Here is a 72,089-nt window from a genome sequence, read left to right as displayed (position 1 = left end):
TTGTTGAACACCTCTCTCCTTGCCTTTCCCAAGTCAAACTCGTATCCGATCCTCGTTGCAATTACCTCAAGCCTGGAGTTAGTTTCTGCAAGCAAATTGCCTAGGAATTCCATGAGTTTATCATCACTTGACATGTTCTTGCCTTTCAGGGAACCCGATTTGTTTGTGGAAGTTTGCTTGTCATAATTGTTTGACCCAGTGTCGTTGATGTCAGCTGCATATGCTAAAGGGTCTGAGTCGTCGATCGGGAAATCCTCGAACGTTGGATGGTAGTCATTCTCGTTGCACTAACTCCCAACTGAATGTCGTACCTGCAGTCATTCAGCCTCCGGGGCTACACCGTCAGCCCCACTGCCACTTGCCAGATCTTTTCCAAATATAATGTTCCAAGCCTCCTAGAAAGGCCATGACTTGTGGCGCATAAACCGCGCATCTTTGTCAGCCTGCACGGACTTATTGATAAATTGAGATTTCACTCAGTGACTACATACTATGATGATCAACAATAATGATGCAAACAATCCCTTGGCTAAACACATACCTGGACTATCTGTTCCTATTGTTCGTCATCACAATAGATCTTGTGATCAGTGGTGAAGCCAACACCGCTCCTCCCTAAGCTGAGATTTTAGATGAGACATGCGGTGTCCCTTTCAGGTTGGTGTCGGGGAATTATTTGCGAATATTCTCCTTGATTTTCTGAAGATAACCCGCACGGAACCTATTATTTGATTTCCAACCACGTGCAACAAGTTCAAGTAAGGTTGTGGCCAGAATTTCTTCCTCACGAACGATCCACATTCTGCGCGACCGATCGCCCTTCCTCCATTTCTGTCGCGTCGAGCCATTGTTACCTATTCAATTACACAAAAGTCAATTTCACAACCTACCAATAACTTCATATTGAAGAACATTGGAGGCCATTAGTGTTGGGGTTTGAATCCCCCTGCACAGCGGAAGACTTGTACAAAACAAATAAATCAGACATAAGATCTATTTGACGGATTATGGGATTAATCTATTCACAAGTTAACACGAAATTGCATGCTAGAACGCAAATAATTCACGCTTAAAGAATATAAACCCTAAAACCTAATTTCTGCGGTTTAGGGTTATCGATTTTTTATCCTCCAAAGAATCATCGATTGCTCGCATCTTCTCCACGTGGTGATCTTCAATACTAGACCACGAAATTAGTATGGGATGATGTTATCAAAATACTAGGACTCGAATAAAGAAGACACAAAAATACTAGCATCCACCGGAAAACTGCCGGTTCAGAACCGAAACCGTGACCGCGAAACACCCTCGCGGTTCGGTTCCGGTTCAGCAATTTCCAAAACTAGAACCGTTGGTTTCGAACCATAACTGTCGGTTCCGGAACCGTGGGCACCTCTAGTCTAAGCCTATCTGGGTTGTGAAATTCTACTTTTTCTTTGTTCAGAACTGACCATGTTACCTTAAAGTGGAAGTCGCCCACAACCAGTCTACTGAAAAACAAAAACTTAGATCTAGGATTTATGTGTGTTTTTATGAATGGGCTTAAAACTCAAATGCCTCAAACTGACGGTGAGGGAAATTGTGGGAGATAAGGCATGTTGGAAAACAGAAACTAACCAGTAGCTCCTAGTCAGTATAGATGATGCAAGTATGAAGAAAAAACTCATCCTTTAGTTCAGACACGAAAGCCCTCTTAAATGGAGGGTTAGAAGCCTAAAGTGGAACTACTTTCCACTAACAACATAAAAAATGAAGAGTGGCTGCCACATGATGTCTAGGGCAAGGTGACCACGTGTAGCAAACCCTGAAGGCAGTAGGAAATCCCCCCCTCCCCCCCCATAAGAAAAAACCCTATCCTTAGAACCTTATCTTCTAACCTGATCTACACCCTCAAATGGCCTATCAGCCACTGGGACTGTGTGTGTGCAAAGCACAAGGAGGCAACTAGCCAGGAGGACATACAAGAGGAACCAGCTGAAGAAAAAAAAATCAAAGAAAGAAGGAGAAAATCGATCTCGAAAAATTCCAGGTCCAAAAAAATAAGAAGGAATAAGGGTGGCAAAGCCACAGAAAATATCGAAGAAAATGGTCGGAGATACTTGACCACAAAAAAAAGAGGAAGAAAGAATAAGGGTGGCAAAGCCACAAGGAAGCTACTGACCAGTTGGAGGCCAATATCAAAAATTGCCCAGCCGAAGAGAAGCACTAGCCAGAAGCCCAAATGCACACAGTTCCCCCATATCAGATAAAGTAGTTAGTTTTTGAACCTTAGAGCCTTAGGAACATCCACCCCAAACACTACAAACCAATAGCCCCGTTACAAGCCTTAAATACCTTCAGGAGCTGCGCGTGAGATCTGAGTCCGAAGCATCTGTGTTTAGCATTGAGAGAAAACAGTCCTAACATCCCCTGTGAGAATGAGTGACTGAGTGAATCCAGTGTTTGGCCTAGAGTTAAGTTATCCTGACAAACAGATATGTTGACTGGGAAGGAAAAGGGGGGCGGCGGAAGTTCAAGGCTGTCTAAGGCCGAATTGCACCTGATCCCATGGGGAGGAATGGTTGAAAATATAGCCCGTTCTATGTGTTTTAATTGTTTCTTTTTTATGTGTTTATGTGTTTATGTCATTGTTTGTTTTTCTTTGCGTCAGAGTCTAGAGTATTGTGTCTAGGTTAGGTAGAGTCGGTTAGGGGGAGTAACCAGGCTCGAATTCGACTTATTTCTTTTTGTTTGTCTTCACGCTTGAGGACAAGCATGTGGTAAGTGTGAGAAGTTTGATAAGTCGTATTCTAAGCCTTGGTTACTGGTCAGTATGTCGTGAATTGCATGTATTATCTGCAAAACAGTTGCTTAAGTGTGCAGGATTAAGGGATCCAAGTCAGTAGGAGACGGTTAGGACGTCGCAGGTGAAAAGAGCGCAAGAAGGGTGCAATACTGACCAGGATGCATGCCAGAGAAAAGGCTCGAGATGGAGAAGAAAGATAGTTGGGAAGATCAATAACATGGGCAGAAAAGTCAATTCGCAAAGGAAGTCTACCCAAAAAGCAAGGGCAAGCCTCCCTATAAAAGAAGCCACTTGGAGAGAGAGAAACAGTTCCGAGTTCGAAATTCTAACCACTACACTTAGTAGAATTCTCTCTAGAAGATCAGCTCCTTCAGTATTGTCCAATTCTTCTCGTTCCTCGCCACAGCTATGATCACCTGAAGTCCAGCAGTCCACCGGAGGATCATCACACCACCGTTCCAGTCAGTTTGTCGTTGCAGTATAGCAGTTTCATCGCCCGAAGTGGCATAAACAATCTTTAATCGCTTTCCTAGTTTAAAGTTTACTTGCTTTCTTCGTTGGATCTGTTGCAAACATTAGTTCTTGTTGCCTTTTGAAGTATTTCGGGAAGATCCGAACGTTTAAGTTATGAAGTTTCTATTTCGCATGTCTCTTTGGTTTGAAATTGCCTCGTTCTGCCTAGGAAAGTTAGATCTAGTTATCGCTTTTAATTTCTAAGTGTTCGCATGTGTTTTTGTGGAGTAATCTAGACCTGGAGTAGTTAATCGAAATTTTAGTCATGTTTCAGTTTAAGTTTTCGTGCATGAGTTCCCTGATCCACGTTATCATCACCACCTTGCATGTTAGCCAATAGGAGAAATCTGCAGTTTAGCTGTTATCTTAAGTTTAAGCTTCTTAATCGATGGATCTTGTGTTTAATTTTGTTGATTTGAGTTCATCCATGGAGTTTGAGTTCATGTAATTTCTATTGATACTTGTTGAAGAAGAAAACATCACAATCTACTTTTGCTTGGACCACTTTTGTTTTTTGGCTACTTTTTGCTTTTGTCTTTTACTTTTCAGTTGGACCTTCCAGACCTGTCAGAGTAGCCACCCAGCCACCAAATATACCCTGCTTTCTAGTTTCATCATTTAGTAACTGTCTACTTTCCACATGTCTCTGAGATACATTGTCCCCTATTTCCACAAGCACAACCACATGTCGGTCACTTTACGCCCACTAGTCAGTAGAGTACCATCTTTAAATTCCGTCTAGGTAGAATCTCAACCCAATCATGGTAACTAACCAAAACCACCAAGGAGTATCACCACAGTTATCCGAACGTATCCATCCTCGTGGGATTCGACTCTTACCTCCACTATACTAGCCAGTAGAAGTGGGTTGAGGAATTTGTTTGATATGTCAGGTTCCGGTTGTCGTGCCAGCGACTCAACTAGTTTGGGATTTTCATCCTGATCCGTTGGACGCACTCCCTTAATTTAACACAATACCCGTGGAAACCTGCACTTTCATTGATCCAGGCCTTTGCCACAACCACGCACTCCTCCGGACTCCAAATAGGCCTCCGTCTATCACCGGCCTTCCCCTCGTCCCCCGACTGCGATGACTCACTTACAACCCCCTTGCCTTGCCCTTCTTCTTCGACTTCCATGCCGAAGCACCCTGACGCCCTACCACCGGTTCTCTCTCAATGGGAGCTTCCCTAATTGGAAAAAGACCCTACTCCTCCAATGTCGGTAAACTGAGTCTCCAGTAGAGTAGAGACCTGGAAACCACCTGTAAAGAAATCCAGAGATGGCTGATAGACACTAGCCCCAGGCGATTGGGATTTTCATCCTGATCAGTTGGACGCACTCCCTTAATTTAACACAATACACGTGGAAACCTGCACTTTCATTTATCCAGGCCTTTGCCACAACCACGCACTCCTCCGGACTCTAAATAGGCCTCCGTCTATCACCGGCCTTCCCCTCGTCCCCCGCCTGCGATGACTCACTTACAACCCCCTTGCCTTGCCCTTCTTCTTCGACTTCCATGCCGAAGCACCCTGACGCCCTACCACCGGTTCTCTCTCAATGGGAGCTTCCCTAATTGGAGAAAGACCCTACTCCTCCAATGTCGGTAAACTGAGTCTCCAGTGGAGTAGAGACCTGGAAACCACCTGTAAAGAAATCCAGAGATGGCTAATAGACACTAGCCCAGGCGATTGGGAAACCCACGATCTACTACCCCCGGCAGCGGCAGGCATGCCCTGCATACCCATTCCCAAGCCGCTCCCCACCCTAGGCATCATCCTGCACATCCCTGCCATCCCGAGCAACACTGCCCCCCCCCCCCTCATACAGGGCATCCCCGCACTCATCTCCGCCATCCACGGGTACATCCCGAAATACTCGGGATATCCACCCATATTCATACCCATTTCGGGCATCATGCCGGCCATCTCGGGCATCCCCGCCGTGTTTCCCCACCTCCAACGAGAAACGTCGGCGTATGTGATTCGCTCGTGGCAGGAGAGTCACTGTCGTGATCCATTTATCTTTAATAGAAATGAGAGTGGAGAAAGAGAGACTCGTTAATACAAATGGTGCAAATAAAATGAAGTGCAACAAGTCATATATGTAGAGTTGAAATTAAAAAAACAAAAAACATAAAACAAAATTAGCACTAGCCAATCGCGTCAGCACAATAGCGGACGAGCGATCGGCTAACGTCGTCGCACCACGGATGACCGCTTGCCGATCCGTTCGGCCATCTCGCATTCGCCGACTACAATAGCGGACAAACGCGACACCCGAGCTAATAGTCGGTCGCTAGGGCGTGCTTTAGTCCGATATTGTGGATGCTTTTATTGGGGGACTTAGTGATTATCTTAATGATTTAAGACATGTTACATGCTAAGTATCATAATATGTTGTTGATACTATTTGTTGATGTAGCATGAAATTTATTTTATTTTTTTATGTTAAAAGAGTAAATAATTCACTAATAATAGAATACCTCAAAAAGAAAAATGATGTGTCTATAAAGGGAGGGAATAATATATATTAGTAAGTGATATAAAATGATTTGTTTTGATAGTGAAAGAACTTGATAATCGATACATGATATAAAATATATTTCGTTTCTACTTTTGATATCTAGGTTTTAAATTTTTTATTTCAAGATCTATCTCACCAAATTAAAATATAATCGCTAGTGGGCCTATGGTTCGACAGCCCACAGTCTACAAACGAGAAGGGCCGAGAAAGGCAAGTCTTAGCCTGTTAATCCGTATTCTTCTCTATTTCTTCATTTAGATTTTTGATAAAAACAAATGTATGATTTGAAAACCAAACTACTTTGTCATATTTTTATATATTTCATTTCATACTAAGCAAATGACTTTTGTTAGTGATTTATATATTTGCAGGAAAAATATAAATTTTGACTTTCAAATTATACATAATTTCCCCCTAAATCTAATTCAATAAGATAATTGAAAAAAAATGTTCGAAGTTATGATATAATTAATTATTTTTAACATCGTAAATTGTATTTGACCAAACTTCATATCTTTTCTGATAATTTATTCTATTTTAAATGTAAAATATGGAAGAAATGGAAAGATAATATAATTGAAATATTATTTTGAAAAATCTGATTATTGAGTGGATCAATAGAGTATTTTGTAATCTCGGATGGACTTACTAACAACATCGTTATTTGCGCAAAGGATAAAAGTTTTCTTCTCTATCCATCACAATTTAATTTGTCAACTTGACGCAGTGAAATCAAAAATTTTAAATTTTGAGGAAAGGTAGGAACCTTCCAACGGGCAAATTTAACAATTTCTTACCGTTGCTTGCTCAATTAGTTAACACCACGTACTATTTTATAAATACAGCTAATCCCAATCCATTGAAATCAACGCATCAAATTAATACTTTCTTTGTCCCCCATAATTTGTCACTACTTGACCCGACATGAATTTTAAAAAATATACTTCATCCGTCCCACTTAAAATAACACGTTTTCCTTTTTAGTTTGTCCCAATTAAAATGATACATTTCCTTTTTTTGATAACTTTCTCTCTCCAATTAATTTATTGGACCACTTTTTCTCACTCCTATTAAAATATTCATCTTTCTTTATCTTTTTACTTTAATACTTCCACCCACCTTCTCTCTCTAATTAAACACTTTAACCAATAATTCCTAAAATCCCGTGTCGGCTAAGCAATGTGTCATCTTAGCCGAGACGGAGGGAATAATAAAAAGTTTGTCGAAAAACTAGCCGAGACGGAGGGAGTAATAAAAAATTAGTGGCACATTATACTCCCTCCGTTTCATAGTAATGGAGACGCTTTTTTCCAGCACGGATATTAAGAAAAATTGTATTAGGTGAGTTATGTAAAGAAAGAATAAAGTGGAAAATAAAAAAGATAGAGAGATGAAGAGAGAAAAAAGTAAAAAAATAGTAAAGTATGTGCAGAAAAATGTGTTGACTTGTACTAAAAGGAAAAATGACTCTATTACTATGGAACGTACCAAAATCGCAAAATAACTCTATTATTGTGGAACTAGGGAGTAGTATATTAATTTTATAATAAAAGGTGGATGGGAATGAATAGTGAAATACTGAGTTCACTACCAAAAATAATAAAAATGAAATGATAAACTTATAAAGACGGACAGAAATAAAAAAGAATAACAAATTTTCAGATGAAATAAAACAAAAACACTTGGCAGAGTAATACTAATAAACTCATTATTTATTCACATAGCAGCAAAGAGAAGATACCACCGAATTCATCTAAAAATTAAAATGAGAATAATGTGTATCAAAAAAACAAAAGAATAATACTAGCACCTAGATAGCAATAAACACCAATACGAAAAAGTAATCATAGAATATTAAAAAAAAAAAAAAAAACAGAGAGAGAGAACCGAAGCAGCAGAAACGATGAACGCGCCGATCATCAATTGAAGAGGCGATAAGAAGCTCAACGCCAATCGAAATCGCACCTCGTCGGCTCGTAAGCCTCCGAAGCCGTGGTGTTGGAACTCAACGGAATTTTCAGATCGCAATCGATCTTCGGCTTCACTCTGGTGGATTTCACAAATGCAAACTTCATTCTGATGCGCAAATACAGCTTGATGTCGATGTCGTACCTGCCGGCAGTCCGATCTTCGTTGTATTTCGACATCTCGTTAGCTCCGAGCAGCACCAATTGCGATCCTTTGAATTCGGCGCTCAAATTGGTGGTGTTTTTCTTCCCCTGATAGAAGTTCTGGAGGTCGACGGTGTGAAATCGCTGGCCCTGGTAGAAAGCCCTGGCCTCGATCCGGTCGTAGTAGATGCCGATGCGCTTGTTCGGGTTGCGGATCGTGAGATTCAGCGCGAGATTGTAGTGGAGCGTGTTGTTGTTGTTGATGTTGAATTCGGTAAGCGAGGCGTCGGTGACGTGGAATTTGACGGCGTTGGGGCGGAAAACGAGCCACAAAACGAGGGCGATGATTCCGACGATGATGAGGATGGTGAAGACGATCTGGCAGATGCAGGTGCAGATGCAGTTCATGAGGCAGCCGCAGCAGCAGGTGAAGGGGTTACAGCAGCATCCGCCTCCGCCGCGGCCGGGGCGGTGGTAGCTCTTCGTCGGCGGCGGAATGGAGGGGCCGTAGTAGGCCCCGTTTAAGTGCGGCTGTTTGGTTTCCCCCATGGGTTGTTGTTGTTGGGAGGCGCAAATGTATTTTTGAGATAAAAAGGGGAAAAAGGTGTATCGAATTGGATTCTGATATCGAAATTTTATTATGTTTGGCGGTATACATATAGTACTGGTTTTTAGACGTACGCGTAAATGTGAATAGTAGAATCAGTAAAAGGGGAGGAGCGGTTGGGTTGCAAGTGACACGCGGCGGTGCGTTACTGGTGTGGAGTTGATTAGAGTTAAATTAGGATGAGAAAAAACGCGGTTGCTTGATGAATATGACAAACATGGAAGAAGGCGCGCGGAGCCTTCAATCCTACCAACATTGAGGAGCTCCGATCATTCAAATTACACGGAATCATCAAAACCTAAGTTTTAAGGTGCTGAAACCAGTTCAACTCCCAAAAAATCATATTCGAATTACCACATCGGAGGCAAATAATTTTGAAATTTTATAGGAATATTTTAGTAAATTTTGTTATAATATGAGAAAATCCTCGAGCCACATGCACAAATTATGACAATCGGGGTAAGAGAATAATAAAAGTTGGGGCTGGGATCCCCTATTGTGGTGGGGTGCACGGCAGGAGCTGCTAGCCCTCACACCCCATTGCTATTTTATAAAAAATAAATAAAATTTTATTGATAAATAAAATAATATGGGTTGAAGGACAGCACACTGCTACACGCCCCACCACAACTAGGGATTCCATTCCTAAAAGTTAATGCCAAATCACAAAGAAAAAAATACAACAAACCAACTATAAATTGCGTACATGAATTACGTTCTAACTAGTGCTCTCATATTGACATACTGTGACATCCCTAACCCGAAACCTGCATTATTTTGCATATTATCATAATATATTGTCATTGTATATTATATCGGCATTTATACTACAGAGATGTGAAGTGTATCATAGAGAATATATTTATTTTTATGATCGATTCGGTATAGTCAAATATATAGATAGTTTTGATTCACGAGAATTTTAAATAGGAGTGTGTATAAACTGTATAATTAAATTAGTGTATATATGGCATAATTATTTATATATGTGTGCATAGATATGGATTCTAGAAATTGTGTGTAGGCGAGGGTATATAATTACATTTTGATTGAAATCCTAAAATAACCAAACACCTACAAACTATAATATAATTATGTAGCCTACATGACTATAGTAATAGGTTTATAAACGTGGACAATTTTGAAGCTGCATGCATAGGTAAAGAAATTATGTGTCATCTTTTTACCTTCAAGGGATAAGTAGTATAATTAAATAAAAATATATATAGAAAAAAAAAAGAGAGAGAAGGACAAATAAAATGAAAGAGGGAGAATTCGAAAATAGTTTTAGACTTCTCTTTTATTCTTTAACGTATACAGTACATATATGTGTATCGTACCTTTCATTTTGTAAATAGAGAAGAAAGAGAAAGAGAGAATTTGTTGGAGGATCACCGGTGGTAATTAGGAAACGGCTATATAAGGCGTGTATAAACCATACTTTTAATTTTACATGTTTTATGTGGTTAATTTCTATGTGTTAAGTTGAAGTGAATAATTGAATTATATAATGTGATATTGATATGATATGTGTCTAGTGGTAATGATGGAGATATATGCTTGGGCCAATAAATATATTGATAGTATATTATATTGGAATTATTGAGTGGAATATGATATGGATATGTGATTAGTGCAATAGATATGTTTTGCATATGGTATTGGAATTAATTGATCATTTGATTAAAGAGGATCTGTGATAGTCATGTCTTGGATCTGAAATCATAGTGGACATATTGGGACCTTCGGGTCAATTATTTGGGACCTACGGGTCAAATCATAGTGGGACCTTCGGGTCAAATCATAGTGTCATATTGGAAATCCCAGGCAAATACCAGTCTTGAACTGTCACATAATAATAAAATGAACAGAGTGGCATATGCATATTTATATGGAATTATTTTAATATTTGTTGATTATTGTTTTATATATTGGTTAAAGAATATGTTTGATTGATGGGCAGTGGAATTAAAGGTAGGGTTTATATACAATGAGTTGTGGCTCATATAAACCACTAATATTTTTCAGGAATAAGATATGAGTGAAGTATTTGGTTGAGATGAGTCGTAGGAATTGCACATGTTATCAGAGTCGGCGGCTGACGCATTTTAGCAACCTTCTCCTCCTCATCATATTTTTGCATGTATATAAATGTATAGTATATAGAGTGGTGAGAGGGTCCCACTACTGTTTAGAATATTTTGAATATGTACTTGATAAAAGAGTGGTTTTTGAAATTATATAATATGTGTGCTTTTAAAATTTTGAATTTATTTATTATAAGTTTATACGTTATAAGGGTTGAGGTGTGACAATTTAGGTGGTATCAGAGCGGGGATAGAATCCCGCTGGGACATGGCATTTATGTATATCATATGATACATTTTGGTTATAAGTTTCATTTGCATTTGTATTGTCATGAACATATGTCACTGAGGAGAGAAGGGTCAACCGCCCTGCATTATCAATTAATTATAGAGTGCATTTCATATATATGTTGCATCATATGGGGATTACCCAGACTTTTAGAACAAAGAGTGCATGGACCATTGATAAGGTAAAGAGGTAGAAAATTTAAACAGCTCGGAAAAGTAGAAGTTGTTGATTTTATGGGACTAATCTGACTGAGGCTGGGATATAGTTAAAAGTGATAGAATCGGTGTTCAATCAGAGGAGTTGTATGTCAGAAGAAGGTTTTGATTATAGGGTATCTCTTCTTTGAAGCAATACTTACTCTTGGTGGGAAACAGTCCCATAAGCTATGATGCGACTCTCTGGTATTCAGTTCAGACGATTTTTCTAGAGAACTCAATGCTAAATATATGCAAAGAAGTGTACTGTGATAAGAAGCAGAGAAGGTTTTGTCTTTAATCAAGGAACTATGTTTGTTGATTATGAGCTGACATTATTTCAGTATCTCGATTAATCTAGACTGTGTGGTGCGAGTTAATTCAGTAGAACTGCCAGCAGATATTGATTCTCTTATTCATACACAATTTTGATATTATTATGGGTATATATTGGTTTTCACTTCATCGAACCTAGGTATCTCGTCAAGTAAAAGAAATGGTAATATAATCATCAAGACGGGATCGAGTGATATTTTACGGTAATCAATATATTGTTCCGGGTTTTCTTATATTATCTAGATCGGCTTTTCGATTTATTGGCAGTACAGATTTATCTGGATTTTCACTTTATCAGGGGACATATTTCTCTATTGAGCACAGAATTTATTTTTATTTATATTTATCAACCGTCTTCATTAGAGTTTCAAGAGTTGAAGAAACAGTTACAAGAGTTGTCAGAGATATGTATGACTTAATGTTTTACCTTAAAGAGCACCAATATTATTTTTGAAGAAGAAAGATGATACACTGCGACATTATATATACTAATGGAAGTCGAATCGAGTGACAATGAAGAATAAATATCTATTACCGAGAATAGAAGACTTATTTGATCAATTTCAAGGTATTCAACTGTTTTCGAGTACTGATTTCTGATCAAGATATCATCAGTTGAAGATGGCTAAAGAGAATATTGCAGAGACACCATTTTGAACTCAGTACGACCATTATGAGTTTTGGTTATGCCTTTCGAATAAACTATTGCACCTACAATTATTTATGGCATTGATGAACAAATTCTCTCAACTATTCCTGGATCCGTTAGTGATTATTTCTATTGACTTACTATTATATTCATGAAGTACAGATAAGCATGTTAATCACTTGCAGTCTGTATTACAAGTTCTGCGAGATAAACAGATTATTGCAAGGGTGAGTAAATGTGAGTTTTTGCTAGAACATGAGGTATTGTTGGGACATGTGGTATCAGGTCGTGGAATAGAAGTGGATCTACAAAATATTGAACTGGTTTTCAACTAGAAATGTTTCTCGATTATTATTCCATTGATAATGAAGTTAGTACGACTAAATTCTTCTTTTATATGGAGTGAAGCATATCAAAAGAGTTTTATTGAATGGAAGCATCGGTTGAATATGTCACCTATTTTGGTTATCTCCGCAGGAACAAGATATTATATTATTTATAGTGATGCGCTGAAACATGGATTTGGTTATCTTTTGATTTAATGGAAAATTTATTGCTTATGCGTCGTAACAATCGCAAGTACATGGAGTTTCTTATTTTGTTCAAAATCTATAATTAACGACATTATTTTGCTTTGAAGATTTGGCGTCATTATCTACAGGAACGCTTATATGGTATTCTAGTATCTTATCTATTGACAGAGATCCGCGATTTACTATCTCAGTCTTGAGAAAGTCTTTTTGTGAGTTTCACCTCAGAAAAGAGTCATGCGATTCGAGCAAAAAGGTAAGTTGAGTCCTCATTATATTGAACCGTGAGATATTGTTGAAAGAGTTGAACTATTGGCGTATAGGTTAACATTACCTCCAGAGTTGGCACAGATGCATAATATTTTCTACGTTAGTAGGATTCAGCTTTATCGATCTGATCCTTCACATGTTCTGAAAGATTCTGATATACAGATTTCTAAAAATTTGAGTTATATAGAAGAACCTGTCAATATAGTGGACCGCCAATTGAAACAATTGCGAAGAAAAGATATTCCAATGGTTAACGTTATTTGGCAAAATCATGGAGTCGAAGAGAAGACTTGGGAAACATGGGAAAAGATGAGAAAGAACTATCCACATCTAGTTACGGGTTAGCCATTTCATTGAGTACCTAAACTTAGAGAGAAATGAATTTTGCGGACAAAATTCTTAAAGGGGGAAGAATTGTGACATCCCTAACCCGAAACCCGCATTATTTTGCATATTATCATATTATATTGTCATTGCATATTATATCGGCATTTTTACTATAGAGATGTGAAGTGTGTCATAGAGAATATATTTATTTTTATGATCGATTCGATATAGTCAAATATATAGATAGTTTTGATTCATGAGAATTTTAAATAGGAGTTTGTATAAACTGTATAATTAAATTAGTGTATATATGGCACATAATTTATATATGTGTGCATAGATATGGTTTCTAGAAATTGTGTGTAGGCGAGGGTATATAATTACATTTTAATTGAAATCCTAAAATAACCAAACACCTACAAACTATAATATAATTATGTAGCCTACATGACTATAGTAATAGGTTTATAAACGTGGACAATTTTGAAGCTGCATGCATAGGTAAAGAAATTATGTGTCATCTTTTTACCTTTCAAGGGATAAGTAGTATAATTAAATAAAAATATATATAGAAAAAAAAGAGAGAGAGAAGGAAAAATAAAAAGAAAGAGGGAGAATTCGAAAATAGTTTTAGACTTCTCTTTCATTCTTTAACGTATACAGTACATATATGTGTATCGTACCTTTCATTTTGTAAATAGAGAAGAAAGAGAAGAGACACATGCTGAATTTGTTGGAGGATCACCGGTGGTAATTAGGAAACGGATATATAAGGCGCGTATGAATCACACTTTTAATTTTACATGCTTTATGTGGTTAATTTCTATGTGTTAAGTTGAAATGAATAATTGAATTATACGATGTGATATAGATATGATATGTGTCTAGTGGTAATGATGGAGATATATGCTTGGGCCAATAAATATATTGATAGTATATTATATTGGAATTATTGAGTGGAATATAATATGGATATGTGATTAGTGCAATAGATATGTTTTGCATATGGTATTGGAATTAATTGAATCATTTGATTAAAGAGGATCTGTGATAGTCATGTCTTGGATCTGAAATCATAGTGGACATATTGGGAACTTCGGGTCAATCATTTGGGACCTACGGGTCAATTCACAGTGGGACCTAGGTCAAATCATAGTGGGATCTTCGGGTCAAATCATAGTGGCATATTGGAAATCCCGGGCAGATACCAGTCTTGAACTGTCACATAATAATAAAATGAACAGAGTGGCATATGCATATTTATATGGAATTATTTTAATATTTTTTTATTATTGTTTTATATATTGGTTAAAGAATATGTTTGATTGATGGGCAGTGGAATTAAAGGTAGGGTTTATATACAATGAGTTGTGGCTCATATAAACCACTAATATTTTTCAGGAATAAGATATGAGTGAAGTATTTGGTTGAGATGAGTCGTAGGAATTGCACATGTTATCAGGGTCGGCGGCTGACGCATTTTAGCAACCTTCTCCTCCTCATCATATTTTTGCATGTATATAAATGTATAGTATATAGAGTGGTGAGAGGGTCTCACTACTGTTTAGAATATTTTGAATATGTACTTGATAAAAGAGTGGTTTTTGAAATTATATAATATGTGTGCTTTAAAAATTTTGAATTTATTTATTATAAGTTTATACGTTATAAGGGTGGTTAAGGTGTGACACCTACTGTCTACAAAGATGATAAGACAAATGTATGATTTCTATTCATACTGAATTTTCGCTATAGTATTACGATGTGACAGTATTCGTGCGGTATACCTTATTGACTCATCTCTACTGTTTTTATTTTTTTTAATAAGAGAATAAATTTAAATATAAAAACCGCATCACAATAGACTCAAACTCGAGACATTTAGCCTTAAGCATCGTCAGTCAACCACTAGAAAACAAAATTAAGTAAGGGCATTTTAGTACTTGGATTAATTAATTGTTGTTGACGTATTGAAAATTTTGAGGTGGGATCACATAAGTCAATTATGGGGTACTAGATCGAAATGATATACTTGATGCACTATTTTTTAGCATTAAATAAACCTGCAAATATACAGAGTGGGGAGTGATCAATTGTTAACTCGTACCTTAGTTGCTAACTACAACTAATTTAAGATCATAAAATTTTAGAAATCTTGTAGTCTACAATTTGCCATGTATAATATCATTTTTCATTTTTTAATATTAAAAAGATAATAGCAATTATCAAATTTAGGGTTTAGAAATATAATGTCAATACAGTGTATGAAATACATCAACACGAAGACATAATAATGTCAACATAATTTCATATTGACATTTTACAAGCATAATATTGACATATTATGTAAGGTGTATTGACATAAATCTGTTCGTCAAAAATACGAAAATTCAAAAAAAATATTCAAATTTTTTTCAAATTTTGACGTCGGAACATATGCATGTAGTATATCGTTGGAATCCTTATAAAATTATCTTTAATTTGATATATGTTATATGAATTTACAGTTTTGGGATTTCTTTCAAAAGTTAGTTATAACTAACTTGACATTAATACCCCTATTGATTTTTATTAGAATTAATCCTATAGCCTTATTGACGTTTTTTGTTGATCGTATTGACATTTCGTGGTTGATGATCTAGGCCTTTAATTTGAATATCTAATGGCTATTATTGAGTTGTAGTTAGCAATTAAGCAATGAGTTAACAATATAACACTTCCCTATACAGAGTATATATAGTACAGCTAAAGGTCAGTACCGAATATACAACACAGGGAAGGCAAACACAAAGTGTCTATCCTCTACTAAGATTCAATTACTATCTGTAAGAACAAGGGATTTTGGAAAACTTTGAAAACAGAAAACAATAAAAAGCAATTAACAACTAAATGCAAATAAAACACAGAGACAATCGATAGAGATAAGGGAATCCCAGGGATGTGCGATCACAGTTATGGTTATACAAATTCCAAACTACAACACCCTAGCACAGTTATTACTTTGATAGGACGAGTCGCCTAGCTTATGCTTATGCGATGCAAACGTTGATTACAAGATTAGGGTTGTCAATCCTAACACGTAACTCCATATAGCTCCTAAGACCCTTGAAAAGTCCTCACCCTCAATTAACAGTGCCGTTTTAAGGAAAGCTAACTGTAGCGTCTACTAAGTGGATCTAACTCGCTAGAACTCTCTCACAGTTATGAAGCAAGTTATATTAAATCATACACGATTGTGTCACTCAATCATGAAGCATCAAGATTAACTTAGGGAAGAAACTAAGTAAAAACAAAACGGATATTAAATAGAAAATTGGAATTGTATAACCAAAGTCGTTACTAACACATTCCTAGAATCCTATGAATTTATTTACACATGATGAAATAAGCTAAACACATAGATTGAAGGGAAAACAATTGGAACACAAAACTAAAGCAAATAAAACCCGTAGGTTGAATCCTTGTCGTTCTTGATGTTCTTGAAATCCTTCTCCAACTCCTTGCACAAGTGAAGTACTCTAGCTTTTGATCTCTATGAATTATTTTGCAAGTAGAAGCTCTCTCTTTTTCATGAAGCTTGAGGTCTTATTTATAGGGGAATGCCAGTCCTTGAGGTCTTGGAGCAAATCTAGGGCATCTCGGATTCGCCGCCTTTCTCCGGCGGGCCGCCGCACCTTGACCGGCGGTCGCCGCGTTGGAGTCCAGAGAGTTTGTTTCTCCGGCGGCGGACCGCCGCATGACTTCCGGCGGTCGCCGGGCTAGACTTCTCTTCCAAGCGTATTTTTCCGAGGCGGACCGCTGCATTCCTATGCCCGCCGGGCGCCGGCGGTCGCCGCACACCTCCGCGGCGGTCGCTTGTCGCCGTCTGACTTCAGATTTCCAGACTTTGCGTTTTGGCTCCCTTTTTCGGCTCAATTATGCACATTTCTCACAAAACACGTCAAAATACCAAAATATGCAAATAATGGACGTGTAGAGTGACTTTGACATAAAAAATGGACCAAATAATGGATGTGTAGAGTGACTTTGACATAAAAAATGGACCAAATAACGGCCTTAAAATAGTACAAAATCCGAGCGTATCAATACTATATGTTACTCGGCAGCCGAAATGTGCAATAACCATAAAACTAGCTAACTCATAAAAAATGAGATTGTGTTGAATTCAATTCAATAGGAAATTTGGATGAGAGATATTCTCATACCAAAGATGTTTTAAGAAACACTAGTTCAATCAGATCTTGAAATAAATCAAAACAAAATTTCTTTTAAGTATTGTATTTTCTTTTATCAAATGATATTGATGAAGTGAATAATTTGTATATAGGAGTGACATGTAGTTTGCCTATAATAATATGCTGCTATACTTAAAACGCGTTAGAAGAAGGAAAGAGGAAATGAATGACAAAATGACCTCACAAGCCATTAGGCATGACTTTTAGTTCAACCATATAGTAAGGAAACTTGTATTTTCTTATGCGACTAATTGATTATTATATACCAACGCGACATGCCTGGTTTAATTTTTGTCTTGCAATATAAAATCAATCCTTTTCTTGGACTTGGACAAAGTTCCTACCAGTTTTTTACATGTGTGAAAATTTGGACTTTATAATCAAAACCATTGAAAACTTTAATTTTCTTATAGTATTTATTACTCAGTATCTTAAAGATATTATTACCACCTTAAAATAAAAGGAAAGTTGGAAGCAATTCGATTGAGGGTACTTGGGGGCAAACTACTTTATGTATTTTTAATGTTAACGACGTCAGAATTAGTCATGAATAAACAGTATGTAGTTGAGATTGATGGATAATGTGAAATAAATAAGTTGAGAATGGGCATATAAATTGCAGATACATATGGTGACAGTTAAGGATGTCAATCGGGTTGCGGTGGACCTGCTCACGGTTCAAAACCGCCTGTTCCGCGGATTAGAAAAACATTGAACTTGAACCGGCCCAGCAAAGTGTTTGGCAGTACCGGTTCACGGCCCGGAACTGTCAGTTTTGGGGCCAAAATCGCCGGCTTCGGGCCGATTCGGCGGTTCTTCTTTTAGTTTTTTAAGTTTTTATTTATCTACAATAAGCGCATAAATAAAATTCAAACAATAAGGATGATAGTTGCAATTTTATTAATAAAAATTTTAACGAGCCTACACGTTACAATTATTACGATTGCAATTTACAAAAGACTTGAAGTCTTGAATTCTTAAACAATAAATTTAAATATACTTGTTAATTTCATTGAGACCTACGAAAAAGACTTGATATTTTGAACAATAAATTTATTAGTATGTACTCTTAGTCGGCAAAGTTGATGATTCTACATAACTAAATTGTGGACCTTTAGTAATTCAACCTTAAGTGTTGAGTTTAGTCTAATGTTGAAATTTAAAATTTCGGCCGGTTTACGGCAGGAATTGACGGTTTAAGTCCACAATTTCTGACCAAATCCACTAGTTTATGACGAAAAACTGGCGGTTTCTGACCGGTTTTCAGCCTAGACCTACCGCCCTACGCTTGTCACCTGAAAAGTTGTCGAAACCAGCGGGAACCGGTTTGCTAGTGAATCAAACTGTTGGTTTCCTGCACCCCTACACCTACAATGCCCGAAAAGCCTATATACTAAGCCGGAAACCTACTTTGAAGTGAACCGGCAGTTCCGGTTTCTCAAAATATTGAACCTGAACTAAACCGTGGGAACCGCTGAACCGTCAGGCGGCTCGGAACCGCCACACAGATTCCGGTTTGGTTTGAGTAGGTCTAGGTTTCTGGCTAATTCGGTTGAGATTTTATTGGGTTGTAATATTTAACCCTGACCTAAGTGTTCGGGTTTCAGGATAGCTCAACAGGGCTAATCGGGCTGCTACCGATAAAATTAAGATGTAGTCAATCAAATACTTAATGATGAAAATTAGTCATATTTATAGGATGAAATAATTATAATTATTTTGAGATATATGTTTAAACTCAAATATAATTATAATTACTCTCTTCGTCCGCGAATAAAAATGTCATTTCTTTCCGGCACAGGTTTTAAGAAATGTTAAATGGGTCCCACTTATATATATTAGTTTTAAATAAAATGTGAGTGGATTGAGTTAGTGGAATGTGGGACCTTTTTACCATTTATAGTAATTATGAACCGGGACTCCTATTCATGGGAGAAAGGATTATATACTAATTTAAAATTTGTATAAAAAATTTAAAACATATTTTAGCAATAAGATTGCAAAATTCAGTCCCAACTCATTTTTTTCTTTATTATGTTAGCATTTTTAATTTCAGTTATAACATCTGGAATAAGTCAGTCTCAAAATCTACCTCAATTTATTTGACCAATATTTTTGTCTTTTTCATGTTTTTGAGTTATTGAAAAAATTAGGTGAAGCCTCTGGATCAAGTTATAATACATTGTTCGCTCTTCTTTGTCTTCGGCATCCCTCCACAGCTTCATTATGGACTTCAACGTCTTCAACATTGATACATCGGTGATAGCCTTGACGTTGGCATCAAGTAGTCCTTCTATGGTTGCCTCGGTCGCACCGCTCCCCTTGCCCTCTCTCTTGGTAGCTTTTTTGCCCATGGGATGACTTCATGTTGGCACTTGTGTGTACTCTTCTGAATTTGACTGTTCAAGTCGAAGGCATCGTCCCCCGCTGCAGGTGTATTTGCCATTGGCGTTTATCTTGGTCTTCTTCGGGCCGCCACACTCGTAACCCGACATGACCTTCGAGTGATCCTTCACGAGGGCGTACACGTCGTTGTACTTGAACTCGTGCATTGTGTCAGGATTGTCGGCGTCGGCAGGATTAGTTTGATATTGTCAGTTTTGGGTCTAGTCCGCACGGATTTGTTTTTGGGTCACTCCCAAAAGGCCTCAAACTAATTGGGGTTGGACATGAATTATATACACATTCCAACTTCCCTCAGATTTCCGATGTGGGACAGGCACATCGAGACACATTATGGGCCCGACTCAGAATTTTTCAGGATCGTCGGCCCCAGTCGAATATGGGTCTCTCAGACTAGACACGATGCCAACCTGGCTCTGATACCACTTATCAGGATTGTCGGCGTAGGCAACATTAGTTTGATATTGTCCGCTTTGGGTCTAGCCCGCACGGATTTGTTTTTGGGTCACTCCCAAAAGGCCTCAAACTAATTAGGGTTAGACAGGAATTATATACACCTTCCAACTTCCATAAGATTTCTGATGTGGGACAGGTTTGTACTCAGCAAACCTCCCCTCAAACTGAGACCACATCGAGACACATTATGGGCCCGACTCAGACTTGTCAGGATCGTCGGCCCCACTCGAATATGGGTCTCTCAAACCAGACCCGACGCCGACCTGGCTCTGATAACACTTGTTCGGATTGTCGACTGCAACAGATGTTTGATATTGTCCGCTTTTGGTCAAACCCGCACAGATTTATTTGGGGTCATTCCCACAAGGCCTCAAACTGATTAGGGGTTGGACATGATTATATACATCTTCCAACTTCCCTCAGACTCCCGATGTGGGATGGATTTGTACATAACACATTGCATAATCTTCGTAGTACTTGAACTTGTGCTTCACATAATCATCGTAGTACGTCTTCAAGGCCTTGTGACAGATTGATACGCTCGGATATTGCACTATTTTAAGGCCTTTATTTAGTCTGTTTTTAATATTAAAATCACAATTCATGTCCATATTTTGCATATTTTCTCTATATTGGTATTTTGACGTGTTTTGTGAGATTTGTGCATATTTGAGCCTAAAAAGACAGCAAAATTTCGAAGTTAAAAATCTGGAGCATTCAAGATGTCCAGCGGTCCGCTGCAACACGCACAGCGACAGCTGGAGCCTAGCTACCGCCGAACCAGTAGCGGTCCGCTCCGGAGAAAGTTGTGCTGAAACGAAGAACACGCCTAGCGACTGCTCGAAGAGTTTTCGAAGCTACGGGATTATTCACAGCAACCGCTGCAACACAGTGTTGCGACCGCTAACCAAGAGGCAGAGGCTACGGATCATTGCGCAGCGACCATTGGCCAAGATGCAGCGTCCCGCTGCGAAAACACGGCGCACGAATTTGATCTACTTTCTCCCCAAGATTTACCAAACTTAACCACTTTTTACCTTATTTCATAGAGCTCGATTTGCCTCTATATATACCTCCTCAAACCTCTTCATTAGAATCCTCTTTTTGCCTCTTAATTCTATAGCATAAATTTGAGAATTCTTCATTGTGCAAGGGGTTAAGAAGGAAGCAAGAGATCATCAAGGAGCTACAGGGATTCAACCTTTGGGTTTTATTCGCTTTAGTTCTTATGTTCATTTTGTCTTCCCTACAATCTATGTTTTTAGCTTATTCAATTATGTGCAACTAAATTTATAGGATTCTAGGGATGTGTTAGTAACGACTTTGGTTATACAATTCCATTTTCTATTTAATATCTGTTTTGTTTTTACTTCGTTTCTTCCATAAGTTGTTCCATAATACTTCACGTTTGAGTGACACATTTGGTGATGATTAAATATAACTTGCTACATAATCGTGAGAGGAGGTTGGCGAGTTAGATCCATTTAGTAGACACTACAATTAGTTTCCCTTAAAACGGTACTGTTAATTGAGAGTGGGGAATTTTCAAGGGTCTTAGGAGCTTTTAGGAGTTACGGATCTAGGATTGACAACCCTAGTGTTAGTAATCTACGCTTGTACCACATGGGCATACATTATGTGACTCGTCTTATCGAAGTATAAACTGTGCTAGGGTATTGTAGTTGGAATTTGTATAACCATAACTGTGAACACACATCCCTGGAATTCTCTTATCTCTCATATTTTATCTCTTTAATTATTTGCAATTAGTTGTTTTATTGCTCTCAAACTGTTTCTTGTTTTCAAAATCTCCAAAACTTTCGATTTCCCAAATAGTGAACGAAGCTTAGTAGAAGGTAGCCAGTCTGTGACTTTATTCCCCGTGTTCAATATCTGGTACTGACCTTTAGCTATACTATATATATATATTATGTATACTTGCAGGTTTATTTAGTGTTAATAAAAAGTGCATCACAGATGTCGTCCAAACTTTGATGTTGCTCTACGTTTTTTTAGTACTGTGGCAGATGGTACCAAATTTGGACAAATCATGTTGGACCCCACGCTCCCATGTGAAAGGAAATGAGCTAGAATCACATTAATAAGAACTAGATAGTTATAGGTTAGTTATAATTAACTTAACTTATGAGCCCAACAATCCTAGAGCACATGTAGCTATTCATCTACTTATACTTCTCCATGGTGGAGAACGTGAGAAGATTAGAAAAGTCACAAAAGAGAATAAGTAAAGTTTTGTAGGGGGATTACCTAGCTTTCTTTTGCAGAGCAATTGTACTTGGAATCATTTGTGCATCGGATAGGAATACGTGTGGACCTGGACCACGATAGTTGTGAATTCAACAATCTGATTGTACCAGAAATTGTTCCTGCAACAGCCTGGAATATGCATTGACCATAACAGTTATAAATTCAACAATTCGTCCAATCTGCATGATTCAAACAACACAACAAGTAATAGTTATATTCTCTGTGTTTTAACTTTTAAGCCTAACTAGTAGTAGATAATTATGAATCTAGATCTTTATTTGTGTATGTTTTCCGCTGCATTGTATTCATTAGACGAATAATTACCTAGCTTTCTTTTGCAGAGCAATTGTACTTGGAATCATTTGTGCATCGAATAGGAATACGTGTGGACCTGGACCACGATAGTTGTGAATTCAACAATCTGATTATACCAGAAATTGTTCCTGCAACAGCCTGGAATATGCATTGACCATAACAGTTATAAATTCAACAATTCGTCCAATCTGCATGATTCAAACAACACAACAAGTAATAGTTATATTCTCTGTGTTTTAACTTTTAAGCCTAACTAGTACTCCCTCCGTCCCGCTTAAGATGACACGTTTTCCTTTTTAGTTTGTCCCAACTAAGATGACACATTTCCTTTTTTGGTAACTTTCTCTCCCCAATTAATACACTCAACTATTTTTTCTCACTCCTATTAAAATATCCATCTTTCTCCATCTCTCTACTTTAATACCTACACCCACCTTCTCTCTCTCCAATTAAACACTTAAACCAATAAACCCTAAAATCCCGTGCCGGCTAAGCAATGTGTCATCTTAGCCGGGACGGAGGGAGTAGTAGATAATTATGAATCTAGATCTTTATTCGTGTATGTTTTCCGCTGCATTGTATTCATTAGACGAATACATGAATTGGCTTTATTTGACTATATGTGGATTAGTAGAAACTAGAAACCAACCTTTTGTAATTTGGTCAAAAGAAACTGAAATTGGATTAAGAAGATGTGAAATTGTATTTCGTTGAGATTTTGAAAATTAGAAATCGGATTTCAATTTTGTGGGAAAATGATCAAAATTACTTTTATAGTTGTATTGGAAGTGAACTAGATTTCAATTCTTTAAAAAAATTCTGAAAATCAACGTGAAAAGGTTTTGGAAATTGGATTTCATCATTCAAATTGGGTTTTTCAAAGTAGTTCTCGGAATAGATTTGAAGTTTTGTAATATTCTTAGAAAACACGAATTCCTTTTTTCTGCTTACTGATTCGAATTGATTTGAAGTTTTGAGTGACAAAGAGGGAATGGCGATTCCTCTTCCCTCTACCCGCCTCCTATACTGCTGGGAGTCATGCCTCCACACGTGATTCCTCGGCGACGACGACTGGAGGAACAGGTCGTCCGGTGGTGACGTGGCGTTCGTCGTTGGATGCCGAATCGGTGAAAGGACGGGAGATTGAAGAAGGGGCAATGAACAACAATTGCATTGTGGGTTGAGGAAGATGAACTACTCTCATTTTCTATTGGGCCACAAATATTTGAAAGCAGTTGGGCTTCCAAATTTTGTAAATTGGATTGCTGAGTCTGTTTTTTATTAAAACAAATAGGGTCAGGCCCTTTCTTATTTTCAAAACAAGCTAGGCTATTACTAGTTGTTTTCGTGCAGTTTTAAATTGTTTGAAATAGTAGCCATTGTGGGCCTTAAAAGAGAGCTATACACTAATTTAGTATTAATTATACATATAAAGTTCAACTTAAATCAATTGTATTAATAATTTATTCATTAGATTAATAAATTACAATTTAAATTAATTGATTTCTTAATTAGATTACAGAATTTAATATTACGAATTTGGAATTGTTATAAATTTTTGAATCCATATTTAATTAGAGAATATATCATTAATTGGATTAATGATTTTATATATTGAGTGCTATTTTTTTTTCTTTTGTGGTAAACATGTACTTTGATTTTATGCTTATTTATTTATTTATTTATTTAACTATAATAATTAGAGACATTTTTAATGTTTAGGTAGAAGGCACCCAATATGTGTAATCGGTATTAATGTTATACTATGTTTGAGTTGGTGGCGCTTAGTATTTCTTCAAGATTTAATATTGGATATTAAACTCATAAGAATTAGTAGACACTTATCCCATAAAATATAAGTCATGATTTTTGAAACAAACACATCGTCCATCATTGTGTCAAACCTCTACCTTTTATATCTTTGATTCTGATTCCACGCCTCAAAATATGAAGGCGCTTATTAGCATGGACTAATTGTGATATCCTAACTTCTGCTTCTTCCGACGCAGGTATAATGATTGACATTCTAGTTTTGATTTTTACGTTGAAATGATATGCTTATTAGTTTTTGATGTTGGTTATAGTTTTCGTTAGCTTTTGATTCCATGGTTTTACCCGAGTCTTGGGCCTTCCACATTTTTAGTCTTTTGTTTTGTTATAGGACTCAAGTCACTTGTGGGCTTGGGTTATGTTCTGGAACGATCAATTTGATGCTATTTATTAGTTGGGGTTTGTTTAACCCCTTACTCATTAGGTATTTTGATAAAAAAAAAACTCTCAATAAACTGAAAAAGTCACACAACTAACAATCTAAGAGGACATACCACAAGCCAAACTTGAACCATTAACTGACACACAAACACATTACACAACGACGTCGTAGTGGGAGACTCGTATGAGAACCCAACAACTTCATGGGCATAGAAGAGTCTTTTCACTAAGTTTATGGCCTAGATGAGTCAGATACGTGGAATTACGATGAGACTATCGGTGACAAGTATTATTTCATTTCAGGGAGAAGGGATGAAATCCAAATTACAATCCTATATATACAAGGTCATAGGATTGTAACTTTGATTTCACCCTTCTTCTTAAAATGAAATCCAAGTTAAATTAATGGATTTCGAAATCATATTATGGCCCACATTAGTTTTATGTTATCATTTAAAACCTTAATAGCATATGATCACAATTCTCTCTATGTAGATACTTTTTTGGTGAAATAGTCTCGTTTTTCTATTTTCGTACATCCACTGCAATTAGTCTTATACTAAAAAAAATGGAAAGTTACTCTTAATTTATTAATCATCTTTTATCTTTCTCTCTCATCTTTTATTTATATTTTCTCTTTCTATCTCCTACTTTACACACTTTAACTCCATACCTTTCATATTTTACCAATTGCACATTAAAACTCATGTCATCTACCAATGAGACTATTTGTTTGATAAGTTAGTACTGAGTAATACCAAGATAGGGAATTATATATGAATATTTCTAAATGTTTGATATCATAGTTAAGCTTAACTCAAAGCCAATATAAGACAAGGGCCCTCCCCAATCTTACCAAAATTATAACTTTAACCATGTTTATGTAATTAACCAATTTGTCAAGTTAAGCCATGTTATTTAATATACTGTACAAATTTAGATTATTTCTTTTCTATCAAACAACAAAGAAAAAAAAATCTTCTTTGCATATCTTGACATGAAGCCTGTATTTCTTATCTTGTTTTGTATATCATTTCATATCTCATCTTTCTTATCAAACGGGTTAGTGGACAGAGAGAATATTTGAAAACTACATAAGATCACAACTTTCTCTATGTATATCTATTGACTCTGAAATAAAAGAATTTAAAACAAACTAAAAATTCGCTCAATCCTATGTTGAGCTTGTGCGTTGCACTTGTTGTCTTGATTGGCCAAGAGACGCAAGTGCATGTGACGCATGAGTTACAACATTCGCGGCAAATGTGCCACGGTTGAGGCTCGAGCCAATGACCTTCTCCCTTGCAGCAGTGGGCAACAGGTAGCGAATAGAGGCGGCTGTAACTAGCAATGCTACAAATTGTCTATTAGTCAACCTATATAAAACAAACTACTCCCTCCGTCCCGCTTTAGCAGTCTCATTGACTTTTCTGCCATCTTTTTATAAAAATGATGAAAAATAGTTAAAGAGGAGAAATGGTAAATTAAGAGAGAGAATAATATAGAGAAGAGTCTTATCTACATTATTGTCTCTTTTACTTTACCATTTCTCTACTTTAACTATTTTTTATCATTTTTACAAAAAAAAGACAGAAAAGTCAATGGGACTGCTAAAGCGGGACGGAGGGAGTATTACTTAACATTTAGTAAGTTTTGTACTCTCTTCGTTCTAGGGAAGATAATTTATTTATGAGACGACACGAGAATTTATACACTCTTCTTTTAAATAGTTTTTGTAAAGAGATAAAAGAGAAAAAGTTATTGACTGTTCATAATAAAAAATATGAATAAAATAACTGAAAAAATATATTATTATACTCCCTTCGCTGATATATAAATTTCGTTTTTACCAGAGCAGAGTATATGATTTAAAAAATTAAACGAAAAATTGAAATTTTAGCCGGCTTCACTCTGGATCTAGATTACGATATTATAATTACGATAAGTGCTTGGGTTAATGCTTATGGACTTTCATTAAAGTGGTTAAATAAGAAAGAGTAAGGAGAAAAATGCAAAATAAATGAAATAGCCGATTTCATTTTTTTGGCTCCCACTTCCCTCCACATCTATCCGAACCAAAATTCCCTCCCTCCCTTCCTCCCCCTCCCCTCCTCGTTTTCTACTCCCCCTACCCACCTCACACACTCATCAAAACCCTCATTTCTCCTCTCTAAAACCCCCCTTCCATTTTGATTTCTACGATCCGATTCGATTTCACACTACCCATGGCCGCTCGTGCTCCCCCCAGCCGTGACGCCGCGGCGACTCCTCCTGCCGCGCCGCCCTCGAATGGCCAGATCCTACACCACCAGCCGCCGTCGATCAGGCGCCATCTCCCGTTCTCCTCCATGAATCCGCCCTTCGCTTCTCCCCACGACTACCACCGCTTCTCAACCCCGGCCCGCTCCGCCGATCACCTCTCTGAAGCTCTAGTTATCAAGTCTCCTGTACGATTACGGTTTTTCTCTCTGTGTTTTTATTATATCTCTCAATTTCGCTCAACCCTGTGCTATTAATTTCATAGTGAATGTTGGATATGTTTTTATTGAACGCGCACTTACTTAATTTAAGCGATTGAATTCCCTTGGTGCTAGGATTTGTAGATTTGGTGTTTTTTTTGGATCCGTACGTTTTATTATCGGAAAAAGAGGAAACGATTTACTATCCTTAACATGGAATATGAGTTGCTCCTGCAGATATTGTCAATTTGATACCTCGAATGTACTTCGTATTTGTTGAATTCTTCTCCGTAAAAGTTGTGGCAGCCATTCGCGAATGCTTCTAAATAAATCCACATTACTTTTGGTTTGAGTGTTCTACATCTAAACCATATAGCAACTGAATTTCTTACAGCATGTGCATTGTATTTTATGTTTTGCATTTGCTGATTTTAGTTTTTACAATGGTTCTCCCAGCCTTTGAAGCGGAAGAATGTGTATCAAAATAATGAAGTTGAGTCCAGTGAGTGGGCAGCAAGTACAGTGCATAGGGATATCACTAATAACCCACTCCGTACACCAGTGTCTACTAAAGGGGGAAGGCCTAATTGCCGGTCAAAGGCCGGTAAGAACAATAGAGCCTTGCCTTCCACCCCCATATCTAATGCTGGTGAGATATTTTTCTCTTAATGTCATTGTTTACATATCTCAAATCAAATAATTGAAATGGTGCTATTTCTCTTCTCAACAAATCATTTGAAGTTCATGATAATTTCTTTGGTACTAGTAGCCCTAATAATATTGTCATTGCATGAATTTTGCAGATGCTCCTTCCCCTTTCACGCCTGCTGGCTGCCGCTTTGATAGCTCCCTGAGTAATATCATACTCTAAATTTGCATGACCATTTTAGACTGTGTTATACAATTTTAATGCTAATTGGTATCAGCTATGCTTCTCAGGTCTATTGACTAAGAAATTTATCGCTTTGATAAAGCATGCAGAGGATGGTGAACTCGATCTAAACAAGGCAGCAGACACTTTGCAGGTTATTGTGTTTGAGCTAGCATCCCTTAGCTAAGTTTAAGAAACTTATTGAATTTTAACTATGCAGGTCCAGAAGAGACGTATATATGACATAACCAATGTCCTTGAAGGGATTGGCCTTATTGAAAAGAAGCTGAAAAACAGAATACATTGGAAGTAAGTTAGTTTAGACTCTGAGGACTACTAGACAATAGGTTTCCTAATCAATGCAGGGAATGGCAATAACATGAAGAACTTAATGAGCCTGGTTGCTTGACAGGGGTCTCGATTCTTCAAGACCTGGAGAAGTGGACAAGGATGGTACTCTTCTGCATGTATGTAGAGAAGGAAAACTTGTCTTGAATGATATTTCTTATATTTATTTTGTTGGTATTTATGCTGGTTGTCTCTTGTTTATTCTGCAGGCAGAAATTGAGAACCTTTCAATGGAAGAAAGAAGTTTGGACGACCGAATACGGTTTTTTTCTTGCCAATCACTAAACTTTTAAGGAACTTGATGATGCCCCTCATTATTTCTAATATCGCGGTTCTTCAAAAACATTATAGGCAAATGCAGGAAAGGTTGGGAGATTTGATTGAAGATGAACATAATCAGAGGTAGTAATCGGCTAAAGTTTTAAATTACTTTTCCTGAATAGAGGTGAAAGGTTTCACAGTAATATCTTAATTTGTGGCTTTTGTAGATGGCTTTTTGTGACTGAAGATGACATAAAAAGCTTACCTTGCTTCCAGGTTCTTATCTTGTCCTTCAATGCTGTTTAGTTCAACAAATACTTTTCTTGTGATGCTTAAACTCTTTAGTTTTGATTCTGACAGAATGAAACCTTGATAGCAATCAAAGCACCCCACGGGACCACCCTTGAAGTCCCAGATCCTGATGAGGTATGTATATATGACTAATGAGCTTGCTCAATAGTCAATATGCATTGCAGCTGTTTTAATAATTTAGAAATTCCAAATCCTGTGTATAGGCTGTTGATTATCCACAAAGGAGATATAGAATTATTCTTAGAAGTGCAATGGGTGCTATTGATGTTTACCTTGTGAGGTATCAGTCTTAACTTTTGACACCTGCTAGACCCTTTACAATCTCCACAAATTATGGATTTCTCTTTTCCATATTTGAAGTATTTCTGTTTTTATAGCCAATTTGAGGAAAAGTTTGAAGAGGTGAATGGAGTTGGAGATTCGACAAATTTCCCTGTTGCCTCAAGTTCAGAGGCACATGAGAACATAGCAGTGGAGAGATCATCCATGTCACATGGTTCACCACAGGTTGAAACTCAGGCGCAAGATAGCCATGATCTTAACACTGTGTATGATTCACATCAAGAATTTGCTGGAGGAATGACTAAGATTATCCCCTCAAATATTGATGTAAGTGTGGTTCTTTTGAATGATCACATTTATGTGGCTTTTAGTAGATTTACTAAACAATATTAGCAAAACTGTTTGACATTTTCTTGTCGCTCTCCCTTTTTGGGAATTTGTATTACTATGACTAGGACTGAAACGTCCATTAATGACCTTTTATCTTGTAGAAACATTTTGCAAGTGAATATTCTGATATTTCAACACTATCTCGGAAATTAACTTGACTCAGCTGCTGTGGAGTCACAAACTAAGATAGTGGGAACCAAGTTCCTCTGCAGTTGTTTATGATCATCCATAGAATTCCATTTACTTCTCCCCTAGCTTGTTTTTCTAGCTTGATATGTTTTACATTGATCATGCATATTTTTTTTTATTAATTTTGCGCATTTAGTTTTTGCAGTTTGGATGCATCTATTATCTGTGTTTCAATAAATGTGTTCATTCTAAAGGTGTTTTCTGTTTGTTACAGAACGATGCAGACTATTGGCTTTTATCAGATGCAGCAGGCATCAGCATGACAGACTTGTGGAAGACGGATTGTAACCTTCTGCTGATTATGTTCATACTTGTATTTTTCTTTTTTAAAAAACTCACTCTGAAGCTGAATTATTTTATAATCTTCTGCAGCTGGCGTGGAGTGGAATGATGTAAACATGCTGCACGATGAGTTGGAAATAGCTGCTATTAGCACACCAAGAGCACATATTCCTTCATCTATTGATATTGATGTACACCCTGTTAATAATGATGTCCAACCTAGGTGATTCACTACAATTTGTGAGGGCGTGTGAGAAGACTCCCACCCAATTCAGATGGTAAAACACGTCATTGCCTGCTGCATTGTGATGCTCATCTCTAGTTATACTTGAAGGCATTTCATGCTTTTGGCAATGGACTTAATGAATTGTAGAAGAGGCCGTGCAAGAGAAAATTAAGATGGGAGAGCACTGGGAACTAAGTGGCTCTCTAATACACCGTTGGAGAATCTCCAGACCTCCACAGGTGAATAACCAATCAATTTTGCCATTTTCATGAGATTTAGTAAATTGTCTGAGGTGAGGCTAGGGTGTAACATGAGCTAATTTAAGAATATAGAACTGGGTCTGGATTATTTACTTGCGTGTCTTGATCTCTTGATTCAATTTGACAATGCATTGGAAGAAAGAAAAATGTATGATTGTATACCTTGTTACGAACTGAATTGATTTCGATATTTATGAACTGATTTAAGTCAACAATAAAATGAATCAGGTACTCTACAATGTTCAAGACCAAGATATGCGTAATAAAATAAATGACATAACGTTGTTACATTGCTACCTAAACGGATAGGTAGTGTGCATGTGTGATTGCTAATTAAAATGTACTACTTCCTCGTCAGTCCTTCAATATATGGCGCACTTTAATTTGACACGGTTTGAAGTAAAGTAAATAAAAAGTGGTTTAATAAAGTTAATGGATGTGTGTTCTATTTTTATATATTATAAGTATTCATATGAGTTAAAATGAGTTAGTTGAATGAGATGTCCATTTGAAAAAATACTACTCTCTCCGTCATAAAGATAGTCTTCTTTTTTCATTGGGGGTGTCCCATAAAGATAGTCTTCTTTTTTTATTAGGGGTGTCTCACAAAATTAGTTCACTTCTATGTTTGGCAAGTTTTTCCTCTCTTATGACGTGGACTCTATTTCCTACTAATAATACTTTAATTACTTTTTCTTTCTATCTGTTTTATATTTTATTAATTTCACATTAAAACCCGTATCATTCCTAAAGTCTAGTGGCAGACGCAGAAAATTTTTCTAGTAGGGGTTGTACTATATACTCCCTCCATGTCAAGGAAGATGATATCTTCTTGGGACGACATGAGATTTTATACACTTCTATTTTAAGGAGTTTAAGTAAAAGAGAAAATTATTGTTGAGTGTTTAAAAAAAAATATTAGAGAAGAAAAATAGTGTTAGATGTTTTAAGTAGGAAAATTAGATAAAGTATGAGAAAGAAAATGTAGTTATATTTTAATATTTTTATAAAGAGGTAACATGTCAACTTTGATGAAATGAAAAAAAAAAGAAAGAAAAATGGTTATTTTATCATGTGGAAAGGAGAAATTTTTTATATATATTCTCCGTATTAAAAAAATAAAAATATTTAAAACGCAACATGTTTTAATACATAATTGGTAAAGTAAGAGAGATGAAAAGAAAAATGAATAAAGTAAGAGAGAAGAAGAGAAAAAACAGTGAAAGCAGAGTAGTGGATTGTGGAGTCCATGTTCTAAAATAGAAAGATTCTAAAGTTTCAACTCTTAAGGAACGATCCAAAATAGAAATAGTTACTACCTCCGTCCCCAAATTTTGACACAGTTTACCATTTCGATCCGTCCCTGAAAATTTAACACACTTCACTTTTACTATTTTTGGTAGTGGACCTCATATTCCACTAACTCATTCATACTCATATTTTATTATAAAACTAATACTTTAAAAGTAGGACCCACATCCCACTAATTTTTTCAACTCACTTTCCATTACATTTTTTGAAACCCGTGTTGGATCAAAGTGAGTTAAAATTTAGGGGATAAAGGTAGTACTATTTAAAAAACAGAGAGAGTACATTTTTTTTCAAAGGCTAGCGTTAACGGAATGGTTGATCCCTTTTTTTAAAGTAAATTAACATTTTTTTAAAGGCATGGCCCCGTAATATGAGAAAATATAGGATATAATCATAGACCAATATATATAATAAAAATAAGAGTGAATTGGAGAATTGGAATGCATAATGAGGGACGGAGGGAGTAGGGATGCATATTAATGAGGGAATTGGGATTCTAAAGTTTTTTTTTTATCTTTTAGTTAGTAATCTCTTTAAATAAATGGACAGCCATTTTTACTGTTCTTTAAAATTTAAATACCAAATTCAGCCCCTCTTAGCATTTAATTTTCAATTATTTGGTCTATACCATCATTAATTTGGGAAGGGCTAGGTATAGTATTTTCAAATTTTTGAAAAAAATCAAAATAGAAAAAATGAAATGAGTAGTAAATACCAAATTCAGCCCCTCTTTACTGTGTCCCTCTTTACTGTGTCCGCCAATGCCAAAGTCCCTATTTTTATGGATGAAGTGAGTAGTAAAAATGAAATGGAACAACTAATAAAGAACGGAGTAAATTGGAGAATTGGGATGCATAACGAGGGACGGCGGGAGTAGGTTTTTCATATTATGTGATTAAGATTTGAACCTATAATGGGCTATAAGCATATAACATTGGAGTACTAAACTTTAACCCGAAATAATTTGTGCCCACTCGTGCATTGTACTCCCTCTGCCTACCATTTAAAGCCATTTTAACTCGGCATGAGTTTTAAGAAATTGTTTGACTTTGTAAAGAGTGTGAAAATTTGGTAGGATGTGGGATCCGCATACTAAAAATAGAATAAAGTAAATGGTTCTATAAATCGTAGACAAATAAAAATGGCCAAAGGGTTCTTTAAAAAGTGGACATAGAGAGTATTTTTTACAAGCTTCTTGAATTTTCTCTTTTTGCCAATTTGGCCATTGTAAAATTAAACGCGTGTTTCAACAAATTTAAAATTCCGTATATATTGCAAAAAGTATAACTGTGACACATAATGATTTTGGTTCAATGTCTAATCAATATGTTAATTCTATCAAACTCAAAAGCAGAAGAAAAAATTGATAAAGTAGAAAGGTAAAGAATAGTACAATTGACAGTAGAGGAGGCACTAATACAATTATGCAACAAACTTCCAAATGGAGTACTAGGCATGGACGACAAAAATCATCTAATCTGATGGCAACCTTTACATGTCGACTTGCTTTCTGATTCACAGTCCCACTTTCTTCATGTAGGTGTTAAAACAATCAAAGCTAAAAATTTACACCCTTCAATATGAGTCATTCTTCGCTAATTAAGGCACCAACCAACATTAAGACTTTGTAATTAAAAATAAAATGTAATAAAATAACTACCATGACATTAAACCCTTAGATGGTGAGCAAGGACACTTGATACTACTTCAGAGTTGATATGATGGAGGAAGCATGACTTCAAGTGATGAAAAACAACCTACAATAATTGCCACAAGTCTAAGTTGTTGTTCACAACTTCTTTTCTACAAATGATTGGAAACGGGTATAATATCATGCAACAACTCTCAACATCGAATAAATAAACTTGTTTTTTTACACGATTCATACCGATGAAGTGCTCGTGAAAGTCATTTACGCCCTGCAAGATCACATAAAAGAATAAGGGGTATTAGCCTATCATCTTTGTGAATCAAAACCATCATTTGATGGGAGTTTTAATTAAGACATAGTACCTGTTTGAACACAATTGCACTCCGTGTGTGATCAATTGGAATGTTGAAATGAGGAGCGCAGAAGATATAGAAGTAAAAGTAGCGGTTCACATAGGTATTGTTCTCTTCTGTTTTTACTTAACAAGTTGCAGCGATCAAGCTGTACCGATTGCCGACGCATTTTATCTTCTTTTCTAATAGGACAGAACTAGTTGACCTTTACTTCAACTTCAAAACTCTTCTTTACGTATTGGCTAAAAAGTATCATACTCCTGTGTTGATTTCAAATGTGTTTTGTCATTTGTGAGAGCTAATCATATTTAAATTGTGATTTGAATCTGCATATATATAGAGGAGTGTTATAACTAGAGAATAAATCTCAGCCACATGTTATCTTAATCCAATGACTAAAATAAGTAAATAACTTTAGTTAATAAAAATTGCATAGGGGTATTTTAGGAAATCAACTTTGTTCTCATATTTTCACATACGCACACCATTCACGCTTACACACACAAACACACACTCTCTCCTTCTCTCACGACGGAGGTGGCAGAGCACACTTGCACCTCCTCTCCGGCGACACCCTCCTGCGGCCTGCCTGCCTCTCACGGCTGCCTCCTATCTCTGGCCCCCTTCTCCGGTCTGCCTCTCGCGGAGTACGGCTCACCTCCTCTCGCGGGCACCGACAATATCTCTACACCTGTGCCCTTGTCGCCTCCTGCTCCCCGACTAATTTATTGTAATCTCCATTGCATATACTCATGCTCAACAATCTCCATCGCCAATTGAAGAATCTTCATCGCAAGAACTGATTTACTCCATCGTCAATTATCGATTTCAGAATCTGCATATTCGCTATACTCACGCAGATTCTATAGATTTTTATCGCTAATACTGAGATTTTCCCTATCTCCATCACTCACGTTGATTTGTTGTGATCTCCCTAGCCAATTATACAATCTACATAGCTCCGCTCATGTTCAACAATCTCCATCATCAATTACAGATTCTTCATCGCAAGAACTGATTCTCTATTATCAACTGTCAATTTCACGATCTGCAAATTTGCTATTTCACACAGGCTACATGTCTTCAATTGATCAAATGGACTCGGTATCAATTCTATAAGAAGCCTAATTCGAATCTGATTCATCTTTGTATGAAGTGAATATTTCTTATAGTGAAGTAAATCTGACTTACAGTGAAGTATAACTGTTTCTAGGTGTATGGCATTTATCAGTAACTAAGATATTATGAAGTGAATATTTCTTATAGTGAAGTATAACAGTTAGCTCGTATACTGATACATTATGAAGTAAATATTTCTTATAGTGAAATAAATAAGACTTATAGTGAAGTACAATGGTGCATAAGTATATGGCTTAAACTGAGACCATTTGAAGTGAATATTTGTTATAGTGAAATAAACATTTCTTATGGTGAAGTGAATATTTCTTATAGTGAAGTGAATATTGTGATGTATATTGTGCATATAGTGAACTAGTATATGCTCACAGTGAAGTATTTATAGACTATTACTTCATTATCATTTTTATTACTTCATTTTGGTAATAAACCTTACTGTATAAACAAATCATTTATATTACTTGATTATCATAATTTATTACTTCATCTTATCAATTTACTACTTCATTAAAAAGAATATGTAGTTCATTTTAATGTGCAAACAACACATCAGTTAAAGATGTTACTTCATTATAATGTATTATTACTTCATTTTTAGAGTCATTTACTTCATTATAATGTTTTATTACTTCATTTTAGTAATAAAACCTATTGTATAAAAAGATCATTTATATTACTTCATTATCATAACTTATTACTTCATTATATGAATTCAATACTTCACAACAACTAGATTATAGTTAATAGGAAAACAGATCAGTTGCATCCCCTCATCACATAAAATATGTAGTTCATTTGAATAAAGCAGTTAAATAATTCGCACCTATAGTGTATCCAAAATAAGTATGCTGAACGAAAAAAAAATTTCAACGAAACAAAACTCATTAACAGTGAACTAAAACCATTGGAAAGTGAACTAAATACATGTAAGAAGTGAACTAAAACCACCACTTAGGACTATCCATTTTCTCTTGCATTTTCTTCAAGAGGAGCAGTCCTCACTTCGCCTCGTTACCCCAACAAACCTTTTGGAAGCCGTACAATGAAGACTCCAGGCCACTCTTTCACCTTGACACCAAAATTAATCATAACTATCGACGATGATAAAGACCACGACAAGCCAGAGCTGCACCATCATATCAAAGAGAAGGTGGATGAACCTTACGTGGAACTCATCTCAGATATATAAGGACCTCAACAGATGGAACTCATTATATTCACATTATACATCACTATATGCTCAATATACATCACTGAAAGCATATACTAGTTCACTATAGGCACAATTTACTCCACTGTAAGCATATACTAGTTCACTATATGCTTAATTACTTCACTGTAAGCATATACTGGTTCACTATATGCACAATATACTTCACTGTGAGCATATACTAGTTCACTATATGCACAATATACATCACAATATTCACTTCACTATAAGAAATATTCACTTCACCATAAGAAATGTTTATTTCACTATAACAAATATTCACTTCAAATGGTCTCAGTTTAAGCCATATACTTATGCACCATTGTACTTCACTATAAGTCTTATTTATTTCACAACAACTAGATGTTACTTCATTATAATGAAGTAACATCTTTAACTGATGTGTTGTTTGCACATTAAAATGAACTACATATTCTTTTTAATGAAATATTCTTTTTAATGAAGTACTAAATTGATAAGATGAAGTAATAAATTATGATAATGAAGTAATATAAATGATTTGTTTATACAGTAAGGTTTATTACCAAAATGAAGTAATAAAAATGATAATGAAGTAATAGTCGATAAATATGAACTATATGTTTACTGTTTTGTATGAGTTCAGGATTTTAGAATTAAAATTAACTGCTGCATTGTTTGCATATTCAAATGAACTACATATTTTATGTGATGAGGTAATGCAACTGATCTGTTTTCCTATTAACTATAATCTAGTTGTTGTGAAGTATTGAATTCATATGATGAAGTAATAAGTTATGATAATGAAGTAATATAAATGATTTGTTTATACAGTAGGTTTTATTGCTAAAATGAAGTAATAAAACATTATAATGAAGTAAATGATTCTAAAAATAAAGTAATAATACATTATAATAAAGTAACATCTTTAACTGATGTGTTGTTTGTACATTAAAATAAACTACATATTTTTTTGATGAAGTAGTAAATTGATATAATGAAGTTAGTTATGTCTTTAATGAAGTAATATAAAGTGAAAATCACATTAAATGAAGTAACATAGTATTCTAAGTGAACTATCTATAATTATATATGATATGTTGTAAATTTATTTTGTATTCTTATGTATAGGTGAAAATTCCTCTAAAAAGATGATGAATGCGAGTATTTCTTTGGAAATCCTCTCAAATTACTTAGGCAAGTACTTCATTCACACACTTTATTACTTCATTCATGTTCTTGTTACTTCATTCATACACTTTATTACTCCATTCATGTTCTCTGTTACTTCATTCATACACTTTATTACTTCATTTATGTTCTCTGTTACTTCATTCATACACTTTATTACTTCATTCATGTTAATGCACACATGAATGAACATACAAACTGTGCTATATGCAGAGGACAAGAAATTGAAGGCTCTAGACTCTAGTACAGAATATTACCCCCATAGAGAAACTAATGGATTTAATTCATAAACTCTCATTATATTAACTGTTGTGTTCATTCAACATTAAAATGAACTACATATTTTTTTTAATGAAGCAGTAAATTGATAAGATGAAGTAATAAATTATGAAAATGAAATAATATAAATGCTCTGTTTATACAATAGGGTTTATTACTAAAATAAAGTACTAAAATACTAAAATGAAGTAATTAGCTACTGTAATGAAGTAATAAACCTACGAAAATGAAATAATAAACTATTAATGTAATTTGACAAAAAAAGACCCTCGTTGAAGTAATGTGGCTATCTGATGAAGGACGAAAATTTTCACTCAATTTTCTCATTTCATCCATAAAAAACTAGATCTAAGGGCCCTAATTGGGTCTCTAGTTCTGCAACAAGTGGTGGATTTGTATATAATGAGAGTTTTGATCAATGTCGAACCAATTTTAAAGACCAAACCAGAAACCAAATCAGATTTTATTCAAATGGGTCGTTACTTCATCCCAATAATATCAATCATCGAATAAATATATTTTTACTTCATTCTAGTAGGTATTATTTCATTCAAGTATGTTTATTACTTCATTCAAATGAGTCTTTACTTCATTCAAATAGGTTTTTAGTTCATTCCAGTAGGTTTTCAAATTAATTCAACACATGCTTTATTCGAATTCACTGAACAAGGTTTTTACTTTATTTAGTGTAAAAATTCAATTTATTCGAGTAGATTAATTACTTCATTCAAAAATATTATTACTTCACTGGACTATGTTTTTACTTCATTTCAGTAGGACTTCAAATGCTTCTAACATAGTACTTCATTTCTGCAGTGTCCACGGAAGAGCCTTCGGCTTCAGAAAATCATAACTACCCCGAATTATTGAACAAATGGATTGAGTAATCAAACAAAATGCATCAGCTTTTCCGCACAAATCTCACTTGCTCATCGCATTTTTTAACCAAGTATTGCTTTCAATTCAGTATTCAAGAGTTAATTGTACTCAGCAACAACGGCAAGGCGCATTTGTCCAAGGTGGTGACTCAGCAGAAACAAACACGGTGAGCAGAGGCAGCACGAAGGAGATGAAGATGATGTAGCTTCGAGCGGACATAGGCAGCGGTGGAGTTAGAAAACTCCGAGCGCAAACCGACAGTGGCCGCGGCGGCAAATCTGCAACAATGGCACACCGACAGCGGCTATGGTGAGGTGACGACGCTGAAGGGGTGCGATAGCCGTGAGAGTCTGGCGGCAGCACATGCCACCTCACGCCGGTGACGACGTCTGTACCGCGAAGATGAAGATGCTGAATCGGCGGATTTAGATGCTGAATCGATCGATGGAGATGCTGAATCAGCGGATGGAGATGCTGAATTGACGGATTTAGATGTTGAATCGATCGATGGAGATGCTGAATCGGAGATGGTTATCGTCGATTTCAATTTAATCGATAGGAGATGATGGATGAAGATGAAGAATCATTGCTTTTTCAGCGAGGTTCTGAGAGAAGAAGAGGCGGGGAGGCGGAATGTGAATGAGTTGATTTTTTTTAATCTGTGAACTCTAATTTTTTACCCTAATTATGAAATGACGTAAATACCCCCTTGTTGAAGTAAATTGTGTATGCAATGAACTGCGAAAAATAACCCTTGATTATTTAATCTAGCCCTTGATTTCTTGATCTTGTGGCTGTGATTTGTTCTCTAATTATGTACTTAATGGACACTTGTCCTATATTACTACTCTATATATATATATATATATATATATATTCCGATAATAAAAATTATAGATCATAATTATGTTATTGTTATCATTTTCGTTTTTGAATTGTTATTAACTAAAGTATTAGTTGATCAGTCCAAAATTGCTATTAATGTTCCCCACTTGTAATCCACATTCCACAGACTCGAAAACCTGATTGATTTCCACACAGTCCAAAGAGAAAGATGAGCTTTGGGTTTATGAATCAGAACGACATGCACACAACTGCAATGTGATTACAATGCAATTTATTAATTACGATTAAAATGAGTAATCATATACTATATAAAACAACATATATAAGGATAGAACTTATCCAAATGTAAATACTACTATCTTTATTTGATAATAGTATTACAGTATTTCTTAACTCTTAAATGTGACCTAAATCCTAACATTAACACCCTTCTGTTTTGGGGACGAAGACATGTTTATCTAGGAAGTCATAATAGAATAAGCTACTATGTAAAATGAATGTTATATATATCCGTCCCATTAAATATTAAATATTTTCTTTTCGGCACGAGATTTTATGTAGTGTTTAGTGAGAAAATAGAATAAAATAAAAGAAAAAAAAATTACAAATGATATTGTTTCCATTTTTGGAAGCATTTCATTTTTAATTGGATAACTCAAAAAGGAAAAGTTTCATATTTAATGGGATAGATGGAGTACTTCTAGTCCTCTTAAAAATAGAGATTTTGAATCTTTGATGATGGTATAAGTTTTAATGTAAAATTTTTAAAGTATGAGAGATAAAGAGATAAAAGTATTGTTTTTAAGTAATACTCCCTCCGGCCCACATTTAGAGTCACTTATTGTTATGGCTCGGGTTTTAAGAAAGAGTTGAAGTGTGTAATAAATAAAGTGAGATGGTAGAGTGTGTAATAAATGAAGTGAGATGGTGGAGTTGGTTGAAGGTGGGTCCCTTTTGACTTTTGATTTTTGTTTTGATTTATTTCAATGTAGATAATGTCATTTTTATGTAATTTTGATGAAGAATGGGGTAAAATTGTATGACAAAATATGGAAAATTTTAAACTGGAACGAACTTTTATGGCAAAAAGTGACTCTTAATCTGTAACGGAGGGAGTATTAGTGAAGTGAAATCAGAAAGAAAGAAAAAGAAAAAGTGCGTTAATGGAAAATGGGTCTTATTTCATAGAGAAGAAATTTCTAAAAATAGAGTGTTTCTATATTTAGGAAATGACCCAAAAAGAAAAAAAATTATGTTTTTAAGAAACAGATTTAAACATATTTCCCCCTCATTCACAATTTTTTTTTTCCGACTAAAAATTTAGTGATTTAAACATATTAAGATGATGTGTTTAGTAGAATAAGTCATTATAGTTGGATCCAAAAAATCCTCTAAGTGCGTGCGATTTTCACATAGTGAGATGGAAAGGTGATCGGCTTTGGTTTTCTCTCGGACGGGTCAGTCGCCGGTCTGTCTGTGATTTGGTACCTATTTCTAGTGTTTGGTTTCCTGTTCTGGTGTAGTTGTGCTTGGAATTTCTGTTGCTTTGCTTGAGTTTTTGTTTTTCCTTTTGGCTGTTGGTGGTTACGTTTAACCTGATGTAGGATTCGTCGGAGGGGGGAGCTGTGGATGGGTCGCCGGTGATCGGGGCTGAAGATGTGGAATCTTTGGCGAAAGATGTTAGAGCGAGGCAGGTAGGGGGCCGGAGGATGTCATCTGCAATCTGGTGTAATCTGGTCGGTCTTCCAATTCACTAGTTTGAAAAGTCCGCTTTGTTTGCGATAGGGAGCTTTCTAGGGACGCCTATACAGGTGGATCATGCGACCATCTCGAGAAGGAGGCTCTCCTTGGCAAGACTATGTATTGAAATTGATATATCCAAGTCGCCCCTAGAGGAGATAGTAATTGATATTGAGGGAAGGGAAGTTCGACAAAAGATCAAGTGGGACAGAATTCCTAAATGCTGGAGGGGATGGGGGGCTGCCCCTAAGCTCGAATGGAGTAGTGGGGAGAGATGTTGGTGCTGAGGTGGACGCAGAGGGTTTCCAAATTCACTAGAGTAGGAGAGGGAGGTATGGAAGGAACAGGGGTAGAGGTTTTGGGAGGTCTTACTCGTTTGGCCAGGGTAACCGGGGAGAGTGGGGGAGGTCTTCCCAGGGGCAGCATAGTGGGGCGGCAGCTGGATATATTGAGAATGTTTATGGGAAGTTGGATTCTCCCCATCGGGAGAAATATGGTGAGGAGGCGAAAGATCGCTTGCAAGGTATATCCTCGAATCCTAAATTCTTCAAGGTACTCCCGAATGGAGATTTTGATGCAGAGCAATACGAGGATGAAAAAAAGAGTGGGATCCAGATGAGAGCCATGATGATGAGGAGAGGGTGGATTTGGGGTGTCTAGTAGAGAAAAGGGGAGTCTGTGGGGGAGACTTCCCAGAGATGCTAGAGGAGGAAAATAACAAGAAGGGGAAGTTTGAGTCCTCGGGAGGACTACAATTATGTCAAATTGACTTACAACATCGTAATTTGGAATGCTAGGGGTGTTACTAATGCAAGCACTCAGAGTACCATCAAACATTTGATAAGAACACATAAAATTTCTGTTTTGGCGCTTATAGAGCCAATGACAAAGCCGAAACTAGTGTTCTTTGGTAGAAAGTTTGGGCTAAACTTCAAAGGCATGAATGAAAACGGTCAAATCTGGATCTTCACGGAGCATGGCATTGAGGCAGACGAGTGGGATGTATCTGAGCAAGTATTACACGCGCGTTTTTCTACTGGTGAGCTGGTCTCCCCTTTCTATCTTTCGGTGGTGTATGGGAAATATACCAGAATAAGTAGACAACCCCTATGGGACAAACTTCGGGAACTTGCAGTCAGGATGGAGGGTTTGCCATGGCTAGTAGGGGGTGATTTTAATATTTTTCTCTTGGAAGAGGAAAGAAAGGGATCTAATAAGAACAGGGCAAGAGAGATGGCGGAATTTGCTGATGCGATTAATTACTGTCAACTTCTTGAACTGGGAGCTGATGGTGCAAAATTTACTTGGTCCAGAGGAGATATTCTTGAGAAATTGGATAGCGCGTTGATTGGTGAGGGGTGGTTTGATCTGTTCCCAGAATCTAGAGTAACAAATTTTCCTAGAGTGATGTTGGACCATAGTCCTTTGCTTATCCAATGCCGACACCCAGGCCCTCCCATGCGGCCTCCTTTTAGATTCCAGAATATGTGGGTGAGACATCATTCTTTTATGCAGGTAGTTGAGGAATGTTGGAGGATTGCGACAGGAGAAAGGGGTATGTTAAACCTGCAGGTGAAACTTAATCGCCTAAAGAAAAAGCTGAAAGAATGGAACATGAATGTTTTTGGTAATTTGTTTGAGAAATTAAAGCAGGCTGAAAGAGATGCTCAGGAAGCCCTCAAGAGGTTTGAGCAGAGTCAAACACTTGCTGCACGGGCAGAAATGAATAGGACATCAGCTGAACCGGTTCTTAGATTGAAGATGGAGGAAGATTTTTGAAGCAAAAAGCGGCTATTCGTTGGTCAGTGGAAGGTGAAAGAAACACAAAATTCTTTCATGGGTTGGTTAAGCATAAAAGAGCCAAGGCTAGGATTTTCTCGATTGAGGATGGGGACCAAATCATTACTGAGGAAGAGGAGATCAGAACCTCAGCGGTTGATTTTTTCCTACCCAGTTAGACTGGTAGTCAGGATTTGTTGGGCCCTGACTACCCAGTTAAACACAAAAATTCCGGTTGTTTCGCTGATGGGGTGGCACATAGGCAGGGTTCGGGTTCTGGTTTTGAGGGTTTTGGTTATGAGGATGCTGATTTCTTCCTACCCAGTTAGACTGGTAGTCAGGGTTTGTTGGGCCACGGTTGGAATTTTGGTTCGGGTGGGGGTTGGGTTGATTTGGAGCCTGATTTTGGTTCTGATTCTGATTTCCATCTCCCCATAGGAAATTTTGGTGGTCCCTCCATGGTGCATCCCTCTGCCTTCCCGGAATCCAATTGCCGTTGGAATTGTAGTATCCTGCGGCATTTGCTTGCTTCACATCCAACGAGTTGTCCGGCTGATCATATGGTAGTTCTGGGGCCTCTTTGCCTCCAGTCGGAGAAGGTGGTGGAGTGTTCTGCTTGATTGCAGTCAGCAATTCCTTCTTTAATTCCCCCATCTTCAAATCCATCCGCTCCTCCTGGTCAGTAGCCGAAGCACTTGCTACCCTTTCTCTGCTGTACCCATCCCTCGCGTTATCGTATGTCTTCTTCGCATTCAACAACTTCCGTAACACCTTTTTGGCTTCACTGACTCTCAACTGGGTGAAATCGCCTCCAGATGATGAATTCGCCAGATCCTTGGTTTCCTCGTTCATCCCCTCATAGAAAGTGTGGTGCACCTCTATCTCCTTCATGCGATGGTTGGGGCATGACTCCAGAAGACTCATGTACTTCTCCCAGTACTCGCTCAGGGTTTCATCATATTCTTGCCTTATGCACGATATTTTCCTCTTCAATGCACTTGTCTTTGAAGACGGGAAAAACTCGGCTAGGAAAACTGACTTGAAATCGGCCCATGTATTGATAGAGTCGGCTGACAGGCGCATGAACCAAGTGTTGAACTCTGGAAATGTAACCCTTCACCAAACCTGGTCCTTAAATTGGACATGGCAAAGGCGTATGATCGTGTCCAATGGCCGTTCTTGCTGAAAGTGTTGAAAAGATAGGTTTCTCGGAGTTATGGCTGGGTATGATTGAAAGATGCGTGAATCCCTGCTGGTTTTCATTTTTAATCAATGGTACACCGGCTGGTTTTTTCAAGTCTTCGCGTGGCCTCCGTCTCTGTTTATCTTGGCAGCTGACTACTTATCTCTCCTGCTGGACTGACTTATCCTGGGTCGTAAAGAAATGAGGTTTTGTACAACGAGATATTCAATTGGAGTTTCACACCTTGCTTATGCTGATGATATTATGATTTTCTCGCAAGCAAGAAGAGCGACTGTCCGGAAAATTAAAAGATGTCTCAAGCACTACATAAATGTGTCAGGGTAATTGATTAATGGGGGAGTTGACAAACTCATATTTTAGGCTTGTTTTATGGGTGATTAAAGAGTGTTTTTGATGGTTTAAGATGTTAAATACAAGTTTTTTCACCGCATATACACTAATTAGGTGAGTTGATGGGTTTTTCGTAGTTTTGTGATGAAAACAGGTTGAAACGAGCCAAAGCTGAAATTCGAGGAGTTCTCCAGTTGGAAAACCCGACCGGGTGTTTTCCATCTCTCGGAACACCCGGTCGGGTGTTTTGAAGTAGCCTTGTGGACTCCAGGAGGAAAACCCGACCGGGTGTTTTCCATTTCTCGGAAAACCCGGTCGGGTGTTTTGCAAAATAGCGGGCTCGAGGAAGAAAACCCGGTCGGGTGTTTTATCACCTACAAATCACCCGACCGGGTGTTTGCTAATTGTCCTGATTTTCACTCCGAGTATAAAAGGGGTTCTAACTCAATTTAGAACCCTAACCTTCCCCACGACAAATTGAGAGAAAAAATCGAGAGATACAAGTCATTGAAGGCAAGGAGACTTCCATCTTCAAGAGATTGAAGAAGAAAGATCCTCCCCAACATCAAGTCTACATTAGGGAGTTCTATTACCTTTTCTTACTATGTTTTCTTTTGTTGTTCTTGTATTTTCCTTTGTTTTAGCTTCCATTATGAGTAGCTAAGTTCTTATTTAGGGATATTGGTGAAGTTTGTATGGATTCCATGGGATAAACCTTGATTTATGCTTATCTATGTCTTATGTGGTGGTTTTGTTGGTTGTTGTGCTTTTTCATTATCCAATTGATTAGCTACCAATTTGATATGTCTTATTCTAATTATTGTCATTGAAAGATGCTTAATTAGATAGTTAAATGACCAACAACTCCGTGCGTTGTATGTGCTCGAGAGAGACATAGCTAGAGAGAGGGCTTGGGTCCGTAGGTTGTAGGAGTTGGTTTCGAAGTCTAGGGAGGAGACTCCGACCTTAGAGGCCGATCAACGTGTTAGGTGCACCCGAGAGGGGGTCTAGCCAATTAACCCGACCTTCCTAGCCACACATAAGACCATTTAGATGAGCATGATCCCTAGGTGAACACCCGTGATCCATACCAACGGATCAATATCCCTATCTTTCCAACTTGAGTGAAAACTATCCTTTTTCTTGTCTTAATTTCCTTTTGCTCTTACTTTCTTACTTGTTCTTTGATCTTAGTGTAGAAAAACCAAAAAAAAACTCCTTCTAATAGTCTAGATAGTGTTCTAAATTGCATCGTAGTACTCAAGCCGGCACTTAGTCTTCGAGGATCGATAATTTTAACTTGCCACGTGCTACATACCCCCATACACTTGTGGGTGACATTTTGATTGCAAGTTTAGCATGAGTCAGAGGAGAAAAGCTGTTTTTATATTAATGAGAAATACAAAGGCTGGGCAGCGGGGGTGAGCTTGGTTGGTGGATTTCAGCAAGGGAGTTTTCCCTGCACCTACCTTGGGGCTCCAATTTTTAAGGGGAGAAAGAAGACAAGTTTGTTTATGTTCATCTGTAACAAAATGTCCGAGAAGATTCATAACTGGAGTCACAGACATCTTTCCTTTGGGGAAAGACTAACATTGATCAAAAGTGTGCTAGAGGCATTACCAATCCATATTTTCCAAGTTCTGGATCCTACCAAGGGGGCAATCAAGATAATGGAGCAGGTATTGGCAAGATTCTTCTGGGGCTCCTGTAATTTTTCCTCCAAGACGCATTGGATTAAATGGGAGGATGTTTGTAGGCCAGTGGTGGAGGGAGGGCTGGGCCTACGGCGTATGGCAGATACTATTGAAGTGTTTAGTTACAAGCTCTGGTGGAGATTCCGGGAGAAAAATTCTTTGTGGGCAGATGAAGGTTGGACTTAGGTCGGTTTTCGTATGTAATTTGGAGTGTATCCAACTGATCAGGAAGAGATTCCCGACCCAGCTGAGTCGTTAGTACGACAACCGGGACCTGGCTTCAAACAATTTTCCTCAACCCACTTCTACTGATTAGTATAGTGGAGGTAAAGGAAGTACTCTACTAACTAGTGGGTGTGAAAATAACAGGCATGTGGTGGTGTTCGTGGAAATAGGGGACAAGGTGTCTCAGAGGCATATGAAAAGTAGACAGTTACTAAAAGAGGAAATTTAGACCACAAGGCATATCTGGTGGCTGGGTGGCTCTCTGACAGGTCTGGACAGTACAACTGAAAAGTAGGGAACAAAAGCAAAAGTAACTTAAAAGTAAAGTGGTCCAAACTAAAGTTGATTTTGACGTTTTCTTCTTCACCAAGTATTAACAAAAAAAATCAGATGAACACAAACACCATAACTAAACTCAGATTCATAACCTCAAACTCAAGATCCATTGATTAAAATGCTCAAACTTAAAATAAACGGTGAAACTGCAATTTTACTTCTACTGACTAACATGCAAGGCGGTGATTATAATGCAACACGAAGACTCAAGCACTAAGATTAGACTAAAACATAACTACAACTTCAGATCGACAACTCCAGGTAAGAAAACACTTAGAACTTAAAAGCAACAACTAGATCTAATTTTCCTAGGCAAAATGAAGCAAACTCGAACCAAAGCGACATACGAAATAGAAACTTCATAATTTAAGCGTTGGAACTTCACAAAGTACTTCAAAAGGCAACAACGATGAGTGTTTGCAACAAAACCAACGACGAAAACAAGTAAAGATTAAACTAGAAAGCAAAATAACGATTGTTTGGCCACTCCGGGCGATGATACTGCTATACTACTACGGCAACTGGCTGGAACGGTGGATCGATGACTTCTCCGGCAGACTCTTGGACGTCAAGTGACCATAGCTGTGGCGAGGAACGAGAGGTTGGACAATGCTGAAGGACTGATCTTCTCGAGAGAATTCTACTAAGTGTGTTTTTTGAACTGAGAACTTAGAGCTCCTAACCGAACTCTAAGGGACCAATTCTAAAGGCGAACTCCTTTCTCTCTCTCCAAGTGGCTTCTTTTATAGGGAGGCTTGCCCTTGCTTTTAGGGTAGACTTCCTTCAAGTTTTGACTTTTCTGCCCTTGTTAATGATCATCCCAGCTATCCTTCTTCTCCATCTCGAGCCTTTTCTCTGGCATGCATCCTGGTCAGTATTGCCCCCTTCTAGCGCCCTTTTCACTTGCGTCGCCTGAATCGTCTCCTACTGACTTGGATCCTTTAATCCTGCACACTTGAGCAACTGTTTTGCAGATAATACATGCATTTCATGACATACTGACCAGTAACCAAGGCTTAGAATACGACTTATCAGCAGAGTATATGCACAGGAAATACTGTTCTTTTTCAGCCTCTCTATCTATATATCGGTCCAGCCGATTTAGTCCTAATTGGAGGAGAATGTTCAAAGTAGGGGTTCATTGCCAAAACCTTTTTGGGTGGATTTTGGGTGAGGGAAAGATAAGTTTTTGGGAAGATGTATGGATGAATGATCAGCCTCTGTCCAACCTTGGCTCGAGGGAAGGGTCTCCAGAATTTTTTTGGGTAAAGGATGTCTGGAAAGATAAGGCTTGGGATGAGGAAGGTCTTTACAGGCTGATGGAAGATTGGGGAGTGCCGAGGGGAATAGTGGAGGACATCCTGCACATTCCGATAGATACAGAAGAAGACGACAAAGCGCGATGGGCTCTGATTCCTCATGGGAATTTTACTCTAGCCTCAGCTTGGGAACATGTCCGACATAGAGGAGAGAAAAGGGAAGTCTACAACTTCATTTGGAACAAGGGAATTAATCCCACAATCTCATGATCCTGTGGCGCTTGTTGGCTAACTGAATATCGGTTGATGAGAAGGTTCAGTGGAGGGGAGTCTCGCTGGCGTCTAAATGTCGCTGCTGTTTCAAACCGAATACAGAATCGAGACTACACTTGTTTGTGAACGGGGAGACAGCCATGGGGTTATGGAAGCACTTTGCGGCATGGTTTCCACAAGCCCCAGATTTTGCTTGGCCATGACATAATTTAGAAATACTACTGAGATGGTGGCAGCAACACCTGCGAAGGGTAAATAAACACCATGTTAGTATTCTAATCTCATGCTTAATATTGTGGTATCTTTGGACAGAGAGAAACGAGTGTGTGCATAATGGAAATGTGTCCAGGCTTGAAAATGTTTGCTACAAGGTGAAGGGGCATCTGAGAAACTTGATGTTAGTAGGGCATCTTGGGCCGGAACAATGGGAGGGAAGTTATCCGAAAGTGGATTTTATGGGAGTTAAGTTAGACAAAGGTATGACTAAAAGGGTAGAGAAAAATGAGTGGAGTCCTCCAGACCTACCTTAGCTGAAGTTAAACTCAGATGGGGTGTTTAAAGGTCCGAGAAACAAGGCAGGGGTAGGGGGTTTAATTCGTAACTCTTTTGGTGAAATAGTAGAGGCTTACTGTTTGCCGATGGCAGCACACTCGAGACTGGAAGCTGAGATGAAGGCGCTGCTGGAAGGTATCTTGTTGGCTGGGAGACTCGGTAGATATTTATGGTTGGAAACGGATGCAGAAATTTTGTATCATATCCTCGATAAGGGCCAGCTGGGACGGCAGAGATGAGACATACCATGACAAATATTAGAGTCGCCCTTAAAGGTTTGTCTTGGAAGACAACGCATATCAGAAGGGAAGGCAACAAAGCGGCTGATTTTCTGGCGAATCTTGGTAAAGAAAGCGTGGAGACAAGGAGATTTACAGGAAGTTCAGCTCCGGCTAAAGTGAGAGCCTTGGTGAGATTGGACCAGATGGGTATGTTAACTTAGATTCTCTTGACTTTTGTTTTTTTTTTTTTGGTTATCTAGATGAGGACAGTTTTGTTTCATTGCTTTTCTTGAGCATTGTTTTTTAGTGTCTTGTTGCTTTTGATGTAAGATTCTCTGGACATTCCACTTTTGGGTCTGTCGGATTGTAATCACTTTTTTTGAGATGATATATACAGGATGAAGGTCCTACTTAACCCTCCGTGGGGAAGACGTTTGATAAAAAAAAAGATGATGTGTTTAGTAGTAAATCATAATTGTGCAAAAAAAATAATAATAATTAAGAGATAAAGAATATTTCTATAACATAATTGATTGAACACAGTACATGAAACATGACAATATGTTCTAATCAATAAATTTTTATTCTCATAACTGGGTCACTGACCTTTTACTTTTCCCGTAGTGTATTAACAGAATATTCACCAAATAGTGGGAACATGAGAAAATGATTTATATATAGATATGAGTAAGGACATTGATCGAACCTGAAACTCACGAGTTGATCTGAAAAACCTGAAAAGTTGAGATAAAAGTTTATAATCGAAAAAAAATACAATTTATAACTCGAGTAATTGCACTCAATAAGGCGGCTGAAATTTGACCTAAATCCCATAGAGTTGACCCAAAAAGAGCTAGTTTTCATTATATAGTTATCAACTTCTATTACTCTTTCTAACCTTTTGAAAGTTAGTAAAATAAATCATTTTTACTAATGTATATGAAACTATTATGATTTATCATTTGAAAGTTGTTCTCATTAATTTATTTGACTCTTACACTTAACATATAAGTTTATATGTAAAAAAAATGTATAATAACTATTCCCTCCGTCCGTGAATAGGAGTTTCATTCTTATCTGATACGAGTTTTAAGAAATGTTAAGAAACGTGGGTAAAAGAAAGTTAGTGGAATAAGGGTCTCACTTGTATATATTAGTTTTAAATGATATGTGAGTGGAGTGAGTTGGTAGAATGTGGGGTCTCTTTTCGCGGACAGAGGGAGTATTATTTAGGAAAAAAAGGCATTTTCGTAATTATTTTCATGAGTAGGCCTGATTTACATCCCTAGGTACAAGTATGTGGTCGACTTACTAGATACCATCGTAAATATTCCCACATAATACTTTTCCCCTTTTCTACAAATTGCGAAAGAAGATACTAACAACAACAACAACAGCAGTAATAATAATAATAATAATAAAATAATAATAATAATAATAATAATAATAATAATAATAATAATAATAATAATAATAATAATAATAAATATATTATCATTATTATTGTAATTATTTACTTATGGTATAAATATAAAATTGGAAAACGATTGTTATGATATGAACACAATCCGATCTCGTGCACACAATTCTTTGCAATCACAATCTATTTATTTCCATTTTGTTTTGCTGATATGATCTTTTCATTCACATTACTACATTCGAAGACTAGCCCTTTCTATGGAAGCCCTTTCTATGGAAAGAACTTTGCTGGACGGATCCAAGACTTTTATATACTCCGTGTTTTATCCAGAGAAAATAGTAAAATATGATCTACTATATTTACCTATTTATCAATAAATATGCACACAACATATTATAACAAACTTTTATCACAGATATAATTCCTAATTATAGTAAGAATGATTTGGCATATAAAATTCTGAATATTGATCAAAATTCGACACTAAGCAGTAGGGTTCTATTATAATAATAGTTTTAAATGCTAAACGTTAAATACATTATTAAAAAATAACGTGGAGTTTATTACAACTATATTTGTAGAGAATTCAGAGATTTAAAAACAATGACATCATCTAGCATAATTTTAAAATTAGAAGTTCATCATAATGAATTTCAGGTTATCTTATAATGATGTTGTTCGACGTTTAAGGTCTAAGACTGGTTTGGTATTGATCTCAGTCCCTAAACAATATTCGTAAGTAATTTATAATTTAAATATGTTTGAATGTATTAATAAATAAAGGGAGGATCATATGCACATTCTTCCCATAGTATACTGGAGAACTAGTATTATCACGGGAGGCACATGGATGCAATTAATGGAAAGACAATATTATTGCTTACAATTAGGATGTGAATAAGCCTTTGGTCATCATCGCCAACTGTGTACTGTATAAGTCCATGGACACATCATGCTTCAATTTTATGAGTTTCCTTTTTTTTTTTGGTCCATATACACAGTTGAGGTGTTGTATATAGAAATAAGACTTTTCTTATTAGAGTAAAAAAATTTACTCCCTCTTATCCCGAAAAATAGCAACTTTTGAAGCGATATAGACTTTAATGCAAAATTTTGCTCATTATAGAAAAAGAAACTTCTTAAAACGGAATGTTTCTATTTTTGAGAATGGAGGAAGTATTATGTATGGAAAGAGATTAATTTTGCTGAATGAGCTAAAAAAATACTAGTAATAGTACTTCCTCCGTTCTCTGTAGTAGAGGTGTTTCTTTTCGTGACGAGATTTAAGAAATTGTGTTAAAAGTGAGTTCAATGAAGGAAAAACAAAGTAGGAAAGGAAAAAGGTAGAAAGATGAAGAGAAAATAAAGTAAGAGAGAAAAAAAAGTTAGTGCTTTTTACCAAAATAGGGAATGACTCGGCTACTGTGGGACAACCAAAAAATGAATACGAAGAGAGACGAAGGGAGTACTATTTTTGGAGGATGAATGTACCATTAATCATGAGCATATATATATCACTTGTTGCAGTTGAAATCTTTAAAATCACTCATCCTATACAGTTTAATTTACTCTAAATTTATTTTTGTGATTCCGACACAAATTATGAGCAATACTAGAAAGGGACCACATCAAAAACTGATGATTTTGGCATTCTGTTAGTATCGACAAACGGAAATCGAAACTAAATGACAATGCATGTTGACTATCTAACTCAAAGATGTAGCGAGAACAAAAATCGTGTATATATGAAACCGAAAAATGTGATGGAAATCTATAATTGAAGTAGAAATAGTACTAACTAATTATGATATGTTGAAATTGAATTGAATTGAATTCATCCACCGGGTCTGGTGGCGAGCGGCACCACCTCCGCGAGCGGCGTGGAGAGCGGCGTAGGCAGCGGGGAGGTGCGGCAGAGGGGGCAGGTGGGGTGGAGGCGCAGCCACGGATTGACGCACCTGAGGTGGAAGTAATGGCCGCAGTCGGGGAGAGCCCTAAGCATGTCGGAAGGCTTGTAATCGGCGAGGCAGATAGAGCAGCAGGCGGCCGTACTAGAGTCCTTGTGCTTCTTCACCTTTGAGTAGAGCAGCTTCGGGTATGCGGTGAGGGTGGCCTCATCGAGCCCGCCCTCCCCAGCCAGGGCCACGGGATCGTGGCGCTGGGCCTGGGGGAGAAGCATGGCGGGGGGTGTGCTGGTGTTGCGGGTGCAGTAATAGGAAGCGAGGGTGATGGTGGTGATGAGGAGGAGGATGCCTACCGACACGCCGATGCCATACCCAAACCCGCCGATGCTCTCCGACCCGAGGAACCCGCCGGAGTCGGTCGTGGAATTCATCGGATTTTGATTGGTTGGGAAGTCAACGATTCATTACTTGATACATATCCAATGAGGGGAAGTTTTATTTGGGGAGAAGATGCATTTACATTATTAATTATGGGATGCCTGGTTGACGCCGGATTTTCTATAATCTTATTTGTGGCTATTGGTTTTTTTTTTATCCTTATTAGGGAAGTAATTTAAAACTATACATATACCTTTTTTTTTTTATTTTATTAATTGCTAACCACTCCCTCCATCCCATAATAATTGTCACTTTTATTGAGAGCACGAATTTTACAAAATGTAAAGAAAAATTGGTTAGAAAAGTTAGTGGAATATGAGACCCATTTTTTATATTGATTTTATAATAAAATATGAGTGAAGTGAGTTAGTGAAATGTGAGACCTATTTAGTGAAATGTGAGACCTATTTAGTGAGTTAGTGAAATGTGAGACCTATTTACCATTTATGGTAAAAATGAAGTGTGATAATTATTGTAAGACGAACCGAAATGGAAAAAAGTGACAATCATTGTAGGACGGAGGAGTATTTGCTAATTATTAAATGATAATTATGTCAAGATGCTATCTTATAAATGTTGCCAATAAAATTTAGTTAACATACAAATGTTTTGTATTGAAATCTATAACATAGACTCTTAACATAGTTAGACGTTAGCAATTTAAGATATTCAGTAGGCCTGCTTATTCGGCCGGTTGACCGTTTGACCGGTTTTAAATTTTCATAAATTTTAGAACCGAAACTGGACCGATCGGTTCCGGTTTGGAACCGACCGGTTAAGAACCGGTCTATTCCGGTTCCGAACCGGAACCGATGTGTAATTTTAATCCGAATTTATTTATAATTTTAAATGGTTCAACTAAAAAAAGTAATAATCCAACGTCTAGAAATATAATAAATAATACCTAAAAATTCAAATAAATACACAAAAAATACAAACCAACAATACAGTAATATTTATATATGGATAAGGGTGATGCCAAGTGTAGTAGGACTAGTTTATGTTAGCAATTTTTTGTTAAAAAAAAAGAGGAGTTCTAAACTTTAGCAATTTTTTTAAAAAATAAGTTTTAAAATTGAATTCCATTTTCCCTTTTTTGGCTAAACAAATATTCAATGGAATTTCTAATACTAATTGATCTTGTTGTGACTTTTTGGTTTATAATGGAGCAGTTAATAAATTATTCACAAACAGGTTAAACTCATATGCTGAATGAATTGTTCTCATAAATTTGTTATAAAGTTAAATTTCTATCATATGAAATGATAATGTATTTGTATAAGTTCATTTCGAAATTAAAATAAACTTATGTTGTCTTACTCATTGTAGTTAGTTCATAAAAAATGGATTGAGGAAATAATTGTGGATTCAAAGTATTACGGTTTAAATACTTTAGAAATAGAGCTCGCAAATCTAGCACTGTTAAAATCTATAAATCACTCAATGTTTCAAACTATTTTACTTTAATTCAAAATTAATTCAATTAAATTAGATTTATTAGCATATTAAATTAAAAAAAATAAAATTGAATTATAATCCGGTTCTCGGTTAGGAGCCGGTCGGTTTCGGTTCCGAACCAGAACTAGTTTTATTTAAAAAGTTGGAACCGGTACCAAAAAATCCGGTTCCAGTTCCTCAATTAACCGGCCGGTTCCTATTCAAATTTCGGTTAATCGAGAACCAGAGAACCATTTAAGCACCCCTAATCCTCAACATCCTGTCGGAATCATATTTCCCAATTACTAAAAACACAAGCCTTGGTACTTTATAATACATGATGATTTAACATTGTAAATATTTACATAGAGTTAATTGGATACAGTAATATTTAAAGCAGGCATTAAAGAATTAATTGTCTAAGAACTTAATCATCAAATAATTTAAGAGAAAATGAAATATTAAAATTCCAAGAAGATCCATATCCTTACAGGTAGTATTTATTTGTGAAGAAGTTATAGCATTCACCAATTTTCGAGTTTAGCTTATGCAATAATCAGAATTGGAGAATTATTATCTGTCTCTCAACTTACTCTTATTAGTTTATTTCTTTTTCTTATAGGTTTAAACCGTTTCTGAGAAATAATACTCCCTCCTTTCTGTGGTAGTATAGACTTCTTTTCGGCACACGATTTAAGAAAAATTATGTTAAGTGAGTTAAGTAAAGAAAGAATAAAAAAAAAAAAAAAAAAGATGAAGAAAGAATAAAGTAAGAGAAAAAAAATAAGCTATAAAAAATATATTGATTTTTATTATAAAAAAAAAATGAATTTACTATCATAGAATGGACTAAAACAACAAAATGAGTCTACTATATATTATATAACAAAGGCAGTAATTAATGTATGCATGTATAAAGTGGGCAACGAATTGTCAACGGTTTGTAGATATTCATCCTTTACGTTTTGTTACATGTTCGTTGTATGGTCTGATCATGTGAGTAACGTCTTTCTTGTTTCGTTTTCTTTACGAGTATTAATTAATTGGTAATCAACGCCATGAATTCAACCGTCTATCTGTCACTCTTCAACAGCATGATCTAGGCAGCCTATCATTAATTTATAAATAAAAATTGCCATTGTATATTAGTGATGATATAATATTAATGTGTCGACACTAGTTCCAAAGGTGACATTTATGGGTTTAAGGTATCCACTATTCAACCTATCATATAAGATGCTCCCAAATTTCGTCTTCGTTACGAGCTCGCGTCGGAATTTTTCAGATTAAGACACATTGTAGCAATGCTTATTTTTATTATTGCAGGATTCAATAACTCTTGAAATAATAAAAACTATTTTGAATATTTATAAATAAAAAAAAGATTATAAATTTTTAAATTATACATGTAGCTGGACGTATAAAATCAAAATTGCACACCCATTCTATGCGAAAAAACAACAATTATTCACATCCTTTCCATGTTCAGTTTTGTAATTTTACATGGTGGTCATATATCGTACTAATATATTATTGTTAGAAGTAATATCTATTACACCTAGAAACTTTTAAAGAAATCTATTAAAAATATAATTATTATTTTAATTATGTTTAATCTTTATAAATAGTTATACTTTTATTCGTGTAAACTGAGTTTAGGAATCATGTTTAATCATGTAAATCAGGTTCCAGTTATTATTGTATTATATCGACTCAAATTATAATATTTCGTGTGCGGATTATGAATAGATTTGAAGGTAGCATGTCAATTTCATCTTCGAGCTGATAGTTTTCTTAACATGTAAGTTTAGATTAGGCATTATTGGATTGTGTCTTTATTTGATTGATCCAATAATGACCAACATATATGATTTGTCAGCTCTAACATATATAAACATATGCAAACTATCTTTTAAGCCATGTTTGATATTCAAGTCTAGATTGGTGAAGAATATACTAAAAAACAAGGCTGTCTCATAAGATTAAATATTCTAGGGGTGCACTAGTTAAAATGATACTGTGACACCACGCTAGACTGCAATATTATATACGCTAGACTGCAATAGTATAAACGCTAGACAGCAATCTACAACAATCTATAGATTGCAGTCTAGCGTATTGGATATTGCAGTCTAGAGTATTGGATATTGCAGTCTAGAGTATTGAATGTTGCAGTCCGCGTAAATTTACTCTTGCAAATTTTTTATGATTGCCACATGGCAGCTGATTATTCGTCCACGTGTACAAATGATTGGCTAGGAATGGTGGTATGGTGTCAATTTAAGAGTGATTGTCATTTTAACACAAACCTATATATATATTATATATATATATATAGGGTTGTGATCAATTGAGATTATTTAGGCTAATTGAGAAATGAGATGCAATATCAGCCACTCATTTTTATTAAATGAGTGGTCCAGATTTTGCCACACAATAAATATTTTTAGATTAATTTAATATGAAAGGGCAGAATAGTAATTTTATGTTTTAATTAGGGATGAAGAAGATGGCCACCCAGAGAGTCGATGCGGTGATCCAATCATCATTCTTCTCTCCCAACCAGATCAATCCTTCGAAATTCTTCGTCATTTCGCTGATTTCTCATCGGAAGCTTTGTTTCTTAGATATTCCGGATAGGTGGATAGAGCTTTCACGAGCGCGCTTCGATCCTTCACCGTCGAAGCTGAAGGAATCGGCGTTTTTGACGCCGTCGAGGAAATGGCGGTATTCGAGAAGCTGAATCAGCAACTGAATTGAATCAATTGATGATCTGAATGTTCAATTCGCGTTAATTGAAAACCTAATTCGGTGAAATTGGGGGAAAACGCAGGGAATGGGGGTTCGAGAAACTGGAACTCAGAGATTCGTGAACGAGGATAAGGAAAGATCGGAAATACGCGATTCAGGCGAGAAACGCCTACGCAACCGGCGTCCACATGTCGGAGAATGTCGCCAGCGGGAGCTCTGCCGCAATCTCCTCCCGGCGAAGGCGGCGCTTTCTGGAATTCGCAGATCGTATTTGGACACACATGTAATTTAATTTCTAATCTCATTTCATTTTTCTCGTTTAGATTTTGATAGCAGCAGCCATGATCCGATTGATTTTGTATTAATTTTTATACATACTCTTCCTCTTTCTCCTCGGATTTTAATGCTTTTTTTGTTTTTGTTGTTTTTTCTTGCTTGAATGATTGATGTATGGATGATGATGGGGATGGAGATTCACCTAAATAATGATAGTCCTGTTAACTGTGATATCTCAACTTTGTTTTATTTGTTGACATTTGATATTTTGGCTATTGATATGTGAATTATAAGTGTTATTTTTTAGCTGTTGACATTTTAATACGAGTTGTTGACATTCGATATTCTCGGTATTGATATGTGAATTATAAGTGTTATTTGTTAGTTGTTGACATTTTAATACGAGTTGTTGACATTCGATATTCTCGGTATTGATATGTGAATTATAAGTGTTATTTGTTAGTTGTTGACATTTTAATACGAGTTGTTGACATTCAATATTCTCACTATTGATATGTGAATTATAAGTGTTATTTTTTTTGTGGCAGGAGGAATTGCTGCATTGTTACGATATGATGGCGGCGGCGTCGGGGCTGTTGACGCCGGCGAATGTGCTGGATTTCAGCTGCTCGTTTTCTAGCAGTCAAATTGAGAATTCCGCCATTAATGAATCGCCTCAGCTTTCTTCAGAACAAGAAGAGGTTGATTTCTGCTCAGTGATTTAAGCTCGTGTATGAATCTGGCATTAGATGTCGAATTAGTGTTGATTACTTGATGATTTTTCACAAATTTACAGTAGCTTGAATCTAGCTTAAAAAAATACTACTGATGTTGTGCAGAGCCGCAAAAAATACTACTGATGATGGTCTTCTCGTTTTGGATTGAAGTGGCATGTTCAACTCATGAATTATATTCACTGATTTTGTCGTTTCCGGAAAGTTTGTTTGCGGGTGTAAGATTCTTTTGGTAGATAATGATAGTCTGGATATGAATTGGAAATATGCCTGTTTAAATTTTACTTCCATATTTTATTTCTTTTCATTGCTTTGTTTGGATCACTGAACATGAGTTGCATGATGGTTGCTCACTGGATTTAGAATTCCAGTTGAGAGTCTCTAAACGACAAAAGCTTAAATCCTCATCTCTCAAATTTGTATATCGCAATAAGGTCAATTCTTATAATTTCTGAGTTTTCAAAAGTGATATATATATGTATATCTGCATCTTATATTTTGTAGATTAGTTCTGGTGTATACTAATATAAAAATAATCAGCACTTTGAGAAATTTTTTGGAAGTCAAGTGATACCACTCTAATTTTATGATAAACTTGCTAGGAGACTATTGACAGCATGAATTAGTTACTTTATCTGTGGAGTAACTTATCTTAACTCTATTTTCTAGACCAGAAACTGAGAAATAGGAGTCTGCTGCTGATGATGTTCTTGTAGGGCCATTAGTTAATTTATGAACTGGTTCTTCTCTTCATAAGACTGAGCTTAAAATCTAAGAGGCCACACTTTCAAGAATTGTTTTTGAGTTGTTGACACTATATACAAGTTGTTGACAAATTATTAACATTTGATATACAAGCTATTGTTAAATACTACGAGGAATATAGGAGGAATCTGTACGGTGGATTGACGCATAATGCTCTACTCGTTGATGCAGTCGGCACACTCGTCGTTCCGGCTCAACCTATGGCTCAGGTTTGTTGTTCCTCATGCTTTCGATTTTGAGTAGCTGTTTCATTATGCTAAACAAGTAATTGTTAATTGTGTTAGTTGGAAGGTGCGAGTTGATGTTTTTGGAATATGTTTTGGAGTTTTCTCATGAATAATCCATCGAGTAGCTGTTTCAATTGAATTGAGTTAGAAACGGATTGGTTTCTTCGCAGTTGCACTTCAATTCTCGTTTGATTAACTTTTTTACTCTGTTATTAATGTTTCATTGAGGGTTATAATGCAGTTGCTATGTCTGTTGCAACAAAACAAATACATTTCTTTCTTTCTTACTTTCTTTTTTCTTTTCTTTTTTGTGTTTTTTCAAGTTTTAAATGTTTGATTTCATGTCATTTTTTTTTGGCATGTACATGGTTTAGAAGTTTATCTGTATGAATTTTATAAGTTATTGATATTTTAATACGAGTTGTTGATATTTGATATTCTCAGTATTGATATGTAAACTATAAGTTTTATTTTTTAGTTGTTAAAATTTGATATTCTCAGTATAAAAATGTGAATTACAAGTGTTATTTTAATACAAGTCATGTCAACTACACTTTCAAACCATGTCAACTACACGTACAAGCCATGTCAACAATAATTATAAGTCATGTCAACTACACTTGCAAACCATGTCAACTACACGTACAACCCATATCGTGTCAACTGCACGTATAAGTCATGTCAACTACAGTACATATCGTCTAAACTCCACATACTAGTCATGTCAACTACGGTATATAATATGTCAGCTACACGTACAAGCCATGTCAAGTATACACGTACAAGTCATGTCAACAACAATTATAAGTCATGTCAACTACACTTTCAAACCATGTCAACAACAATTCCCTTAGTTGTGAATTATAAGTGTTATATGATAGTTGTTGACATTTTAATACGAGTTGTTGACATTCGATATTCTCACTATTGATATGTGAATTATAAGTGTTATTTGTTAGTTGTTGACATTTTAATACGGGTTGTTGACATTCGATATTCTCGATATTGATATGTGAATTATAAGTATTATTTGTTAGTTGTTACCATTTTAATACGAGTTGTTGACATTCGATATTCTCGGTATTGATATGTGAATTATAAGTATTATTTGTTAGTTGTTGACATTTTAATACGAGTTGTTGACATTCGATATTCTCGATATTGATATGTGAATTATAAGTATTATTTGTTAGTTGTTGACATTTTAATACGAGTAGTTGACATTCAATATTCTTGGTATTGATATATGAATTGTAAGTATTATTTGTTAGTTGTTGACATTTTAATACGAGTTGTTGACATTCGATATTCTCGGTATTGATATGTGAATAGTAAGTGTTATTTGTTAGTTGTTGACATTTTAATACGAGTTGTTGACATTCGATATTCTCGATATTGATATGTGAATTATAAGTATTATTTGTTAGTTGTTGACATTTTAATACGAGTTGTTGACATTCGATATTCTCGGTATTGATATGTGAATTATAAGTGCGATTTGTTAGTTGTTGACATTTTAATACGAGTTGTTGACATTCGATATTCTCGGTATTGATATGTGAATTATAAGTTTTATTTTTTAGTTGTTGACATTTTAATAAGTGTTATTTTATTGAATGTTGAAGATTTCAAGAATGTCGAAGATTTGAAGATTTGAATGTTGAAGATTTGAAGATTTGAATGTTGAAGATTTGAAGATTTGAAGATTTGAATGTTGAAGATTTGAAGAATGTTGAAGATTTGAAGATTTGAATGTTGAAGATTTGAAGATTTGAAGATTTGAATGTTGAAGTTGATGATTTAAATGTTGAAGAGATTTGAAGATTTGAATGTTGAAGATTTGAAGATTTGAAGATTTGAATGTTGAAGATTTGAAGATTTGAATGTTGAAGATTTGAAGACTTTGCAGCTAGAGTTTTAGAGAGGATTTTAGAAAATGAATTAAAACACAATTTAACGAAAAGACAATTATACCCCTGTGTTGACATAATGTGATAGTTGTTGACATTAAGTTAATCTTGTGAATTAGTGGCTGAGATTGCATCTCATTTCTCAATTATACCCAAAAATCACATCCTAACAAGACCATATATATATATATAGGTTTGTGTTAAAATGACAATCCCTCTTAAAATGACACCGTGACACCGCTTATACAACAATATTATAAACGCTACACAACAATATTACAAACACTACACAACAATCTATAGATTGTTGTATAGTGTGTCGGATATTACTGTTCAAGAAAAATTGATGTATAAAGACCAGCACATTGCTGTCCGTCTTTTTCCAGATTTTTTTTTGCCACCTGGCAGCTTATTATTCGTCCACGTGTACAAATGATTGGCTAGGAATGGTGGTATGGTGTTATTTTAAGGGGTGGTGGCACCCTAACATGCCCCTATATATACATACACCATTCCTAGCCAATAATTTGTACACGTGGACGAATAATAAGCTGCCACGTGGCAAAAAAAAAATCTGGAAAAAGACGGTCAACAATATGCTGGTCTTTAACCAGCAATATTTCTTGTCCAGCAATATCCGACACACTATACAACAATCTATAGATTGATGTGTAGTGTTTGTAATATTGCTGTGTAGGGTTTATAATATTGTTGTATAAGCGGTGTCACGGTGTCATTTTAAGAGGGGTTGTCATTTTAACACAAACCTATATATATATATATATATATATATATATATATATATATATGGTCTTGTTAGGTTGAGATTATTTAGCTAAATTGAGAAATGAGATGCAATATGAGCCACTAATCCACAAGATTAACAAAATGTCAACAAATACCTCATTATGTCAACAAGGGGGTATAATTGTCTTTTCATTAAATTGTGTTTGAAATCATTTTCTAAAATTCTCTCTAAAACTCTAGCTACAAAGTCTTCAAATCTTCAAATCTTCAACATTCATATCTTCAAATCTTCAAATCTTCAAATCTTCAACATTCAAATCTTCAAATCTTCAACATTTTTCAAATCTCTTCAACATTTAAATCTTCAAATCTTCAACATTCATATCTTCAAATCTTCAACATTCAAATCTTCAAATCTTCAACATTCTTCAAATCTTCAAATCTTCGAATCTTCAAATCTCTTCAACATTCAAATCTTCAAATCTTCAGCATTCTTCAAATCTTCATATATTCAAATCTTCAAATATTCAAATCTTCAACATTCAATAAAATAACACTTATTAAAATGTCAACAACTAACAAATAACACTTACAATTCACATATCAATACCGAGAATATCGAATGTCAACAACTCGTATGAAAATGTCAACAACTAACAAATAACACTTACTATTCACATATCAATACCGAGAATATCGAATGTCAACAACTCGTATGAAAATGTCAACAACTAACAAATAACACTTACAATTCACATATCAATACCGAGAATATCGAATGTCAACAACTCGTAATAAAATGTCAACAACTAACAAATAACACTTATAATTCACATATCAATACCGAGAATATCGAATGTCAACAACTTGTATTAAAATGTCAACAACTAACAAATAACACTTACTATTCACATATCAATACCGAGAATATCGAATGTCAACAACTCGTATTAAAATGTCAATAACTAAAAAATAACACTTACAATTCACATATCAATAGCGCCAATATCGAATGTCAACAACTCGTATTAAAATGTCAACAACTAACAAATAACACTTAAAATTCACATATCAATACCGAGAATATCGAATGTCAACAACTCGTATTAAAATGTCAACAACTAAAAAATAACACTTACAATTCACATATCAATAACGAGAATATCGAATGTCAACAACTCGTATTAAAATGTCAACAACTAACAAATAACGCTTACAATTCACATATCAATAGCAGATTATCGAATGTCAACAATTCGTATTAAAATGTCAACAACTAATAAATAACACTTATAATTCACATAGCAATAGCGAGAATATCGAATGTCAACAACTAGTATTAAAATGTCAACAACTAACAAATAACACTTACAATTCACATATCAATAACGAGAATATCGAATGTCAACAACTCGTATCAAATGTCAACAACTCGTATCAAATGTCAACAACTAACAAATAACACTTACAATTCACATATCAATAACGAGAATATCGAATGTCAACAACTCGTATCAAATGCCAACAACTAAAAAATAACACTTACAATTCACATATCAATAGCGCGAATATCGAATGTCAACAACTAACAAATAACACTTAAAATTCACATATCAATACCAAGAATATCGAATGTAAACAACTCGTATTAAAATGTCAACAACTAAAAAATAACACTTACAATTCACATATCATATCAATAACGACAATATCGAATGTCAACAACTCGTATTAAAATGTCAACAACTAACAAATAACACTTACAATTCACATATCAATAGCAGAATATCGAATCTCAACAATTCGTATTAAAATGTCAACAACTAATAAATAACACTTATAATTCACATAGCAATAGCGAGAATATCGAATGTCAACAACTAGTATTAAAATGTGAACAACTAACAAATAACACTTATACATAGTTGACATTATATGTGTGTAGTTGACATAAATTGTATACGTAGTTGACATTATATGTGCGTAGTTGACATTAAAAAATAACACCATACATCCTACAATAATTCATAAAATACCGCCTCAGGAAATCCAATCAACCGAGATCAAAATCTTTTTGTTCACCAATTACATATGTCAAGGTAAACCAAGCCAAAAATCCCAACAAATATAGATTAACTCAAAAACATATCGCAGTTGGACATAAAACTATCCAGGAAATGATTTAAGTGAGAAAAGGACAAATAATAATCAAATAGAAGAGTTAGTTACAATTCACACCAAACTGCAATTTCTGACTTTTATAAAATTTGCAATGCGATGTAAAATTCCTTCAAAGAGAAAAGCAATTTTGCTAGTTGTAACGAATCGAAAGTAAAATAAACAGAGTGATACCAGCGTTGGTGAAAGCAGTAGAGCATAAGCAAAGCAGATAGGTTTTGGTGGAAAAAAGAATTCCGGCAAATCGAGCGGCGGAGAACAGCGGAATTTGTGGCTGAGGACGGAAGTGGACGATAGCACATGTAACAGGATTTAACGACAATGAGATGCTCATTTTTGAAGGAAGTGAAACAATGAAACGAGCCAGAGACAAAACAGAAACAGAGACAGAGGCGGAGGAGATTGACTCGTCGGAGGTGAAGCGGCTGAGGGAGGATTTGCTGGACGGAATCAACGACCTCGACTCATTCATGAAGAGCTTCGAGGAGGAAATCACTACATCTCTCCCGCTGCCGGTCACGGATCCGGAGCGGCTAAGGTAGGAATCGTCGAATCGGCGTCGAATTGCGGCGAATCTGGAGGGGTGAGGAAGGAATCGTCGAATTGGCGTCGGATTCCGGCGAATCGTGGCCGGATCTAGGCTATCTACTTGAGGCGTCGGACGACGAGCTAGGGATTCCACCTCCGGCGGCGTCTCCGGCGAGGAAGGAGTTGGTGAGAGTTAGGGGGCGAGTTTTTGGGGATGAGTGGCTGAAGAACCTTAATTAAAACATAAAATTACCATTCTACCCTTTTATAATTAATTAATCTAAAAGTATTTTTCATGTGGAAAAATCTGGACCACTCATTTAATAAAAATGAGTGGCTAATATTGCATCTCATTTCTCAATTAGCATAAAAAATCTCAATTGATCACAATCCTATATATATATATATATATATATAGGGGCATGTTAGGGTGCCACCACCCCTTAAAATAACACCATACCACCATTCCTAGCCAATCATTTGTACACGTGGACGAATAATAAGCTGCCACGTGGCAAAAAAAAAATTCTAGAAAAACTCGGTCAGCAATATGCTGGTTTTTAACCAGCAATATCCGACACACTATACAACAATCTATAGATTGTTGTGTAGTGTTTGTAATATTGTTGTATAGCGTTTATAATATTGCTGTATAAGCGGTGTCACGGTGTCATTTTAAGAGGTGTTGTTATTTTAACACAAACCTATATATACATATATATATATATATATATATATATATATATAGGGATGTATTCAGGTCAGAACGCTAAGTATAAGTAAAACTCAAAACACTTGCAGTCCATTGGATCTTATGATCTAACGGTTAGATTAATGCCACGTGTCATCTAATGATGTAGAATTTTAGACTAATAATGTAGCTCGGATAATAATGTAGCATTTTAGTTTAATAATGTACAGTTTTAGTCTTACAATGTACATTTCTAGTCTAATAATGTACCTCGGCTAATAATGTAGATTTTTAGTATGATAATGTAACTAATCACAACCATCCAATCTAATGATCCAAGGGCTGTAATTAGTGCTGTGTTTTACACTAAGATGCTGTAAGGACCCTAACACACCCCTATATATATATAGGGATGTATTAAGATGACAACCCTCTTTATTGTAACACCATACCACCATTTTAGGCCATTGGATCTGAAAATCGTGTGCTTGTCATGCTGCCACGTGTAAAAACACGGAGGGGTAGAATAGGAAATTTCTAATTTTACGTTACCAGATTGCAGTGCTGTTCATTGAATATTGCAGTCTTACCACAACAATATTGCAGTTTACCACGACTGCAATATCTAATACAATAGACTGCAATATCTAATACAGTAGATTGCAAACCCGTATTTTTTCACGAAACTTAATCCTAGGCGTCCATAGATGAGATCTAACGGACTATATTGGTGGTATGGTGTTATCCTATCTATGTTGGCACCATAGTGCACCCTTATATATATATATATATATATATATAGGGTCTTGTTAGGTTGAGATTATTTACCTTAATTGAGAAATGAGATGCAATATGGGCCACTAATCCATAAGATTCATGAAATGTCAACAGCTTCCACATTATGTCAACACGAGGGTATAATTGTAATTTTAATAATAAAATGGAGGAAAACATAAAATTGTATTTCAAATCATTTTCTAATTTCGAAGACCTTCAAATCTGCAAATCTGCAAATCTTCATACAATTCACACAATTGTGCAAAATCGAAAACCTTCAAAATCTCGCTGAAAAATCTGCTGGTCTTCAAATTTCAATTCATAGACCTTCAAAATAGAATAGTTTTCTGCAATGACGATCGAAGAGCAAAATCGAAGACAATCGGCGTTGAATCGGCTGAAGCAACGATCGAAGAGAATCGGCATTCCAAATCGGCGGAGATCGTGAGAGATGAAGGCGGAGAAGTGGATTTGACAAACGTTGTTTCTACATTTCTGTTCCGGTTCATCGATTGATACTTTAAGTTTTGGCTCGGACTTTCACTTTTTTTCTTCACTCAGGTTAGAGATTCGATTTTTTTTTTCGTGTTATATGTCTTCTTTTTAAATATTTGTGTATTCATTTTGATTTTGAACTGTCTGATGATTCTTGTGCAATGCCCTGATTTTCTGATGTTCAATTGCTGAGAATAAAGTCTGATCGTCTTTTCTCCTTTTTTAATTAGTTTGATTTGTGTTCTGCTTTTTAGGTTTGCTTATGTGATTTTGTTGAAATGTTTTTAGCTGATAGTGGAGTGGTGAGTCTCTACATTTACTTTTTTGACATTTCTTTTAAATTTTGTAGGCGATCTGGTAGTAATTAGGAATCTTTCATTGCGACCTGGTTCTTGAGGGCATTGGAAAATTTGAGGTTTATTTTGTCACTTAATTGAAATTTATTTTCACAGATCGTTTCAGGAAAGTGTTTGTTCTTGATATTTTGATTGGTAATAAGTAGTGAAAGCTTGAATTTTAAATTTTAAGTAATTGATTCAGGTTAAGAAATTGATTCAAATTTTAAGTATATTACTTCGATTTTAGTGAATTAAAACACATCTGCATTTGTTTTCTTATGAATTCGAGTCCTGCTGAATTTTTTGTTGATTAGTGATGGTAGAATCAGAAGAGATGGATTTGTTTAAATTTTTAAGATTATTGACATTTTATACAATAGCTATTGACATAGCTATAATAACAAACTGTATGATCGTTGAATAGCTGTTGACATAATTTTATTCACATAGATTATGCTTGTTTGAATAGCTATTAGGATGGCTGTAGAAAACATATGTATGGTTGTAGTAGTAAGTCAATAGCTATTGACATAGCTATAATAACAGACTGTATGATTGTTGAATAGTTGTTGACATAATTTTATTGACATAGTTTATGCTTGTTTGAATAGCTGTTAGGATGGTTGTAGAAAACATATGTATGGTTGTAGTAGTAAGTCAATAGCTATTACTTAGATTTTAGTGTTTTAAAACATATGTGGATTTGTTTTCTTATGAATTCAATTTCTGATGATTTTTTTGTTGATTAGCAATTGAAGAAGCGGAAGCTAATTAGACAGACGTGTTCAAGGCATCAACATGCAGCAAGCCATCTTGATATATTAATGTTCAAGGAATCTTGTGTTCTTAACTCTCTATCAGCTTCAACCGTCACCACATGCAGCAAGCCATGCTACAAGTGATCCAATTCAATTAATGATTAAGTTCATCCTCATCATCATAATATATATTTCTACGTTTCAGTAACTACATTTCACAAGGGAGTAGAGAGTGGTTGGGAGAGTGGTTGGATGTTGCTAGCTCGACGTGGCTACTTTGCGTACTTCTCCTTGCAGCGATTGTAGTTATTAGCTTCAGTGAACTTCCCCAACAAGTTTCGTTTTAACTCGTTGCTTCATTTTTGTTAACTGTTTTAGTAAACTAGGGCAGCTGTATTGAGCTATATGTAAAAATATTTGAATTGCATTAGACGTTAAATCCTTGGTAGAAGTTTATGTATTGATGAATTTTTGTGATGATCAAAAAAATCCAAATGATGTAACTTTGTGCATATTAGGATAAAAAAGCTAAGAAATCTAACAGGTTGTGCCTCTTCCTTGCTGCAGGAAATTCGTAAAATTCATGAACATTTCACAGTCACTACATGCTCTCAAATTTGGACAGTCACTACATGCTCTCAAATTTGGACATTTCTTTGATGAAGTAAGTACATCATTTTATTTACATATGTTTCTCTGAGTTGACATTAGATTACTCCTACAGTTTAGATACTAACATTGTAGAACTAATTTACAAGTAGTATGCAGAAGAAAGAAACAGAGAAAATATCCCTACATCGCCAGTTTCTGATCTAAAGGGGTGAGCCAAATCTTATCTTTTGTTATTTAGAATTAATTCAAATTAATTTGATATTAATTATAAATTACTAATTCAATAGACTGCTAAAGAAGAAGAAGTTGAAGGAACAAAAGAGGACGCAGTGGGTGATGACAATAATGAATCAGCCTCTCACCGCCAGCTGTAGGCCCAATGGATGACACACATGTTGAAACGAACAAAGAAAAGCAACAGGAGAAAGGAAAAGAGAAAGAAGAGAATATTGTTAAAATAACTAAAACTAAGATTAAATAGCATATTGTTTTTATAAAATGACTGAATTGTTGTTGACATGGCTTGAAAGTGTAGTTGACATTTGGTTATAATTGTTGTTGACATGATTTGTACGTGTTGTTGACATGACTTATAATTGTTGTTGACATGGTTTCTATGTGTAGTTGACATGGCTTATAATTGTTGTTGACATGACTTATAATTGTTGTTGACATGGTTCTATGTGTAGTTGACATGGCTTTAAATTGTTGTTGAAATGACTTATAATTGTTGGGTTGACATGACTTATAGTTGTTGTTGACATGGTTCTATGTAACATAGTTGACATGGCTTGTACGTGTAGTTAACACGATATGTACCGTAGTTGACATGACACTTATAATTCACATATCAATAGTCAGAATATCGAATGTCAACAACTCGTATTAAAATGTCAACAATTAAAAAATAACACTTATAATTTACATATCAATAGCAAGAATATATAATGTCAACAACTCACTTAAAATGTCAACAACTAACAAATAACACTTATAATTCAAATATCAATAGCAAGAATATCGAATGTCAACAACTCGTATTAAAATGTCAACAACTAAAAAATAACACTTATAATTCACATATCAATAGCCAGAATATCGAATGTCAACAACTCGTATTAAAATGTCAACAACTAAAAAATAACACTTATAGCAAAATGTCTACAGCTTGTCAACAACTTGTATATTGATTTTCGTGGATTCCTCCCTTCTCCTATACAGCTCCATCGCCGCGTTCTGTATCCTAGGTCCACCGCTCGGATCCACCTCCACCTCCAACACCGCCGGCACACTGTGCCTCAGATCCTTGGACGATTTCGTCACCTCCACGAAAACTATAACTTTAACCATGTTTATGTAACCCATCAATTTGTCAAGTTAAGCCATGTTATATAATATACTATACAAATTTAGATTATTTCTTTCCAATCAAACAACGAAAAAAAAATCATATCTTGCATATCTTGACATGAAGCCCGTATTTTTTATCTTGTTTTACATATCTTCTCATATCCAATCTTTTTTATCAAACGAGTCCTTCATCTCAATTACACACATATAATGTCAACTACATATACAATTCATGTCAACTACACATCAAATGTCAACAACTTTATTCAATAAATACTTTTTGACATGAATTGTACATGTAGTTGGATTGTACACGTAGTTGACATTATATGTGTGTAGTGAACATGAATTGTATATGTAGTTGACATGGATTATACACATAGTTGACATTATATATGTGTAGACATGAATTGTATACATAGTTGACATTAAATGTGTGTAGTTGACATGAATTGTATATGTAGTTGACATTATATGTGCGTAGTTGACATTAAATAAAAAGAAATAGCTAAATCTTGAATCTAACTATTAGCAACTAATTTCCAACTGAGGAATATCACCAAACACCTAGAGTGCATTATGATTAACCTTGATTCTCCAATCCAGCTCACATCCATCATAATTGATAATCAAGATTAACTATATTAATGTCACTATCCAAATTTCAAACCAACAAAAGATTGTGATTTACAATAGTTTCTGCTATTTACAATACTCAAATTAAAATATAAGAAAATAAACATAACAACGAAAGGAAAGTTCAGTCTAACAAAAATAAAAATGTTTTGCTCGAATAAGAATATTGAAAAAGGAAATAAGTTACAATAAACTGCGAAGAAACTGTAGCTTTTCCCGCCTTTCCTCACAAAATCCAGCTCCGCCGCCACCGCGTCCTCCATCTCTCACCGCTGACCAATAATCAAAATCGTTCCATTCTCCAGCAAGGCTGCGCCGCCGTCTCGAGATCCGGCGTAGTTTCCAGTAACTGAACCAACAATGTTTCCTCCGTCAATTTAATCTCTTTCTTAACATTGAATCTCCTTTTCCTACTGGAAACCTTACGATCGGAAACAACCACCAGATCTCTGGATTTTCCGCTCGAAACCGACTTAATCCGCCGGAGCTCCATCATTTTCCTTCCAAAATTCTTCGCGTCAAAACCTTCCAAAACCGCTTCGTCAGTTTTAAATTCCAACACTCCGTTCTGCTCCGAATTCATCGATCCTCGCCGTAATTCATCACCAATTAATCAATCTCTGTTATTACTTGTGAAAAACAGAGGTAGCGATTCTTGTCCAGCAGCACCGTCTCCGCCTTCTTCGACATCTTTGTTATTTTTTTTACTTCTTTTTCGCCGTTCTATTTGATCTTCTTGTTCGCGTCTTTGTCGCTGGCGGCGGCGGATTCTCCATTGGCCGTGGCGGTGGAATCGAATTCATGGTCGGCGAGGGGGCGCTTCATCGATGGATGAGAGAATTGTGGATTTGAGGGTTTGGTTAATTGGGGAAAATAGATGAGCAGAAACGAAAATGGAGCAGGAAAAGTAGCGCTGCAATCCTAATTAAAATATGAAATTACCATTCAGCCCTTCTGTAATTAATTAATCTAAAATATTTTTCATGTGGCAAAATCTGGACCACTCATTTAATAAAAATGAGTGGCTGGTATTGCATCTCATTTCTCAATTAGCCTAAATAATCTCAATTGATCACAATCCTATATATATATATATACCCTATATATATATATACCCTATATAGGGAGATGATCAAAATAAGAATGCATTGAAATCCAAAAATGCAGCCCAAATCTTGGCCGTAGGATTAGATGATCTAATGGTCAATAATTAACCCAAAACACGGAATGTCATAATTAAGTAGTTTTAGGTCATATTATAAGATTTGGGTTTATGTCATGTTAAGATCATTTTAGGTCATGCTTTGTTAGCATGACCTAAAAATAGACTAACTATGACCTAAAAATGTCCTACTAATGACTGTTTTCTGCGTTTCTGTATTTAAATCTGGTCTTCATAGATCAAAACCATATGTATATATATATAATATATATATATATATATATATAGGATCATGATCAATTGAGATTATTTAGGCTAATAGAGAAATGAGATGCAATATCAGCCACTCATTTTTATTAAATGAGTGGTCCAGATTTTACCACACAAAAAATATTTTTAGATTAATTTATTTTGAAATGGCAGAATGGTAATTGCAAGGGCTTATTCTTGATCCTTCCTGATGCACTTTTTATTTGCACTATAAATACCTGCAAGTATACAGTGTAGGTAT

The 72,089-nt window shown here is 35.9% G+C and overlaps 3 protein-coding genes and 2 long non-coding RNA genes across 5 annotated transcripts; 1 reads left to right on the top strand and 4 right to left on the bottom strand.

Moving 5' to 3' along the window:
* Positions 1–7,565: 7,565 nt before the first annotated feature.
* Positions 7,566–8,578, bottom strand: NHL3 (NDR1/HIN1-like 3). Its single transcript, XM_048102517.2, has one exon. It carries the CDS (start codon positions 8,485–8,487, stop codon positions 7,771–7,773), a length of 717 nt encoding a protein of 238 aa, XP_047958474.1. The 5' UTR covers positions 8,488–8,578; the 3' UTR covers positions 7,566–7,770.
* An 18,631-nt stretch (positions 8,579–27,209) lies between these two features.
* LOC125203920 (transcription factor E2FA-like) lies at positions 27,210–31,193 on the top strand. Its single transcript, XM_048102436.2, has 14 exons — positions 27,210–27,562; positions 28,031–28,223; positions 28,378–28,428; positions 28,514–28,599; positions 28,666–28,754; positions 28,858–28,912; positions 29,003–29,055; positions 29,145–29,195; positions 29,282–29,330; positions 29,415–29,480; positions 29,570–29,646; positions 29,744–29,975; positions 30,442–30,511; positions 30,600–31,193. Exons 1-14 carry the CDS (start codon positions 27,341–27,343, stop codon positions 30,734–30,736), a joined length of 1,431 nt encoding a protein of 476 aa, XP_047958393.1. The 5' UTR covers positions 27,210–27,340; the 3' UTR covers positions 30,737–31,193.
* Positions 31,194–33,673: 2,480 nt separating this feature from the next.
* LOC125203599 (uncharacterized) lies at positions 33,674–34,553 on the bottom strand. The gene is made up of 3 exons (XR_007173402.2): positions 34,320–34,553; positions 34,195–34,225; positions 33,674–34,063 (listed from the first exon to the last, which is right to left on the bottom strand). It is a non-coding gene; the product is annotated as an uncharacterized LOC125203599 (long non-coding RNA).
* A 12,930-nt stretch (positions 34,554–47,483) lies between these two features.
* Positions 47,484–49,666, bottom strand: LOC148923177 (uncharacterized). Its single transcript, XR_016132633.1, has 2 exons — positions 49,301–49,666; positions 47,484–48,913 (listed from the first exon to the last, which is right to left on the bottom strand). It is a non-coding gene; the product is annotated as an uncharacterized LOC148923177 (long non-coding RNA).
* Positions 49,667–52,584: 2,918 nt separating this feature from the next.
* Positions 52,585–53,312, bottom strand: LOC125208369 (RING-H2 finger protein ATL70-like). The gene has a single exon (XM_048107965.2). It carries the CDS (start codon positions 53,197–53,199, stop codon positions 52,699–52,701), a length of 501 nt encoding a protein of 166 aa, XP_047963922.1. The 5' UTR covers positions 53,200–53,312; the 3' UTR covers positions 52,585–52,698.
* Positions 53,313–72,089: the final 18,777 nt, after the last annotated feature.

Source organism: Salvia hispanica, chromosome 6 (assembly GCF_029641045.1).
Source record: "Salvia hispanica isolate PSC_SH4W2 chromosome 6, Shi_PSC_v1, whole genome shotgun sequence".
Taxonomy (NCBI): domain Eukaryota; kingdom Viridiplantae; phylum Streptophyta; class Magnoliopsida; order Lamiales; family Lamiaceae; genus Salvia; species Salvia hispanica.
This window is presented reverse-complemented; position numbering and strand designations above follow the sequence as displayed.

Excerpts from the sequence above, each read along its gene's own strand:
- NHL3 (XM_048102517.2), bottom strand. The coding sequence starts at position 8,487 with ATGGGGGAAACCAAACAGCCGCACTTAAACGGGGCCTACTACGGCCCC.
- LOC125203920 (XM_048102436.2), top strand. The coding sequence starts at position 27,341 with ATGGCCGCTCGTGCTCCCCCCAGCCGTGACGCCGCGGCGACTCCTCCT. Across the intron at positions 28,429-28,513 it reads CCGCTTTGATAGCTCCCTGA|GTCTATTGACTAAGAAATTT; the intron begins GTAATATCATAC and ends TATGCTTCTCAG. Across the intron at positions 28,913-29,002 it reads AGGATGGTACTCTTCTGCAT|GCAGAAATTGAGAACCTTTC; the intron begins GTATGTAGAGAA and ends TTTATTCTGCAG.
- LOC125208369 (XM_048107965.2), bottom strand. The coding sequence starts at position 53,199 with ATGAATTCCACGACCGACTCCGGCGGGTTCCTCGGGTCGGAGAGCATC.